The sequence below is a fragment of the Simochromis diagramma genome, unplaced genomic scaffold (assembly GCF_900408965.1).
Source record: "Simochromis diagramma unplaced genomic scaffold, fSimDia1.1 OVJJ01000421.1, whole genome shotgun sequence".
NCBI lineage: Eukaryota > Metazoa > Chordata > Actinopteri > Cichliformes > Cichlidae > Simochromis > Simochromis diagramma.
Window position 1 is genome coordinate 8,214,925 of NW_024387250.1, and position 72,089 is coordinate 8,287,013.

The window sequence follows — 72,089 nt, forward strand, 5'->3', positions numbered from 1 at the left end:
TGATGCCGTAACCCTGGCCCCTTCCCTGCAGGCTGTGCTGACGGCTGGCTCGGAGCAGCCACACACGCACACACGTATATGGAAAAAGACTTGTAGACCCACATTTGCATGGACACAAATGTTCGCATGCAAACATATGCAAATACGCTCATGTACATGCCAGTGTAGGCAGTAACACACAAGCGCGCACATGTCTTGATTCCCTTCCTCTGGTTTTAAATGAAAGACCTACACTATCGTACACTGTGGAGACACCAAAGTCATTCCAAAGTTGTGCTAGGAGACCAGTTCAATGGTGGAAATTGTTGTGGTGCTCATTTAACTCCAAAGCGTAGCACTTGCGGGCAAACATTGTTCCCAAGTAAAGCATTTCACGGTACAGAGCTGTGGCTTCATAAGGGGATTTGATCACTTTTACCTGTACTGACAAGTCTTCCCTTCAGTTCAAAAGAAGCTAAAACAGATGACTGATCAATATAAATGCAGGTGTTTAGAGAGATGGGGATTGATCAGTAATAGTCCCTCACACTGAAAAAAAGAACAAATCACAGGAAAGAAAGTGAAAAGTTAAGTAGGACACTGTCAGGGATTCCCTGGGCACGAGTCTTGGAAAAACTGCACAGCACAAATGAAAAAGAACAGAGGAGAGCTGGTTGGGGAATTCAAAAAAGAATAATTAAAAACTCAAATCGGGTTCTTAACTGTGAGAAAGAGAGAGAGAGAGGGAGCGAGAGTGGGTTTTTTAAATCCACCAACAAGAATACACTTGGATGATAACTACCTCAGCCGTAGGCTATTAAAATATTAACCACCGCTGTCCGAGCTGGGACTTTGCAAACGGTACTGAGCAGTATCCTCCCCGGATACTGGGCCTGAGAGAAAGGCTCTGCTCCTGTTCGTTGCCCTGTGGGAGGCTCGGGCTTGCATGAGGAAGTGTTTTAATGTTTCTCAGATGCCTGGCTTACTGAGAGAGCTTTGACAAGGCAACTATCCTGGGTGTGATTTAAAGGTGTGCACAGAGGGAACCAGGTACTGGAGCTGAGGGCCTGTTAAGCTACCGGGTGCCTTTCTAGAGAAAAAAAGCAAACTTAAAAAAAAAATAAATTCCCCAGCTGCTGAGCAGACCTTGGTCCCTTAAATCCAAACCATTCACATGATATTAAACAAAAACTGTAATGCTTCTGCTATTTACGTTAATGTGCATCTGACAGTGTAATACTTACAGGATATACGTTTACAGTACATTAACTTGTTGCCAAAGATAAATATGTGAAATACCGTGAAACGTTCACAAAATGAAAAGAAACCATAATATTGATATCTAAATGATTTGGGGCCAAAACTGCATTTGCATGTGTGTCTATTTCCTTGCAATTTAGTTCAATGACTGATGTTTCCAATAGCCTGCAATTGCCTGGAGCTTATTACACTCATAATGTATAAGCAGATACTTAGTGAGCGTATATCTAAATCATTTAGCAGGACTTCGTTTAGGGGGGAACACATGGCGAGGAGTGCACTCTTATCTCAAATAGTGCAATTGTAGAGGTTTTATTGACTCTAACAGATAACAGCAATTATTTCTCTGAGTGTGCTTTCTGGTGTCTGCCAAATGTGAGCTGGCAGATTATTAAAAAGACAAGTGGTCTCTTTGATACTGAGACAAAATACAAGAGTGTATTTTTAGCAACTATAAAAGGTTGCCAGCTTTGTTCAGGTGAAATCTCTTCACAGAATGTAATATACGTTCATGTGCCGCTTGTAGCAAAGAGTCGCAGATTGAGATAGGGTGATTGAAAAGTTGTTGAATATTCAGAGTGGCAGGTTCTTTGAATGTTTTATGAGATTACAGAGCCACGGCATGTATCGTGGCATTGACTTAAATTGTTAAAGTAACCTGAAGATCATTGAAATGGTCAAATCTCTAATTTTTTATTCCCCAGCTGTGGTCCACCTAGCAGGGGAATCTCTGTCTATCCCACTCTCGTCTTGCCGTCCCGTGCCTGACACCCACCCATTCTTCGGTCCGGCTTTGCTCCCACTCCAGCATCAACCTGTGTCGTTCTGCCTCGTCTCGGTTCTCCACACTTTCCCCCGTTCGCTCCTGCTGTCTCCTCTGTTGTCTCACATCCCCTTCTCCCCACTTCTCCCAGTAATGTCCCGTCTCTCCCTGGAATCAGAAGCTTGGCTGCTTGGCAAGCAGATGGGACAGATGAGGATGGCAGGGATTGGCTAATCCCTAATCTGCTGTCTCCTTGCCATTCTGGACCACAGAGGAGAGAGGGAAGCAAGTGAGAGAGAGCGAGCGAGAGAGAAAGAGACGGAGAGGGTGATGGAGCCAGCTAGATGGAGCCAGCTGTCAGATGGAGAGTCTTTCATGGTCCTGCGCACACAACAGCTGCACAGGGCCCGCCTGCACGGCTCTGCATTATTAAGCATCTTTTTAGTTGGTTCCAGATGCAGACCTAGCTGTGTTTACCCAGGCTTTGTGCTTTCTTGCTCCCCCACCCCACTCTCCACCTCCTCTTCCTACTTCACTGTCCTGTCATTTCCTCATTCCCTTGTTGCTTTGTTGCTTGATGTGGTCAAAATCATTGGACTTTTCCTACATGTTTTTTTTTTTGTTCTTAAAAAGTAATGTGATGTTCAAGCCCGTGACCCCCGTGCATGAAGGTAGTATTAGCGCCTCAGTAGTTTAGCCCCGTTAGATATTTCCATTTAGAAGCTTTTGAATCATTTAAACATGTGGGGACTTTTTTGGGTCGATGTGTTTTCCTTCTTTCGTTGAATTAATGAAAGTTAAGCTGTGGTGCAGCCCTGCGAAATAGTTGCAATGAAATCTAATGACATCAAATGAAAAAGAAATCTTTGCTGTCGACACATATGGTAATGGCAGAGAAGTAAAATGTAATTACAACATAATTAAATGGTTTCATCGCTGTAATTACATACCGTTTAATGTGCGGCTGTCATTATGACTGTACATGTCTGCATATAGTATGTGCAAACAGGCAAACTTGTTTAAACGCAAATGCACAGGCACACACAAACACACCAACATATGCGCGCGCACACTCACACACGCGCCACTTCACACCAATGTTCGCATATTCACAGCAACCTTTTGCAAAAGCCAGCTTTGAGAGGCTAATCTGTGCCTCGGTCCTGTCTCTTGTCAAGTTCAAGAGGGTTAACAAATCTTTACCTCCAGAACAGCCCTCCTCTTCCCCCTTTCATGTCCACATTTGTTCGCTGTATGTCCAAAAATCTACAGAGGCCCGTCCCGACTCAGTTGGGATTGGTTTAGCTGAAGAGCTGGAGGCTTTTCAGTTGCTGGCATCTGTTGTTCCTCTTCCCAGAGCTGCTGGCAGTCAGTTAATGGCCATGCTTGGGACCCAGAGAGAGAGAACAGTGGCTGATTTCCCCATTGCCATCGCACCAATCCCGGCACACCACCAACTGCAGATGAGCCACCAGCAGCTAGAAACATTCAGGCTAATGCTCCGCTTCTCTGAGAGTTCGGGGCAGATGTTCCACACTTTTTGTGTTTTGTCACATAACTTAACACTGTCAAGTTTGTCTTTTCATTTAGAGTGTTCGCAGATTTTTTCTCTTTTTTTGGTTTATCTAGTAAAAATAGCATCGTGATTAAAAGAACATTTGAAATCTTTATACCCCGTACGTTTTTGCTAACCACAGCGATACCGACCGACCTCCCCGGAGTTTAAAGTTTAATGACAAAATCAACAAGTTGTATTTTTTCTGCCTTTCGTTCCTATGACCAATACATGGTTAATTTTGACTCAGTGTGGATCATGCATCTTATTATTACAGGCACTCTGGGCTTACTGCTCTGCATCTGCATAATACTGAAGGAGGTTGCTACAGTTTAATCAGTATCTTGTTACTCTAGAGAGTAAGGCTGGATATGTTATCACTAAGGAGGAAGTTCAAATGAAGCTCGATAAATAAATTAATGCCTTGATGATTAGCTGTCACATAAGCAATTAAAATGACTTCAAATTATTCATTTTCAAACAGGTGCAGTGAAAGGAGGGTGTGATTGTTGTAGTAATTGTCAAAATCAAACAATTTGTTTTGATGAACCTTCCATATGCACCTCTTATGAAGAATTTAACACGGTGTGCATAAAATAATTCAAAGGTATAGAATAACAGATTTCCATATAATGTTTACATCATGGTGTTTTTTTAAAAATATATATATATCTGTTGTTACGGTCTTTCCTGGGCCTTTATTTTCTCTCCTCCCGCACGCTGCTGCTATAAATGTTCTGGGCTCTGAAAATCGCCACGACAAAACTGCGTATAAAACTCAATCACATTCTTTTAGCAAATTATTAATTGTGACTGTCATAGTCACAGCATCCTCCCGACAATCACACAACTGCCTCAGAAAAATACACTTGACAGCTCAGGACCCCAAATCCCACAATGAATTCGTCCTTGACACATCCTTAATGACGATCATCTTGATGATTGTAAATACATTATCATATCAGATCACGTCTGTGTTGCAATCATCACCTCCATTTCCTTTTAATTAAACAGCAAAGCTGACACCACATCTGTCAAAAAGGAAGTGAGACTTTTTTGAAATCGGTGTGAACTTCTCCTTTTTTCCTTATTCCTGTTCCACAGCAAACAATAGAGAGGGAAATAGCTTTGAAAATAACAAGCTCTATCAGTGCCTATCTCCTCCTTGCCCTCTCCGTCTTTCTTCCTTTACCCCTTTCTCCTCCCTCCCTCTTCTCCCTCTCACACACTCTCACCCTTTCTCCCATCTCTTTTCTCTCCGTCTCTCCCTTTCTCCCACCACTTGAAAGGCAGGGTAATGAGACAGCTAGAGAGCAAAGGAAGGTGTCCGCGGAGCATCAGTTGTGCACGGAAGAAGTGAAAATTTACTGCAAATGAGACGATGCCAGTAAATTCATTTTTATTCAGATTACTGTCATCATACATTACGGCTTCCCTTGTAAACATTTGGCCTCGGTCTTTGTGATGAGGTGTCATTATTTGCCAGATTACGTTATTAAGCTATTAACACGTCAAGCACGGCGGGCAACAATACAGGGGCACGCTTAAACAAGCTGAAGAGAATGGAGGAGGTGTCACTGGCTTGACATATGAAGGCACTTAATAGCTACTGCTCTGAGGACAGACGAGAGAAATTAAATAGACAGCTTTCAGTGGAGAATGGAGAGCGCTATTCACAAGTACTCAGAGCTGACTGAACTGTCGTTACAAGGTGATTATTTACCAGGCCAGCAAATAAAATGCCGCAATTTAAGTCTATGGAAAACATATTTCCTTTCACATGTATGTTTATAGCACCTATTTACATGTTATTGGTGTCATTATTAAAAAGACGGCTGAGTTTGTTTGGAATTTGAAGGCCCAGGAATTCAGCTGTTGGCTTTTATTGCACTCTGAATGATGTGGAGCAATCTTTTAAAACGTAAACAGAGTTTTTTTCAATTAATTTTGTTCAAAAAATAAAGTTAACATGAAAACGGCAGTTTTAGGTTGTGCTGTTTAAAACTGTGCAACTGACGAAAAAGTTTCTCTTTGTGTGTGTTGTTGTGTTGAACTTTAATTTTTCATCAAATCTTCTCAAAAAAAATGTCAGCGTTATGAAATAAACAGAAGTCCCACTGGTGACATGAAGAGGCTGAACACGGACAGCCAAGTCAGCGGTTTTGAGTGGATAAATCCATGGTAACCTATTGAAATGGTTCAACCACAGCCAAAATCGGCTACGACAGCCGACGGAGCCAGAGCCCCCCGTTCAGCCAGCACAGCAGCTTAGCAGTCTTAACAGAGAATCCACCACTTATCATCATCGGCATCCAGCGCCACAACACTCCACCATGAAGAGGCTTGAGTTAAGCCGGTTAAAATAACACGAGACAATACATCAACAACAGCTTCCTCTTCCCTTTTGATGCCTGCTTAATTTGAATGGTACAATGGGCTGAATCCTGTTCTGGTGCTCGACCAGAGGACCACAGAGCTCTGTCCATCTCTCCTTCACATCAGAGGCTGCTGGAGGAGCGGGGGGCCCCCTGATACTGTGTGGGGTTGGCTGATAAAGGCCTTATTTCAGGGTCTTCCAGTGAGGGGCTGGATTCTACTCCCCAGCAGGGACGGCATGGACCGTGCCGGTTAAGGGAAATGCTAGAAACTGCAGTTAGAGCTGAAACACTGAGAGGGGAGGGTGGGACAGAAAAGTAAAAGGGGAAAGCAGGAGAAGAGATTGAGGGAAGAGGCTGAGTGAAAGAGAGAGGTGTTGACTGATAATAGATGCTACCAGGAGAGTTTGCCATGCATATGACACCTTTGAGCTATAAATTGGAGAGTTTAAAAGTTCAATCTTTTCACTTTCTCTTTTGTTTTGGGAGCCTGTAAACGCGGCCTCATGGTATTTGACTTTTCTTGCAGGCGCTGACACATGACTGAGGTCCCATTACCTCCAACCCTGTTTGCTATTGAGGCAAACGATACCCATTGACCGGTACGGGCCCTGTGAAGCATTTTACCTTAGACTCATCCAGGACTTGACATGACCTTTGAACCTGAGGAGCACAGCTGTCAAATGTCTCTCCTGTCATTCCCTTTGGAGACCCACTGATTCTTCACAAGAAATGACACACGCACACACACACACACTGTTGCCATGAATCAACAACACACACACACACAATATTACCACATTTCTTGCGTTGGACTAAGAAGCTCACATAAATCAAGTAGCAAAATCAAGATTAGGCATACAGTGCATATGGAGACACATTAACCATTAAAAACATGTTAATGCTGTACTGAAATTCTAAATCTGAAAATACTGAGCATACATACATTCACTTTTTCTTAATTTTGCAAAATACGCTGAAGTGGGACTTCATGAATATCTTCCATCATCTTAAACATGTACATGTAGTGGGAGGGGAAGACGTGTATCGGCTAATGAAAAGTGGGTGTGAAAGACTTCTAAAATTAGCAACAGCAAATACAAGTTTCTATTGCAAAAGAGGAGAAAGGAAAAACAATTTCTCAAACATGTCTTGCTCTAAAAATCTAAATTTGCATCATTGTGTTTTGTGTTTCCAACGCGGTTTGGAAACTGCCGAGAGTGTATTTATGCGAGTCACAGAGATATCCAAGCTTGTGAATTTACTGTGACAGGAGCACCACCAACTGGTCAAAACATGCCTCACCATTAAATACCTTACTACTCTCTCCTCTGATGTGCATTGAAAGATTAGTCACATGCATCCAGTTGCAACCTCTACATTTAAACAGTCTTGATTTATTCTTAGTGTGATCTGAAAAACAAGCAAGGTTTTTTTTGCTTCCACCTCAAAACCCCCTCGGAGAGGTTGACTTCACGGTATCCATCATCATGCATCTTTAATGACGTCAGGCCAGGAGCATGGGGTAAAATCACAGTAGTGGCCCGAGGCTAAAACCAGCTAAAATGAGGTTCCTCTTACCCCTTCCCACGCAGCGAGAGCTCCACATAGGCCGAGAGGGAGGGTACATCGCACCCATCGATCGCTGAGGCGGCTTGGCGGCTGGCGGCCACTCGGTGGGGTTGATGGATACATTTGTGCCGTAAAAACTCAGAGTTGAACGCGGTGGGCCTGAGCAACGAGCTGGGAGACAGAGGTGTGACAAACGATGGATGCCTTGATTTATGGGTGCTTCTGTGAAACTGAGAAAAGGACAATCTTCTTTCACCCAATTTGATTTAACTGTAAAGGGTCTTTGGGGACCCACGGCACAAAGCCTAAAAAGTAGAGAAACTTCTCTATATTCAAAACACATGTCAGAAACTGGAGCACTGTAGTAACACTAAGCTTTTATCCCAGCCTGAATTCTGTCACACAAACCTCCTCGTTCCCCATTAACTGTAATTCTATTAGTCACTGCAAATTCACAGACGAAAAAAAACCTACATATTTTTACGTATATATATATATATATATATATATATATATATATATATATATATGAATGTAGTTTTTCACATTATAGAGAAAACAAATAGACTAGAGCTCAACTCAATTACATATGGTAACCCTCAAACAAATAAGTCAAATATAGCTCAGGGCCAAAATGCATTTTATATCACAGAGAGCAAAACAAAAGAGCAAGCAATAAAAAGATCTCCCACATTTCACAGCGTACAGTATTTCTAAGCTATTTCCTGTAAAACTCTATGATAGTCTGAGTGTGGCTTGGAAACATCTTTCAGTTGCCGAGCCCCCAGCCTTGACCTCAGGGGTCAAAGTCAGTCAGGCTCTTCCTGTCTGTGGCTTTTCCCAGGATCCCCTGCCTGTCGGCATGTCAGCACCTCTCCTGTCTCCTCACCAACTCAGGATGTTGCTTTTGCCTTCCAAGAGTTTCCTGAAACCGGAGGAAAAAAAAAAGATCGGTTTCCATGCAGGGGTCACTTGATGTGAAAAAAGAAACGCCATTAAATACTGCTGTTTTGTATATTTGACTCAATTTTACAAACTCACTGCCCTTTGACTTGTGCCTATTTGTGGAAGTGAGGATGTGTTAGCCTGTGGGGAATGAAATGTGAATAGAAAGAAATGTTTTTATGAAGGGTAAACACAAGATCCACCTTCCCTATTTTCATATTTTTTTTTCACACAGCAGCTTCTCATTCACCTTAGCTGCTTTTTCCAACATGTAACAAGCATTGCAAATGATTTTTTTTATCTAGTGTGGAACAAGATGTCTTTAATGTTTAAGCATGAATCTAATGGAGACCATGCAAAAAACCTTGGATGGAAGGAGCTTTGCAATACTAGTCCCTATAATAATTAAGTGAACACTAAAACAGGGTCATGTTCTGATTAGAGGGCATGATGGACAATTAAGGGTGACGCTGCTAAAAAAGTGGACTGCTTTTGAGCAGAGGTGACTGGAAATGGGGCACATTATTAAATGGGATGTAGGTGCCTCTCTCTTTCTTTCTTTCTTTCTCTCTTTCTCCAGGTACTGAGAGGAGGAATGAGGGCTAAATGACAAGGTTGCACCCCCGGCAACAGACGTCCTGATTACTTTTTGTCTCAAGCTTCACAGCAGACCCAAATAAACCAAAGGCACTAAACCTATACACTCAATTAAAAGCCATGTTTATGATGCAGAAGTTAGCTATGCACACCTTTGTCTAAACTTTGATATTAAGTCTGTCATGGATGCTTAAAAATTCTTCTTAGCCCCTCCAGTATACCCGTAACTCTTATTCCCTTGTTGAGCAGCCCAAAGAGTATGTGTGTATAAATGGAAGGCCTGTCATTTCACATTCATTAAAAGTGAAGTTCCAAAATTAATAATGTAAAAATATGGGTTTTAATTAGTCTTCTATTCTGCCCAATGTACTTAAATTGGATCATCTGGTCCCCGATGCCCTTTCACTTAATAAAGAATTAGCCTGTGATGTTCTGAGCTTGACAGGTAGGATAAAGTGGAGAAAATCACTGCTGTTATATAAAGGATATATCCGTTTGTACGTAATTTGCAGCTTAGTCAATTTGACAGGGGGGAGGTTCCCAGCCATGGATCCCATGCAGGTTTCCATTTAATGCATTTCTATCATGTTATGGCGTGACCACACCAGCGCCTTGCATCGTTCAGTTCTGCCATATAATTAGTGACATTAATCCAATTTGATTGGATATCTGCCTCAGTCTGGTAAGAGTATTACTTCTGAGTAAAAGCTGTACCTACACATAGAAGGTTACTACTAAGTGTGATCTAGTGTGTTAAAGCTCTTTTTAAAATTTTGAGTTTTCGTGTAGCATGCAAAAGAAAAAAATCCAAAACCCAACCTCATTTAATTATTTTTTATGATGCAGAAGAGAGAGAGTATGCATTTTATATACTGCAGCCGTGCTTTGAACATGCAGAGATAAAAAAAAAAGAAAAAAAAAGCAGCTTCTCCTCATGATCGTCCAAAGCTTGGAGGTTGTTGTATCTTAAAGGTTAAACGGTAGAGGGGGGGGGGGGGGGGGGGGGGTTTAAAAGGAGGCTTCAGTTGAAAGCATATGGCATCCATGAGTGATCCTTTACATTCAGTGGTCATATACTGGTGTTTGTGTACGGGTGAGTGGGTGTTGTCGCGTTATTCTCAGGCAACGAGCCCAGACAGCCTTCACCCTCTCCTTTCCTCTCTCTCTCTTTCTTACTCTCGCTCTCTCACTCCCTTGCGCGGGACAGGCACAGCTGTCAGATCAAAATCAATCGCATTTTAAAGGACGTGCGAGCTAAATATTTCATTCTTGCCTTGGGAACCAATTAAGTGCTACATATGAAGTCAGAAGGACTGGTTGAGCCGGAGTCGTACTGGTGCGTACCAGCTGCTCCATTGCTTACACCAACCCCCCTTTACCCCATGCAAATGTGTCAGTGTGAACATTCGAGTTCAATTACCTAGTGATGTTTTAAAAATGCACCAAAGCCAGACTGGCAGTCCGGAATTGGAGGGGATCCACCCCAGGTATGTTGTTTATTTAGTTGTTGTCTGTTGTGCTGGCTGTAACCCATTTGCCCTGATTGCAGATGTAAAGGATAGCAGCGATAGGAGGGACTGAGGCCTTCAAAGTGCCATGTGTCAGAGAACACCTCACACCGGATGGCAGGGAGAACTGGCATCCATTCCTCAAACCTTAACCCCTGCCTCCAGCTCCCATTACACAGCATCAAGAATCTTAAAAATTAAGTTTTTTCCAAACTTAAGCTAAGTGAACATTTCCTCTACGTGCCCTTTATATTTTTTTTCTCATGCTCATTTTAGTCCTTTTTATTTGCTCTTTTGTCCACTTCTCCAATTCTTCTTCACTTTATTCCCTGGGCATGATAAATCACGGTCTATTTATTCCTGCTGAAGTTGGAACAACGTATCATGTCCTTCCAGAGCATCTGCTTTGTCAATTTAAAGGACAAGTAAAAAACGTTTTTTTTATTTAACTAAAAGTTTGTACTAAGACTGGAGCATGGTAGGGGTGAAACAGATTAGAGAGCAAAGAAAGAAAAAAAATAAGTCTCACTTGGAAGGTTAAAGTGTGTATATGTGAGGGAGGGGGGGAGTTGAAGGCACGTACAGAATGTGACTGAAAACGAAAGAGCTGGTTGTCTAAGTGGCAAAGAGGATATCTGAGAGAGCTAAGAGAAAAAGTGAGAGGAAAAACAAAAGCAGAGAGTAGAACAGGGAAATACAGAGAATGGGGTAAAGTGAGAGACAGTGCAAAAAGGAAACAGTGTGAAAGAGAGAGTGGGAGAGAGGAAAAGTGGTAGAGAAAGAGAAAGAGAGACAGGGAGGGAGTATGATTGATAACGGTGCTGACAGAACCCCTCTGGCCATGCTCTCTGTGGCAGTTTGGGGAGACAGGGCCTCCCCGCGTGAGACCGAGCTGCCCCTCGCCACTGTCCCAGCACACACTCCACATCTGGTGGGATCGCCCACGCTAGGTCAGGGGTCACGGCACCATGGGGCTACTTTCGGACTCACATCCCCAGAATGCTTGGAGAAAAACACAAGGCCTGTCGGGTCCCTGCAATAATCAGCATTTTGAAAGTACAAGCATGAGACTAATCACTCCTCAGGAATATTTTGGCTTTGCACTGACCTGAGGAAAAGGTAGAAGGAAAAACAAAGAGAGAAAAAAATTATTATTTTTTTGTAGCTAAATCATGATGACATAGTGTATCACAAAAACAAAAGCACAGTTGAAGGTAAGCAGAGATTAATGTGCTGATGTGCGGTGTGGGTCCTGCGTGTGTGTGCATGTGTGCGCTCACACTGAGTATGTGTGTGCATTACTGCCCGTGTGCAAGGAGAAAACACTGATGAATTAGAGATAAATAATGAAGTAGCTCAGGGACTGATTTGTGATAGCAAGTGGGCCCATCAACAGAGAACACTAATACTTTTGAATGCTATGCCGTTTGATGTTGATCAAGTTCAACTCGGCTGACAGGGCTGAGAAGACTGTGGGGAGCACAGGGACCATACTAGAGAACCTACTCAGACAGGTGAAAGAGGAGAGGGACAATACCACTCAGACACACTCACGTACGCTGCTACTCACACATACAAACACACACCCGATGACTCACACACATACACGAATGCAGAGAAACCCTTATCCAGTGTACAGTTATTTAAGCATTTTAAACAGGAAAAGGTCAGCATGTCATTTGTGTACTAAAAGTTAATTTCTTCCTCTGTAGAGGGTTTTTTTTTGTTACTTTGTTAAATTCTTTTAAAAAAACAAGCTCATATAAAATGGCATAGTCCCCTATCATTTTCTGTCCATAGACATTCATGACATGCCACTGTTCCTCCATCGCTTGGGGCATGGGTCATTTTGAAAGTGTCACCATTTAACTGGGGGGAGGGCTGGGTCTCCATACCTCCAGCATTAGCCCATGTGGGCAGAGTTCGGATGTGTGGAGAGCGTGGCCTCATTATGAAGGAGATAAAGACCGTTAAGGCTGTTTGGTCTTGGGCCGGCTCCAGCCCCTATGGTGAAACACACCTGCTCCCCTCTTTAAAAAGCCCTGCTCCAGTTTAGCTCTTGGCCACGGACGAGTAATGACCTATCCAGGGGGCCGTAACGCCCGCTTCGTTTAGCCTGTCGTTAAGACCCAGAGTCAGCAGCATACTGCGGCACAGTACCGTGCCAAAACTCAGTACAGGGTGTCCTTGCCAAAGATCTAACATCAAGCCTACTCTGTTAGAATATGGATAACTAACTAGCTAACCACATTAATGAAATGGCAGAATGAATTTGGCAGCATTACGCTCCACTTGAAGAATTTCTTTTAGACATATTGTCAGATGGGTTTGATACTTTGATAATTCAACTGAATCATCAACATGAATATAAATCAAAAAAGAGGCCCTTGTATCTCAGCCAATAGGAACACACTCAAGAATACAGTATCCACTTAGTAATTAGAGAACATAAAGTTGCAGCTTGACACTGCTTGGTTTCCCATTGTTGTCCTGTCTTTGTTGTTACGCACACGCGGGCTCTCACAGACATGCACTGTCGCACTCACTGAATGGCACATGAATGCATAGACATGCCTGAGCAGAACACGCGTGCGTGCGCACGCACACAAACACAGACACGCGCACAAACGCATGTGCTTTTACACACACAAATGCACTCACACACATATAAAGATTTCCCAGTTTCCCAGTTATGTTTTCATCAAAGCTTTTCTTTGGCACTACAGAGCAGCGTCAGTATGGTAATGTGTTGTGCTGCCTGGAAAGCTGTCAAAAAGCTCCCACCTTGGATGAGAGACCACGGTAATTCAACTGGGCTCCTGTCTTCTGTGTGTTCAGGTCTCCTCATTATTCCGCTTTGCGGGGTAATGGCGTCTTGCACTGTTTTATCTGTCAGCTCACAGCAAACTATAGTTTTTTAGCCCTGTATATTAGATGCTAACATCAAAGGCAGCTGTCTTGACACAGGAGAGAAAGAAAAAAATTGTTGCGTAAAAAAAAATGGAAACACTCCCGGTAGGCGAAAATTGAATCTCTTTACGTCTAGGGTGATGTGTGTATTGAGAATAGATTTGCTGGTTGGCGTCTATGTGTTTGTTCTCAAGTAAACAGCAAGGCTTGTTTGGGTGTAACTGTCAGGTATATGCGTGTGCCCCGTGTGAAAATGGGTTTGTTGGCAAAGTGGGAGTTAGAAAAAAACAGCAACACAAATTCACTCTAGCTGTCTGATCAATGGGGATTTAAGTTACCAGTGACAACTGCACAGCAGATGTCAAGAGACACAGACCCTTCGCATAGCGTAGCAATGCTAGCCGCATATTCTATCCGCAGGTTTTGTGACTTGTCTCTTTTTACCCAGCTGAACGCCTCTGAAAAGTGATTTGTACAGGCACTGGTTTGATCATCTGAGCAAGTTTCAAGAAAAGTGTGCCTCCAAAACTATAGTCTGGCACCATCCTGTTATCCCCCTCCTTTGCACTCACCTCTATTTGGGCATGTGGGGCTTTTGCCCCCTTGGGTGGTGGCAGACTTGTATACAGTATGTGTGTTTATTGCAAGTGTGTGTAACATGAGGTAAGTTTATAGGAATAGATGAATGTGTGTGCATGTGTGTGTGTGTGTGTGTGTGTGTGTGTGTGGTGGGGGTAGGGTTCTTCAGAAGACGCGGGTAGAGCAAATTAAAACTCACCGCAGGAAATGAGCGCCCTTGGCACTCCTCTTCCCAAGCAGCTGCACACACCCCAACCATCATCTGCCATTTTGACACATCCACGGGGCGTAGCAGGGAGCGACAAGGGTGGGGTGAGGTGGGGTTGGGGGAGGCCGAGGGGTGCCAGCGCGACACCCACGGCTGCAAGCATTGCCGGGCCGCAGCCTCCAGCCAAACAGGTGTGTGACATCATGCCGCTGGTTCCTCTTCGGGGGCCCGGGGAGCTGGCTGGGGGACTGGAGCAGAGAGGGGGGTGTGGGAGGAAACAAAGGGAGGTTAGGTCTCTACCTGACAAGCTCATTGATAACGTTTGGGACAAGAGCCCTGAAGTCGATGGCAAATTGCCTCTAATGTCTCCCGGAGATCACGGGCCAAAGTCAGGTGCTGGGCGCTAAATGGGCTCATTAGTTATGATTTTTTTCTTTCTTTTTTGGACTTTGCAAGGAGTTTTACACACACATACACACATACATGCACATGCATGCACACGCACACACATCAGAGATAGTTGAAGCCAGAGGGCTTTTGCAAACTTGGGACGTCATCATAACTCAAGACAGGGTTATAGCTGAGCCCAAGTGTTGAGACCTTTTCCTCACAGCTTTCGTAGCACTTACACGAGACATTTTTTGGTTTGGAGTTTGACTATATCAACAGCTGAGACATGCAGAGTCACCTGGGGAATACACAAGTGAATTCACAAATGATCTGAAATCAATCCCACACAGGAGGTGAACACTGTAATTTTTTTTCCAACAAATTTGTAACCAGAACAAAACTTTACACAGAGATAAATGAAATCAGCACGTACCTATTTAGAATTCTCAGCATGTCTCCTGCATACACCCCTCTTCACACTTCAGTCGAATCCCCCAGCGACAGATCCTGTAACAGAGGAGAAGGAGGCTGTGAGTAGCCTGGGGGGTTCCTAAAGGCACCCGTCTGGGACCTGCTTCATAATCAGTGGACAGAGAGGATAGTGGTGGTACGGCTTCCCAGAGCCACTCTCTCCCCCTGGCTGCCCGAACTCTGTTAAGCACCCCAGGGCTACCTGTTAAGGTGTTCCCCCTGGTCCAGTCTCTCTTCCTGGGCAAAAAAACTCACATGTAGGCTGCTGTCGTGAACACGATCTAAGGTCTGACTGCATAAAGGTGTTTTTGCGTGAACGTAAAGGTGCATTATTTATGTGTGACCAATGCATGCGTATACAGATACACAGCAGACACACACACACACACACATTCCAAGTGTGCCTCAACACATCTTGTGTGTGATTTCTTGCGCTATTAAGAGGAGGTGTATTATTGTTAGTTGTCAAGGAGACATTGCAAGGGAGCTAGAATTACTCACCCACATGGACATAACTGCATGCCAAGAAATAGCCTGGACAATACAAGTCTCTCTGCAGACCTCTTTGGCCCTTATCAACAATAATAGTTGTAAAATGGCTCTAATTAGTCTGCAGTGAAGTTAAGTGCTGTAGTCCAGTAACAAATGCACTTCTCGATAATAAGATAAAAATGCATATTAAAAAATATTAAAAAAGAAAGCAGCTAAGAAATTACAAACCCTAAACTTGGAATTATATCTGTGGCTGTTGGATTTTTATTTTTTTAGCTTCTTAAAAAAGTACATTATGACATGTTGTCTAGGATCTGTTTTATCTGTCTGGGTTTTTATTGTAGTTACTGTAGGTATATGTAACATTGGCTGTTTCTGTTTCCATAGTCAGGTAGAATATTCCCTTGACTATGCCTCGGGGTATTTCCTCCTTTCCGCTTTTCCACAGCAGACCTCAACATCACTGCTGTTGTAGATGCAGAAAACTGTGTAGTGGTAAGCAACCAGGGAGGCAGGTCTGGGGTTGCAGCCGTGGACTTTCTAATTCAGGCCCTGGCCAAGGGATCTGGGAGACATCGTCGATTTTAACAAACACACTGGCCATTTCCAAATCTGCCTTGTGTGCTCAGCCGTCCATGGTTCTCCAAGATATCTGGAGGAGAGGGAGGGTAGGCGTGAGGCTTCTGGGAGGAGGGGTGTACAAGGCGGAGAGAGCCAGGACTGTGCCGTCTCTCCAGTTTGGTTTGGTCCAAGCACAGAGCCAGCTGGCCTCATTAGGACTTGATGGGAGGCGGGCTGGCATGAGACGTGCACATGCATGCACACATCAACAAATGTAGTGTGAAGCGTGGCCTGATGCCCGTGAAAGACCCACACGAAAGTTTTTTTTTTCTCCCCCCCCCCCATCTTTCTTTTTTTTTTTTTTTATTGAGTGCACAGTGGCTTATGGGCATGATGTGGGAAAACATGATCATTAGTTTATGTCTCTCTTTAAGGTGCTGTCTTTACCTGGCTCACCTGGGCGATCACAGTGCGCTTGAGTGCTTGTTTGAGAAAAGAGCGAACCATGAACAGGGGCGATGAGGGCTGGGTTGGATGGAGTGGAGTGGGTATAAAGGGACGAGAGAATATGATTCATGGTAGGGTGGGTTCATCACGAGAGACGGCCACTGACCTACAGTCTGAGGGCCATTGGACCGGAACCAAGGCCTTGTTCCGACAGAGCGAGTGTAGCGTGAGCTGTGACGGATGGCGCCGGTCTGTTTGAGAGCCCCTGAGCAGGTGTGTGTCTCGCTCACATCTGCAGGCAAGCACAGTGAACCGAGACCAAATGGCAGACGCATGGGGCCCATCGGGTACCTGTGCACTGAGACACACTAATGATTATGGATGCAGGCCTATTAACGGTCACATCTGTAAGGGAGAACAACAACCAGCGCACTGGGAGTGAGTCAGCAGTTTTAACTCCCCTCTGAAACATAGACATGCTGGTGTCAATGTTGGGATAAAAACTCAAGTCAAAATGCTGCCTTAGCCTGAGCTCAGGTACAGACCTTACCTCTGCTCGGGCTCTGCTGAAATTGAGGAGGCTCTCTGGCCTCCTTGAGAGAAGACTTCAAGAAGTTTACTTGTTGAACTTGAAAACTGACACATGCTGAAGGACACTGTAAGCAGCAAAAAAAAGGAAAGAAAGAAAAAAAAAGACTTCCTGTTACAACTCAACACTAAATTATCTAATGAATTCATCAACTTAAAAACAGCGTTAAATATTCATTCTAAGAGTATAGGTAATAAATTAAATATTACTCATTGACTCATTATTTAAAAATGCATAATATGATTTGCATAGTTTTATCCTGATAGGAAATAATAATGGGTAGTTGTCTTGTAGCGTCTTTCATGACGGATGAAGCTTGCGTCTTTTTGTTCCCTCATCATCCCTCTATCCTACTTGCTTCTCATTAAAGTTTTAACGGAGGCTGTTTTAATTGTCAATCCTTTGACAGGTTGATAAAAGCAACTTGACAATTAAGTTCATTGGCTCTGCTATGCATATTAATTAGGTCTTATTTGGGTTTCTATTGTTATTGGAAGGAGCACTCATGGTGTAGCAAAATGTCATCCATTAACTTCTCTCTTCTCAGAACTTAATGTAATTAAGCTTGCTATTGTATGACTACGAGAGGAGACTCTAGAGAGAGGAACTTTTAGTATTCATTGTATAAATGAGTAATGCCATTCCTGTGACACTGCAACAACGCTGTTTCCCCAAAAATCACCCATTCACAACTTTATTATCTGTAACAAGTGCTGCCTGCTCTTGTTTGGTTAATGAACAAAGGGGGCTTGCTTTCATGTCGCTACATGTGTGTACGCACATGTGCGCGCGCTGCATGTGTGTGTGCGCTTGTGCGTCTGCACATGGGTTTGTTTATGCCTGTGCAAAGCAGGGATGAAGCGAGAGAGGGAGCGCGTGTCAGAGGGGAAAGCGGGGCAGGACATAAAGGGTGCGGAGAGGCTCGGCATTGGGAGGGAGGAGAAAGAAAACTGAAGTAGCGCCGCGGCTCGAGGTGGGATGGGTGTGTTCTAGCAGATTACCCAGTGCACCTTGCTCAACTCTGCAGGCCCACACACTCACATCAAAGTGGTACCCCCTATCTGCCCGAGGCTTAGTCGGCCCCTGTCCACCCCCCATGTCACTCCATACATCCTCGTGTTCGTGTTGAATAATTGACAGTTCTGTTTTACATGCTCAGCATTTGCCAGGACATGGAAGTGTGGCTCCAAAGAGGGCATGACTCTGAGAGGTGCCGCGTGTTGGTTTGACTTCATTAGAATGTGCCCTACTAATGCTCTGCACGCACCCTGAGCTGAATACCATCAAGCATAATCCACAGAGGAATGTCTGTGGAATCAACAAGGTGGTTGCGGTAATAAAGATGTGTTTTTGCTGCGCTTTTATCGCAACTTAATTGTCCACATAGCTTCAAGAGTTTCCCCTTCCCACATGTGAGCAGACAGCAGGTTTCATTTCCAAGCCAGGTTTATGAAGGGAGCAGCACCTCCCTTCATTACAATGGGACTGTTTCAGCTCCTTCTTTGAAGATACTACGTACTGTCTGGTGTGCACTTACATTCCGAATCTGCTGAACTTGTTGGACGTCACTCAAGACCGCCAGAATGGCCATGCATAGCAAAGGACAATGACTGCCATGGGTATCTGAAGGGGCTAGAGTGTTTGTGCCAGGGCGATCTCTGAAGTCAAATAAGCCATTATCAGTCTGTCAAGCCAGGTCTCATTTCAGGTCTCTTAATAACAGTTAGGCAGTTTGGTGAAGTCTCTATCAATGCCCCAGTAATTGCTTTTTACAACTACTGTAGAGAAATGAGACAAAGAACTGAAGCGATAAAGCATGGCTGCAACAGGGTGGTGAGATTATAATCTCTTCTTGTGTTTGGACTGAAATAAGTAAAAAAAATATCAAGGAATGCATGTGGTTTTGACTTTGGATCACACAGGTCTGTACGGAAACTTAAGTGTAACAGTAGGAGTGAAGTATTGTATAGCCTAGTACTCAAAGCAAAGGAGGGAAGGGCCTGGCTGTTCATTTGATAGTTTACCTTGACCCCTGAAGTGTGTCGCTCACACCCCGAGGGCTTGGGCTGGCAAAACCTTTCTCACTCCCCCCTGGGAATGATAATCTCAACGTGGGCGTTTACCACGGACACCAGACACAACACCATTAGCCACAGCTCCGCTGCTGCTCATTAGGACCCCCCGATCGATATAGGCGGCCACAGAAATCGCCAGCGCTGCGGAACCAGCTATCACTCTTCAGAGTTATTATCGTAAACAGCTCTGGCCAAGATTTAGGGCAGTACCCCACTTTTGCTGCTTCTATTGAAAATAGAGGGTTGGGAGGACCATAACAGAGTGACCGAGGCCCTTCTAAGGACATTATATTGTATGACTTGTTCTCAAACTTTGTGCTGTGTGGAGTCATTGCCTTGCTATAAAATTAGAAGCAGTCAGGAATCATTACAGTGTACGCTGCACTGTTCTCTGGGGCCTGGTATTATGACATGGTTGAAGCAGAAAAACACTGACACAGAGGAAGTTCACTCATTACTGCAAAGATATCTGAGCTCTGATGTCTCCCTTATTGAGTGTCAAAAATAAAGGATTCAGTTTAAGCATAGCTACACAATCTGCTGAGTTTGCAAAGCAACTTTCTTAATGGCACACACACACACACACACACACATATATGTATATATATATATATGTGTGTGTGTGTGTGTATGTATGTATATACATATATAAAGGGTTAAAAAAGGAGCAAGTAAATGTAGGGTGACTGGGTGCTTTCAAAATGTTTCTCCACACACGCTCTGTTTGATATCAACATGACAAGATAATTTAATTATTTTCCCATTCTTTCCCTTGAAACACGAGGTGTGGAGACATTAGTCACAGGAAATTGTAGATGAAAAGACAAAAAAAAGAGGATAACCCGTTGGTTTCTGGCAGTAGGAGAGAATAATATTGAGGCAAAATTGTGAAAATAAGAAAAAGGGGAGATGTATTGATTTTTGGTGGAGCCAGGGAAAGAAAAGAGAGGGAATAAAGAAGTGCTCTTTGGCCGATGTGTCCAAATGATGTCTCAGGGGAGGTTCTTAATGGTAGGGGGAGGGGTGGAGGGGGGTTAAGGGGGTGAGGTGGGGGTGACGGGGGCAGGTGCCTACCCTGACTAAGGCATGGAACTGCCCTTAGGCTAGGGCTAATGGTATTGGCTGAGCTTACTTTAAGCAGCTCTTTCCTAATGGCCAACTATGAGTGTGCCACAGGATAGACAGGTATTGATTGGTTCAAATGCTCTTGAGTTGACAAGAACTGAAAGTCCCTCAAGCATATACAATCTTGCAGCAAATTATGTCACATGGAAAGGTGATTAAAAACAGAAGCTTGGAGCAGGCACACTCATTAAAAGTGTATATAATATTTCTCTTGTTGTCCTTGTATTACTGTCTCTTGTTTGTGTTCACTCTTTTTTTTTTCTTTTTGTTGCAGGGATGAGGGGGGTGCAAAGCGTTTGTCTCCCTGGTGTTAGTATGTGTTTTCTGAGAAATGTCTGTTTGTACAATGTGGAATTCCAGTAGCAACACAGTTTTCAAGCCTATTTTCCATCATAGGGATCCACTGCATTGACGGTTGAACCTCCATCGCATCAGTCAAAGCGGTGCACACATTGTAGATATGCACTTCATCAGCTGGGCTCAAAATTGTCATTTGAGCAGAGTCAAATGGTCAGACACTCCCCCTCCTCACCATTTAAATGTATGCAGGTGTGATGGTTATATTCACTTTTAAAAAAGGTGCAGCATACGGGTATAGTATACAGAGAACAATGCCATATATTTGCTTTGTTGTCATGCCCCCCTTCCTCATACACACATACAAAAAATGCTGTGTACAAGATTTTCTCTTATTCACAAGGGGCGCTTTCTAGACTGCTTGAGGCATCTGCTTTGATTGCATAATTCCCAAGAGACGAACAACACAAAACAAAAATACTGACTGAATTCAGACTTATAATATACCGAACAAATAACATACCAGCTCCACTCTTCAAAACCATAGTTCTCTAAAGAAAAGGAATTGGAGAGTAATTCAAAGTTGAAAGCTTAGCTCTTTCGTGGTGAATGCAGGGATGAGGGTAAAAGATGAAACAAACTTTTTATCCTGGCTGAAAATGTGCAGTATTACTAAAACAAATAGGTGATAGCATACACATTTGCGTACACTTAAACTTAAGAGGCACATATCCGAGATACTATAAACTCTTTTTAAGCCTTAAATGCTGCAGGTATTTCAGGAATGGATGCCGAGGAAATGTATTATGATGCAGGGGTAACACAACAGGTCCTTTATGTCATCTGGTGCTTTGCCGAATGTAGCATGACAGTTTCAAACAAAGTAAACACTGTTGGTGAAATGAAAATTAAATTAAATGACAGGTCCATTTTCTTCAAAAAAGAAAAAAAAAGTAGGGGAGATTTTCTGCATCCAAATGATACGGCTGCTCTCAAAGCTCACAGTTTTCTTCTCTTTCGATTAAATGCTCTTTCTCTGGCTGTTTGTGCTTTACAGTGGAGTGTGCTACATCGCTACTTTCTTCTCTACAGGGGCCCCTGGGCTCCCCAAGCAATAGGAGTAAATTAGAGTGCACCTGTTCCAGCTCCAAGATAAGCCATCTCCAGAGGATTTCCTCTGAGTAAAATGAAGTGAGTGAAGAATAAACAGAATATCACAGCATTACTCCGCCAAGGTGAAGTTGCTGCTGCTCTGGGGACACGGTTCGTTTTGCACAACACCCAGCAAAATATCCTCTATAAACCTCTGGATGTAAGACTGTAGGAATGGTCTCTGCTCACAGCGGAGAGAATAGGTGCTGCACTTTTGTGTTCCAACCAAGGCAGCGCGTCTGCTTCTCAACTGTATCTACTCACAACCTTGACTTGAAATGCTGTTATTTGTGGTCTGGGTTTTGTGGTTTGTTTCCAGCATGTTTTGATTCTGTGTCAACACATCTGCGATAGTCAAACATCAAACCACATACTTTCCCTTTTTCCATTCCTGTACCGCTGCCAAACATTTCTGAAAGTATCTAATTAAGTCAACTAAGAAAATTGTCAGTACATCTTTCCCCTCTTCCCATCAGCTTAGCCACATGAGTAACTCCTTGTATGTTTCTTAGAGGAAATAAAAGCTGTAACCCCAGTGTGATGCCCAAAGACCACTGACCGTAGATGTCTAGAATGCAAAATTCACTCAGTTGGTTTACACATAAAAGGCACGGATAATTAGAGGAAAAATGTAATTCATCATACGTTTGATAATCAGTCTGATTTGGTCTCCTATCTGCACTAGGGCATTCAAATAACCCCCCTACTATTAGCACCCCTCTCTCCCTCACACCAGTAGTCTGTTTTACCCTCTCTTTGTTCCCCTACAACACATTATCATTATTGTAGCTAATTGCATGGTTTGCCTTGAAGTCGGGCTGGAGACTCATGATCTGGGGTTGAAACGTGGACAGGGATCCAGTCTTCTCCACAGCTTGCTTTACTCTGCTAATTGCTGTTACCACAGGATAAGGCGTGCTCCTCGCTGTGGCCAGCCGGACAAGGCTGGAACAAGCATGGGGTGGGATGGGTGGAGGGATACTATCACACAAGGGTGGTAAGATGTGGGAGGGAGAGCCAAGGGTGGCATAACTGACGTGGGATGGGTAGACCAGATTGGGGAGGGAAAGGATAGCAGTTGGAGGTAAGCGGGGGGGGATGGAGCTGGTGTTAGATGTAGGTCAGCAGGAGTGGAGAACCCTAAAGATTACAGTTGGTTAGTGCGACCCCTCTCTGACAGGATCTGAGACCTTATTCCCAGCAGAGGTGGAGCCTGGCATTTGGGGAACCCAGCTATTAGTGAGGCTAATAAAGCCCATGCAGAAAGTTTTGAACCTCCAGTAGCCCAGAGACATTGTCCTGACATGAGTCCAAAGGCTGAATCTTAGTTAATATAAACCTAAATGACTAAAGAGAGTCTTTAAATGACTGTTAATTAGACAGCCGAGCCGTGCTGTGGAGTAAAACACATCTATAGGCACCCATTCTCATTTACAGTCTCTCTTAATAATTGTTTTTACGAGCACCTCTTTTTATTATCGTTGTTTATTAAAGAAGAGTAATTTAAAAGATGAGTTCATCTAACTCTAAAAATCTGAAATCTCTCTGAGCGCTGACAGTTTCCTAATTCATATGGGAATGTTAGTTTTACACCACAGTATCAGCTTCCAACTTTAAAATGAGTCAGAGCTCCCCGATGGGGTTTTAGAAAAGGAAATGGAATCACAGACATAACGAGTGACAAAGCCTCCATCACCTCATATAAGATCTCATTCCATCTGTGAGAACTTTGGGTCTACCCTAGAAAAATAATAAATATCCCCCTCTCATGGCTGCCGCTCTTTTTGTTCAAAAGGTGTTTTCAAGACCAAACAAAAGAAATGGTGTCATTAATGATATATATTATGAACTAGGGCCTCTTAGAACAGTTTCCTACAAATGCATGGATAAGGGGTTGATCTCTCTCCTAACAAAGGATCTCTAAAATATGAAGTGAAAAGCTACCCAAGATGAAGCTGGTAAAGAAACAAGCGAGGAAGAGCCTATTTCCACAACACAAACAGATTTCCTGGCCTTTAGCAGTCTCTTACTGGGATACTTTGAGACATATCCATCAAAACACAGCTGTATTCATTCATATTTCATATCTCCTCCTTCTCCCAGTGCTTTAACACTGTTCTTTGATCAAAGGAGAGAAGTCGGATCACAACAGGAAGGTTCCCTGCCAGCCAAGAAGGAGAAGGAAGGCCAATTCACTACTGTACATGTTACCATATAGCTAGCTGAAGACTTCACTCAACGAAACAAGGGGAGAAAAGTAGAATAAAATAAATGAATGTCTTGCAAATGCAAAACTAAGAACGCTTGAGAAATTCATGACTTTCCATTGATGAAATGCGAATTTCCACATTTTACAGAGAGCTTAATTCTCGGCCGTGTGCAGGCCTGCTGCAAAACTGTGCAAAATAAAACACAAACTCCATCAGACAGTGGGATCAAAAATGAGCAATTTTCGAAGAGTTTGGGATGATTGAATGAAGCCTTTGTTAGATTTAGAGGAATAACAGTTTCTCCAACTTAAGTGATGGAATTGCTGAGAGATGGGCATCCACAAGCTGATTCAAAACACACAGCTCAAGAGTGTCACCATGTGGAGATGAGGCGACATAGCAAAAAAAAGTCCCTGAGCAGCTGTCTGAACAAATGCTTTACCTCAGAACACGGCTCCAGAAAAGCATTAATATTTTCATTTCTTCTATTAACCTTTCCTTAGTCTTTAAAATACATTTTCTCCAATTAAATTTCACCTGTTTTACATTAAGCCTTCAGCCACTCTCTTTACCTGACGTCTACCATATCAATTCCAAGACACAGCCGTTCCAAAGACCCTTTTCAGTGAGGCTCTGGGAAAAAAGTGTTTGAAGACCTCCCTGACATTTAGACTCTCTCTGAAGATGACTTTGCCTTCTACTATAGCCTGCGGGAACATAGTAAGACCCACACTAAACTTCAATTGATATGCAGTGCCAGATTCCTCCAGGGGAAATTATCATTCTGTTCATAATAAGAGCCACAACAAGCACCTGGAAAATGACTTTATTATACACTCCGCTTCAATAAAAGTTTCCTATGACCCATCAGAAACACACACGGTGCAAGGGGCATAATAGTGATGAAATGAAAACTATATTATGCATATGATAGAATGCTTATTTGATGGTAGGCAGCGCAAGGATGCACATCTGCTCGGATGTGCTTGATTGGCAGGTGTGTTAATGCTGCGCCGTAGCCTTGGATGGAGGTGCTCTGAGACCCCCTTTTTCCTGAAGCCATTATCCAAATATGTTCTGTTTTTCAAACAAATGAATGGCACAAAAATCAAAGTATCAAAAATGTATTGCCCTTCATAATGGAATTCCCTCAGAGCAAGGACATGTAACAATGGGCCATTCTCAGCTTCCTGTGCTTTCCCTCTCTATGCCAATGGACGTGACCTCCACTGCTTTAACAATGGGGCATCCAGCAGCATAAGCACTTGGCTTCTCTCACCGCAGCCTCTACATGCGGTAAAGCTGCTTTTATCTTTGTTGTTATATTTAAGGATGACATCCTAGCCTGTCGGCCTCTACTATTGTCTTCACCGTGATTATTTTCTATCCGTTGTTTAGCCCCAGTTGTGGCTCTTTGATGAAAAGGTCGCCACTCAATTGGAAAACAGTCATTAAAATGCGGTGGGTACTATTCACCAGTGTGCATGGGGGAACCAACTCAACTGAGCTGGTTAATCAAAAGTTAATTATATAATTTTCATGCAGATGAGGGAAACATTCAAATGAATCCCAACTCTACAATCATTACAAAAAATAAATAAAGAAATAATTCTAAAATGCTATAAAATGTTCAGGGACCAGGAGGCTGTAAACAATATGAAGTTTAATTTGAGGTAAACAAAGTGAATATCCACCAGGGGGTCTGGGAAGGAGAAAGTGAGGTTAAATCAAATTTGGAAACATAGATACCAGCAGGTTTTGTTGTCCTGATATACGTGCAATTAGGCAGGTCCTTGATGAGGACACTGGGAGGGAGAAAGTTGGCTTTCACTGCAAATGCTTTGGGATTATTTAAAGGGAATTTATGGGATTTTATGTTTTATCTGTGAACATTAATTATCCCCACAAAAGTGTACCAAATTGAATAAAAACTGTATTTTAGGATGTGTTATAAAAGCACGATTATCTTTTATGAAGATGTTGCAAAATTACTGAAAACGCCACGAAGCATAAACTCAAGTAAATCAATTCAAGGAAGTCTCATCATGACTTTCAGAAGAAAATACCCAGGATAATAGTTTCCCCTGTAACTTTGTCAAAGGAGCTAAAGTATAATATAACACTTTTCAAAAATACTTAAGTCTTTCCTCATCAAAGGAAATGATTGTGCTATGCAAAGTACAACCATGAATATTAAACCAATGACGTGAAGTATCACAAATGAACAAGCATTGTTCTGGAAGTGCAATGGAATGTGGTTTAATTTCGCTTTAATTCTATGTGCTTTTATAATGTTCACCTTTTCCCAGTTGTGCCAGCGGGTTTGGGTTCATTGGTGTGCATTACAACCACGCTCTAACAATGCCGGGCCTCCCCGGTGTCAGCACAGTTCATGAATCCTAGCCCCTTATGCACCAGGCGATTAGTATGGTGCTCTGTCTGTGGGGCTTTGCCAGAAAATGAGTTCTCTTTAAAACATATGCCCCCTGCTGATTCTTTTCCTTTCCTGATATGAAATTCCAATTTTTTTAATGAACACCAATTTCCTGTACAGAGAGGGGGGAAATAAAGTTCTACTCTTGGTCTGTTTTGGATGACTGCAGTTATCCTAAATTAGCAGAAAGCAGTTGCGGACATTAAAAGCAGAAAATATTTAGGTAGGTGTCTAATCAATATTCAAGTGTGAGCAGGAAAATCAGCTGGTGAGATTTTCCATATTGCATATGCAAGTGACTGGTGTGGCAGAAAATGGAATTACCAAAACTGTAACAAATTCAATTAAGTCATTGATTTCTAATAAATTGGCTTAATCACCAGCTGTTGTCATGCTAAGATTGTTGTGTCACAAGTTTGTCATGCTTGTCGGTCGTGTCTGCTTTACAAAGGCGGCTGAATCTGTTTAAAGGCTTTAAAAGAGCATTTTATATCATTTAATCTCCAATAACAAGATCAACAAGATCTATAAAAAACACACTGAGCAATACACAATTAGCTAATCTGGATTTTAAAGTTTATTACAGTTTTACAAGGCTTTAACCACCGATAACAAATAATTAACATCTGCGTAACAAATGATTTGCTGAAGTCACCATCTTGTTGCCGGGCGATCTTTCCCATGTGCTGCTGATAATGATGTAGCTCTTCAATTATTAGGGAACCTTTTTTTTCGGTCAAAGTGACTGGAATCATCATTAATCTGAAGAGATTAAAATTAAACACGAGTCAGTCATTCGAGCTGCTTCTTTAAATATTTAATCTAAAAATATTTCAATTTGAATTGATATGTAGGCTCAGTAGATACCAAACAAGAGAGAAAAATTTGCACTACATCTATCACCACTCCCAAAACTAAAAGGAGTCACACCCATATTCTTTCATGCGAAGAGGGAAAAATAAAAACAGTCACTGAGCAGTTTGTATATTGTCATTGCCGCTTTGGAACACACTGGCACACAGTGGTGTAGTGTACATTAATATTGTACAATTGAACTAGACATTGGTGATAAATTATGCATAATAGGCACTTACTATATTGTATGGTCTAAGTCTCTCTTGGATTTGGGCATTTGCCTCATCGGGAAGAGACACCACCCCTCCTGTGCCCATCATCTATGTAGAGTAAAAGAGAATTTAGAAGATGTTCCCATTTGATCCCATTAACAGCAGGTTTGAAGTGTTTTAGTCGTTCCTGTTACATTTTGCCCTTATTTAACATTTCATTCAGTTCCACATATAATAATTACTCACCCTAATGGTTGCCTCAAGCTCTCCCACACTTCTCTTTCCACCTGGTAGCCATCCATAGGACCAGTGCTGGGACAGGGTGACCTGAACCACCAACGCCAGCAACAACACCTGCATTATAACTCTGCTGCCTGCTTCCATTAGAACTGCAGGGGAAGCCAAAATTGTAGTAAAAAACCCCAAAAAGAAACAATAATGCCACAGTATCCTTACTCACAGCTCCTTGGCTTGCAGAGCAGGGACTGTAAAGCATCACCAGACACTAGTAAACATTTTAGATAGTAATTAAGGAGAGGAGTACTTTTAACTTAATGAACATTGAACAAATTTAAGTGACTACTGACTCACCTCTGTATTTGCCTTGTTAGCATGTGTCGCATTAGGCAGTGGGGGGATTTTATAGGTGTTGTACAAGGCTGCTGTCAGGATTATAATCCCCATCTGCAGGTGTGACACATTCACTGACTAATGGGACACAAAATACTACTAATGGAGTTGGCTAAGTGCTCAGATATGCTGACATCACCGTGACAGTTCACACAGCATTAAAAATATAACAACAAACATCACTGCGCTTGCAGTAAAGAGGCAGACAAAAAGACAACATTAAGATGAACTCCGATGTTCCTTACCATCAATTATTTATTGGATTCAGCTTTCAGAAAACAATGTTCAAATCCATACAGATGGAAAAGGCAGAAACATCACTGAAACAAGATGCTTGTGCATTTCTAACATCTGCAGCAAGGTCTCACTGTCAATACCCTTACTTCATAATATTCCTTCTGCATGACAAAAGATTAAAGTCCACATTGCAGTAAACCTTAGTGATGATCAATGGCCACTAGTATTTATGTACAGACTAAATTAACTGAAGAAAATGATCAGTGTGTCATGAATGAACCAATCTTACAAAGTTACAATAATGAAAGTACAAACACAGTAGAAAGCTCTTCACCAAAACTCCCGAGCATACTGTTGAAAAATAATTAAGTAGAAGCCTTGCAAAAATATATGCTTTGTTTTTGCCATTTAAATATGAAACCAAGACAACTGTAGCTATTACAGTCAAAAAACGCCAGCGTGTGCATGATTCATATTTTGCCCGAGCATTGTTATTTGAGATCAATGCTTTCTTCTCGCTTCTTGCTTCCAGTGAATGAAAAAGGTTTAGCTGCATCAATTATCAGCTGTTTCTACTGTGTTTTTCCTCTCTTTTCTTACACACTTACATATATAATTTAGATTCTGAGAAGTGTCTCTACAAACAGTTAGCCGATGATCCATACATGAGACCACCATTGAAAAACAATGCTTTTTTAAAAATGTATATATAATATCTAAATTAAACATACAGTATACATCTGTCTTATCTTTATTAAAATTGTGTCACTTGGTGACAAGTCTTTCACGACTAGAACTTCTAATCAGTATGGCACTGCTTTATGCAAACATGCAAAAAGGTGTATAAAAATGTTTTTTTAAGTAAAATGTGACTGCAATGATACATTTGAATTCATGTAATAATACAATATTTTATGCCTGTTCCAATGTGGGCTAATTACATTTTGCAGAGTCAGGCACGAATCCACTAAGTAATATTGCCACAGGCAAAAAGAAAGTTGGTGAAGTTGAATAATATTGCAGCAGGCAGCAGCTGTTAAGTTATTCCCAGACAGAAGTGAGGTAATTTGCAGCGTCTAACAGAATGAATTGTGTCTGAAATTTTATGTTTTACTTTGAAATAAAAGTAGATCATAAATACTAGTTACACATACTGGTCAATGTTATTTTAGAAAAAACATTATTAATTGCATCCTACTGTATTTGTAAAACACCCTTTTTTGCTCTTCACACCAATTAAACATGTTAAGTATGCGACATAAAGTACAATGTAAACTCAAGGCATTGTGCTCAGTAACTAAAAAAGGAAAACTGGTGCACTGTACAATGCACTGGGTATTTTTGTAGGTAAGAAAATATACATACATACATACATACACACATATATATATATATATATATATATATATATATATATGTATATAATGTTGATAATGTTGCAATTCAGTTAATACTCCCTTTAACAATCCTAAAATGTTGTATATTTGCATTATAAATTTTTTTTTTTTTTACAATTTATCCAAGCCATTACGTAAAATTTGAATTACTACATTTTACAGTGGGGTACTTGAAGATCAAACATTCTCATAAGAGACAGACTTTTTTGTGGACCACATGTTTTCAGTTATATTAAAGTATATTACACCATTTAGTTTAAATCTGTACTCATGTGCAAAATACTACAATTGCTTGCTTTAGAAAACAACATTCAGAAAAAATTGCATATGTTAATTTGACACAAAGCATACAGAGCATTATTACACTATTTGAAATTGGCGTAGTCTGAGAAAATGTCAACAAAATCCTGGACCACTCTGTAGCAGAAGTCGTATTGCTCCTGCAGAGAAAAGCGAAAGAAAAAGTGTCACCGTGCAGAAATGATTCCAAACATGTTTATGCACAGCAGGTTTGATGTTATGTAGTTTTACCTACCACGGTCTGAACCATGTGTGGTCTCTGCATGCGTAAACTCTTCACTGTCTGAAAAACGTCCAGGAGGCCTTCAGCTTTCACTCTTTCCAGAATGTTACTGAGGGCAATGAAGGTACCCGTCCGTCCTGCACCGGCACTGAGGTCATTAGGACAAAAATATTAGAAATCACATCATAAAATGTGAACATTAAAACTTTACAGACAATTATTAAACACACCGCAGAAGATGAACAACAAGAAAAGGAACCATTTTTTTAAGAGTAAAACTGCAATGAAACTCTTGTAATCTCACCACATCCTTTTTCCATTTAACTAAAAAAAGTTAGCGGGAGAAAAAGGTGACCTCTGTGTAATGGTGCTAATAATTATCCCCACTTAAAGAGAGGCTAATCCAAACGCTAACACTAATCAGTCTAGAAGCTCAGTGTTTGACTGAGTCAATGTTTACAATGATGGTGGGATGGAGGGAGAAAGACAGAGAGAGACAAGGAGTGAGCGCGAGAGCGATGTGCGATTTGGAAGAGAAGTGTAGAGAGACGTTAGGGATTGCAGCGGGTTAGCCCCATTCCCAAGAGACAGAGAAAAAGCTTTAAAAAGCCCCTCTTAGACAAGTGGTGATGAAGGAATAGAAGAGAGTGATGACACCATTTCCTGTCGTTAGCTCATCTTATCAGATTAATCATAGTGGGAGTCAGAGGAGATTTCACTTTGAGAGGTTTTAATTGACTGTGAATCAGTGGATTGGATCAATCCCACAGGGGCATGCTGCTTTAGAATCACTTCACCTGAAGCTAGGTTCTGATCAAAGCTTTCACAGCTAAGTCTTTATAAGGGATCACATAAGTGGTTTAGGCATAGAACACCAAGCCTACCGAGGAGAGGAAAAATGTACAATTTATTGTAACAGACATTTGTAGGAGCAAAAAGTAGGGAAAATGAAACGGGTTATATTAAAAAGCATGAGTGGACAGCCACAAAGTGTAATATAGTGTATATAATTTCCATCTGATGATGTGCACCACGCTGCAGAATTCTCAAATTGAAGTTCCTCACCTGCAGTGCACAATTATGGGACGGTTTCCAGACTGCTGCTGCTGCCTCTGCACAGCGGCAATAATGTCAATCATCCCTCTTCCCTCGGCTGGTATTCCGATCTCAGGCCATCCGTGGAAGTGGAAGTGTCGGACATGTTGTGACTGCTTTTCCTGGTGTTGGGCAAATCTGATTGTTATTTTCATCTAATTAAAAAATGTAAATGGAATGAAATGACATGAACTTTAATTTGCTTTGATGATAACAGCACAAAGAAAACAGGTTGGGAAATTTGTTCAAGTGAAATGTCAATTTTAATATTGTTAAGTGTTTTAATTAAACATTACGCACTGGTCTGTAGGTGAGAACCATGTCTTTGAGAGTGAAGGTTTCACACTGTGTATCTCCAGTCAGCTCCACCGTATAATCTCCAAATGTTACACTGCCCTCTGATGGCCAATACCGGTAACACTTTTCCTGGTTGAAGAGTTCAAATGGAAACGCAAACAGGCTACAGTTAACTGGTTTATATAGTGTTTGGTTATTGTAACATGAAAATTAATAAAGACAAAACCACAACACACATTGACAATTATGCAAACTGTATGGAAAATAAATAGGAAAAATTGAATAATAAAACATGGTTTAAATGTTCAACTCTGCTTTTCAACCTGTACTTTTGCAAGAACACCATACTGTACCTGCTCCCTCTCTTTGAGTTCGGTGAGCATAACGATTGAATGGCACCTCCACTCCCACACCATCCTCCAGAAGTCCTCCACTGTGTGAGACAGTGGGCCCTGGGTTGCGATAAAATAGTCCTTCTGCCTGTAGCCCTGGAGGGCAGATCATCTGGTAAACAACACTTGAGAGTGCAGCAAACATAATATTTTGCATTGTTTGTAAAGGAAACAATGAGCTTTATATATACTTCTATGGGAAATCTATACAGGAGGTCGTGAGGGAGTGCTTACATCAATAAAGGAGGCATTGATGTAGTCGGTGAACTCCTGTCCTCTTTTCACTGAGAGTATTACTCGGTTGAAATCATCTGCAAACAGAAAAAAGGAAAATGAAACTTTTCACAAGTGATTCCTAATAAAATAAAACTTTGAAAGGGCTGACGAAAAAAAAAAAATCCTAGCCGAGCTAAAACTTTAGCTGTGTTATTAAGGCCAAACGCGCTGCAGTCTATATCTGTTTTCAGCGTAAAAAGTTGTACCCAGGCTTACTTTTCCTACTCCAACTGCAACATAAAGTAAAGATAGAAGCCCAATTTAAATGTCACTGATCACAGAGACATGAGCTGATTATCCAGATATCTGTGTACGGCATCTATAAAATCACCAGCAGCGTGATACTTTGATGTTACTTAGATGTGATGTATTATGAAACTGTTCCGAGTATGAGTGAGTCCTTACACGGAATGATCTGAAGCACACGGTTCTTCTTCATGTTGGCAGGAAGGTTCCCAGTTCTCATGTTCTCCTTCATTATGCGAACGTTGGTCAGCTTCTGATGGGAGAAAACACGCACAGACGGAAATGATGAAAAAGTACATATAGAAAAGTACAATGCTAATAAAGCTGGTGAGTCTTTTTAAAAACAGATGATGCTGGAACATTTCCATACTTGTAACAAGTAAAAGCCAAGAAGCTGGACAAAAAACATTAAGGTAGAGACGAAGAAGAGGTGAAGAAGAGGCATTGGGGAATAATTCCTTCTAGTGTGTAGGGAACTGTGAAGATACTTTGTAGCAAAAATGTGAAATTTTCACAGAGCTACAGTAAATTCTATGAGGCAGATGGTGGTGCCTTATAAAGTTTAGTTGATCCAAAGCATTGTTATTTATGTTACTACTGCCAAGAGCTGCACCCTGGGCAAGTTTTCCATGAAAATATACCCATGCAGGGCGCAGGGTGATGGGCACGATTCATTACTGTCTGAAATGTTTAAGAGAGAGCTTCTTTCTTCATACCCTGAACTCCTCCTCCAGGCCCAGCCTGTCGTGGGGAGCCCTGGTGTTGTGAAGCCTCTGCAGATGGCCCTCCAGAGAGCACACATCTAGCTCTGTATCTCCATACAGATAGTACTCCAGCAGAGCCTGGTAGATAAAGGAGTACTGCATCTAAGAAAGAGGAAGACGAGACGAAGTTATAGAAGTAGTTGCTTTGGTTTGCCAAACTATTTCCCACTATTTTTGCATCACAGACATTGTTGTTTCCTATGCCCTCGCTTGTTTATGCCACGACCAGAGCAGCGAGTTGAGCTGTCAGTCCAAGGTACAACAGGTCGGAAAGGGTCAATACTTACATCTGTCTGGATCAGTTGACAGCGCTGTTCTCGTATTCTGCTCACAAACCCAAAGACATCCACTCTCTGTTCTATGTGCATCATGTCGATCATGCTGTCAATGACAATGAATGTCCCAGTCCGCCCAACCCCGGCACTGTGGAAACACAAACAAGAAGCCTCAAGGTCTTCTCTGTAACAAACAGCAAAGTGTACAGAACACCGAAAAATGTGGTTGGGAAGCGTTGAATGTAACATTCTATTTACATGTGCAAGAGCCTTCACAGGAGTGAATGTATACATACCACAAACACCTGAACATTTCATTTTCTAAGCGCTTTTTTTTTTTTTTTGGCACAAGTTATTATATTTCTCTCAACATAGAAGTCAATTGTGAACAGCTACAACCATATGTAGAAGTACTTCACCTCTGAAGCCCAAGCACAGCCCTAATAAATTTACAGGGGTCATTTCAGCAGACGACACCTCTGGGAGCACAGAGCTTGGATTCCACGGTGGGGTGTTGAGGTCTTTTCAATGGGCCCCATTCAAGAACAACAGTTCCACCTCCCTGAGCACCTGTTGCACCAGTTGCTACAGTTGGCTGCAGATTTCTTTGGTGGGGCTTAACACTGGTTGGTCAGGGAACATATACACACCCTATGCAAGGATTTTTATTCATCCACAATGGGCTTAACTGTAGTTTTTATTAAATTTGTTACCTTTACTCATAACTATGAGCACTGAAAAAGTCTTTCCTGCATCCTAACAATGAAATGCATCAACTCACACCGGATTTATATAACTGTGCTCAGATGCCTTCTTCTGGCTTCCTTTTTACTGCACATTTTACCTGCAGTGCACAACAATAGGTCCAGCGTAGGATGGATTGACAGCTTTGACCTTCTTGAGGAATTTCAGCATGCCGATGGGTGAGAATGGCACTCCGAAGTCTGGCCAGCTGGTAAAGTGAAGCTGGGTGACCAGCCGGGGAGCTCTGGGACCATCGCTGCCCTGCTGCGAAGCAAAGACGCACAAGGTTCATATCGGTGCATAAATAATGCTTTGAAGGCACAAATAAGTCATCTGTCTTTTTATTTTTTACAAAGCCAGTCAACCACAAACTGGTACCTACTAGAAAAGGAACTTCAGTTTTATTGATTTTTTTGTCATTTTGCTTTTTGGGGTAGAATGTAATTATTAAACACTTTGCCTCACTTTCATTTCTCATCGATACTCTAGAGATCAGAATTCCATTCTCTTGAACACTTGGTTGCTTTGTGTTCTGAGAGCTGAATGTTAAAGCACCCAGTCTGTCAGCTTGTACTGAAGAGCTACAGCAGTCACAGTTTTTAGAGTCAGAGAGGATATCTGTGCTCGTCTAGCTTCAGATGGAGAGGGAACAAAGTGAATTTTGGAGTCTGAAGGCTTCGCAGTACACTGAGTTGGCATCCAACTCGACAGTCAAAAAGACAAGAAAAAATACAGATACTGTATGTGTATGAATTTCGAAAGATAAAATGACGGAGCCAAACACTGCATATTAATACAGTTCTCGCTGTATTTTAAATACACCTACATATTTATAATTTATGCTGTGTCTGTTATCTGTAGCCTTTGATATTCTCTAATATGTTTCCATACTGGTTTTTCATTTATTTATTATATTTTGGATCCTATTAACGTTTGCTAAAATGCTCCAATTTCCCCATGGGGACCATTTTTGCACCATCTCACCGCGGCTTAGTTTCATCTTCAATATTTAATAAGAATCTAGCAGCTACACACATAGGTTGTTACATTATTACAGTAATTAAGAAGAATATTAAGAATAACTCGTAAAATTACAGTATTACTTTTAAACCATGTGTAGATGTTTAAATAAAAGCAGTAATGTACGTTTATTTTTCCTTTCCTTGCAGTACAGTGTTTAACAGCTGCAAAACCATATCACACACACACACCAGTGTGTGAAATATACTCCTGGAAACACCTACTCTAGCAGGAATTACCACAAAGATGCTTTTCAGTACTTTTGCAGGTGTTTATGCACTATATGCACAAAAGTATTGGGTCACACCTCTTAATTTGTGAATTCAGGTGTTTTCAGTCCCATTGCCACGGCTGTATAAAATCAAGCACCTCGTCATGAATCTTTGTACAATTTCTTTCCTCCTAGATATTTCGCTATCACGTATAAGTGCTACAGTTTTACTACAAGGCAAGTGCTAAGGTGCATAGTGTGTAAAAGACTCCAACGCTGTGCTGACTTTAAAACAAATAGTTTCTAAACCTCTGTGCACTCTGTGCTTCATGCCATGCTTTACATGGCCGAGCAGCTCCTGTAAGACTAACGTGTAGGTGGTCAGTACATTTGTAGTATGTGTAGATTCACATATTTTACTTACATATTGAACACAGAATTTTCTAATGGTGTAGTCCACCAGTACAATGACATCCTCTAACGCCACCCTGATGTTCCCGTACATCCAGCAGCCTTTTTCTGGCCAGTACTGATAACATTTTTCCTGGTAATGGAGAAAAACAATACAAATTATTTTTGTGGTACTGCAAGGAAAATGAATGCCACTAAAAATGCATAGGAGCTCATTTGTCCTTGCAATTGTTGCTATAGACATGCATCTATTTTGTACATACTATACATACATACTATAGCCACATATAAAACTATCTATTTGATGTGTGCCTTTTACAAATTCAAAGGCACTCACAGCGACTTTGTGCTACTCTTTCAGTCAATAAGATCTTCACAATGACGTTTCAACTCATTAAATACATTCTCAGACTAATTATCATGAAGCCTCCTAGGATCTTATCAACAATTATTTCATCATTGATCCCCATTGCCTCTATTCTGCCCCATCAAACCTGCTGTTGAGCGCTCAATTGATCATCCCTTTGAGGCTAAATTTAATGCGATGCTAAGTAATCTGCTGGGTGACACTTTGCATGGATTCTCAGTTAAGAGAGGGGGTCGAATAAATTATGTCCATGACTTTGGGTCTTGAGAACTTAAAAGGGTTTTCACTAAACGTGCATCGGAGGCACAGGGATTTTAGATTTCTTTAGAATAATGCAGTGCAGAGAGAGAATACCTCCTTCCTTTCTTTTAAATTCGTCAGCATTACTATAGTTGTTGTTTTCTGTTCCCAAATCATCCGCCAGAAGTCAGCCACTGTCTCAGGTTTTGGACCTGAAACAGAATCAAGAGATGTAGTAAAACCAAAGTGAAAATGGTTATAGACTTTCTATGAAAGAAAATGTGCATTTACCTTGAGCTGCAATGAATTTGTTCTTTTCTTTATAACCCTATGTGTGAAAAAAAAAAACAGTAGTGAATGAACATTTTGATGAGGAGTTTTATTCACTTTATAGCTTAACCTAATTACTACTCACATCTATGTAAGATGCATTTATGTAGTCTGAGCACAAGTATCCATCGAGATGACTTAACACCACCCTTGAATGATCGTCTGTGGAACAGAGGGGAAAAAAGGTAAATAAAAGTGGTTCTTAATTTTCATTTCAGCCCACAGCACGTTTCCTTATGTTGGCTATCAATAAGTCTGCAACCCAGAAGGCTTTTGCAGAAATACTGTCTCCACCTGCAGAATATAGATCCTCACTCACATGGTAAAATATTTGGATATCTGTTTTTCTCTCTGTTGTGTTCTCTGCTCGCCTCCTCAAAGGACCCATGGTGGTAGTAACACGGCAGTGACTATAAAGAGAGAATCCAATCCTCATGAGATAAAAATAAAGCCACGGGTACAAAGGCTGCTAACATATAATCTTAGTACTGTTTTTGTACACTTTTTGCTGTATGGTTGCAGAACAAAGATCTCAATCCACACCAAATAAATGCATGCTTACATTGAACTCTTCTCTGAAGAGCTTGCCATCATCTGCAGAGCGTATCCGGTACTCCTCCTCCAATGAGTCCAAAGGGATAGGGAAGTACCTCTTGGATGGTGAAGGAGATCTGGGGAGGAGGACCACTGTCTGCTCTCCTGTGGTTAAAAGAATATATGGTGGTCAGACTGCTAATGTCTCCCTGTAGAGAACATTACAAGCTCTTACAGCACCTGCAAAAACAAGCCTGATAGCTATTAAGATTTCCTACTTCAGGGGGTATATCACGACAGAAATGATTTCTTAAGCCATAAACATGCCCCTGCTGCACAAAACTGTCTTAACTCAGAATTTGGCCTTTCTGTTTATTTATGTCGTTTTTTTACTTGAAGTGAAACTTCATATGGTTCCCTACAGGGTAAGAGCCTTCACAGCTACTTTGGACTCCAGATCGTGAAATCTTTCTTGTCCATAAAGAGACTGAATTTATAAACCAAATAAAAAAAGGCTTAAAAAGCAAAAAGGTTGCTTTATATTTTCATGCAGTGGTTATATTGAGTACAGCACTGACGTACCTTGCTCCTCCAAGAAGCCGTTTGGAATTTTTTTATCCACTGAGGTAACCAGAGCTTTCCTGTGGTTTTTGAACCTACGGTAAAGACAGGGTGAGAGGTGAAGAAAAGCACAACCATCTAATAAAGAGAAAAAAAGAGTTAAGCTTGATCTCTACAATGGTGCCACTAAGCACATAAGTAAACAACAAATACCAAAACCAATATCAACCATCTCATAGAACCAAAGCTGTTCCTCCTCATGTTGTTGTCAGCTGGCTGGTCAGTGAATGAGTGTCTCTGGCGTGAATTGACCTAGCCGTCTTTGTTTATTGTCTTAGTGGAAGAGCAGCTGTTTATCCATAAGCCACTGCTGACTGCCTATTTAAAAACCACCCCACCCCGATGCCCCAACCTGATGTATTCACCCTCATGCTCGCGCACATACATGTGAAAAGGGAGCTGGAATGAGTGAGAAAGTGTTAATGTGTATGTACAGATTTATTCACCGCAGGCAGTAGATTGTCAGCAGGACAACGATGATAAGAAGAAGGGATAAAACCAGCGTTGAAGGCAACACATGCACACCCTGATGGGTGGAGTTTCCTAGATAAAAACAAAGTGAACAACATATATTAGTTTACAACAAAACAAGCTTGTAATATAGATATCACATATTATGGAATTTACTATATCTGGGATGTCAAGGGCCACATGTAGCCCACTTTGATCCCTTTCTGTCAGTGTGAAGACATTTAACAACACATTTAAAATAACTGAGATTTGTTAATACAAGAAAAAGTGCAATTTCAACAGTACATCTCAGTTTTTCTACTTGATAAATAAATGTTGGTGTAGTAAATGAAATAAATGTGTCACCAAGAATAAAAAATATAAGTGTAAACATTTTAAAAGTTCTGGTAGCTCATTGTCCAGACTCTCCTGTAATTTCAAAACTAAAAGTGACTTATGGATTTTTTTTTATTGTTGACCCACAATAATGAAAAACAGAAGATCTTCTGTTTTTTTTTTATCTATTATTAATCTATTACTTAACTACTTGTCAATGGGGAGATCTTCATGAGTAGGAAAAGCTATAAAACTTATGAAAATACAGTCAAAAGTCCAAAATCTATGCTTGCCTTGACATTTTCCAAAGCCATCCAGCTGGCCAGATTGGAGTCTTTGCTCAGCTGATTCTGGCCCCCGGGGCTTACTGTGTGTTTGACAACCTTGGACTATATTAAAGAAATATACTGCAAATACATTATTTGCACATGAAGCAGAGCTTCGGTTGAAATCAATTTTTTTTTAACCTTTAAAGAGCACTCATTGACAATTTATTTTTTCCTTGTTTTATTTAAATTTAATTCAAATTAATTTGTAAAGTGGTTTTAAGGGCATTTCCTGGGCTATTTTTTACTGGAAGTCACTAATCACTGTCTAGAAATAGTGCAATTTTGTGCTAATCTAACTGGTGCTAGTATAAGATTTGACAGACAGACGTGAAAATGTTCAGTCCATCTAACTTAAGAAAGAACATTATTATGTGAAATGTGAATCTCTTCTTTACAGCATGACTTTGTACATTTTTTGAAACATTGTAACTGAAGCCATAAATGACAATGGTGCATAAAATAGAGTAAAATATAGGGTAACAGAAAAGACCAGCATATATGTCTTAAGTTTGTTTATTAAGTCATAAGGTACGAGATATACAAGTTCGAGTAACGTTGAATTCAAGTCAGTTTATCTGGTTTTCCTTTATATGTGAAAAGAAAAATCGTATCCTTCTAGAGTCTGGCTTTAACATTTATTTCTTAGACAATATAATTGCTCAGTTGTTTCATCAGTTACCTGCAGTTTGGTTCTCATGAGAAGAATTATTCACAGGAATAGAGATCCCAATCAGAAACAACACCATTGTCACTGTGGATAAAAGAAAAAAAAACCCCAAAGCAGTCACTTCAACAGAAAAAAACAAAAAATAACAGAATAAATCCTGCAATTCTACACAAACTCCACTAGACGGCACCAAACTGACATGAAATGCACCTACAGCTGGATACAAAACATAGAGGGCACAAAGGGGAGCTGGGCTTTGAAGATGTCTCTCTGCTGAGCAGTTAAAGTACTTGTGGGAAATCTGCTTGCTGTCTTGTCCTGTCAGGCTGACTTGAAAGAGCAGCATCAAATAACCTAATATTCAGACATCAAACCAGAGAGGAGGCCTTAACCCACAGGTGACAGTAACCATATACCCTATGGGCCTAGAGGATTTGGCAGTGGAGCTGAGCTCAAGCAGTATTTGTTCGAGACTATCTTGTTTTGCTGTGGTCTGTTTGATGTACAGCACTATGCAAAGCTTAGCGGCAACAAGACACACGTGTGTACTCACTGTACTTTGTTTTTTTACAAAAGTAAGTTCATGTTGCACATTTAAATAGGTTACACCTCTGCCTCACTGAACCTTCTCCTATATTCTCCATCTTTCACCGTTTCTTTCTCCGCTGAACCATAATTTTACTCTAAACTATATTCTAACTCTTTCCTTTGGCTTTATAGCTGAAAGCTTTTAGTGATGTATTTGGGGCAGAGTGCCACGAGTGTCCTTACAAAAAGGAAAACAGTATGTCAAATTCCTTACAACTTCGTCAGAATTAAATTAATTCCAACACATTATGTCTGTCTTTTTTTATCTACAAAGTACCAATTTCTCCAAAATCATATCCATTTCTTCTTTCTTTCCCATCCTCCAAACGAGAGGGCATAAAAATCACAGAATAAATTGGGCAAATGGGGCAAATCTGTCTAAATGGCTTTGATGGAATAAATGGGAGAAGCAAGAATTGAGTGTCCTAATTTATCCTCTGTTCTACCTCCCCGACTTGTTATAGAGGCCACAAGACTGGATGGAATAATTCATTGTGTCAATTTAGTTCTTCTAGAAATGGGTCATCTAGGGGCCTAATTTGTGATGTTTGAGAGAATTTTTTGCACATAACCCAAGGGGGGTTTCATATAACTATGGCTCCCAAAGCTTTTGTAGAAAACTGAGCTACATAATAACCCTCTAACAATGTTCCCAAAACAAAATGTATGCCAAAACCTATAAATTACTATTGGACAACAAATAAGTGGCTGTGTTTTGTTTGTATTTCAATTTCTCTCTGCAGCAACATGCTACACAACACCTATGATCGAGACACACATTTACACAGAAAGTTGAGGCTACTGTGCATTTTTTTTTTTACCTGAATAATCCCCGGGAAGACAAATCAAATAAATCCACCCAATCAATGGCCCAGAAGCATGACTGTGTGCAATGCACATACGCTCACTGCCTTTTCACATGTACGCATGCCTGCACATAATGTACGCCCCACAGCCAAAGGCAATGTGTTGCATATGTGCAGCACTCTGTCGAAGGAGCCACTTCTCTACCCAGTGTTAACAAGCTGACAGTGCCAGCACCTGTTCCCCGCTCTCCCCCACGAGGCAAGTCACATTCGCTCACATCGTACATCCCGCAACTAGATGTTGTAAGGCATATTGCGCGTATGGGGGTCACCGCACAGGTCATTGCATATCTGTCATATTCTGGCAGCTCCTGTATATACACCGTATAACCAGGAAATAGGAGAAAAGAGTTTCATTGTGAAAAGATGTCAAATGCTTGAGCAAAATCGTAAAAAGAAGAAACAGTAAGTCATATCTTTTTGTATCACTAAAGGGAAAAGCAGAAGCGGAAAATAGAACAGTGTGAATGAATTTTAAGATAAGATAAGCAACTCTAGTGTGACCAACAGAGGAACAGCACAGCTTATATGCTGTACTGACACGCTGTAGCATAACAAAAACACGCTTATAACTTTTTAACCTTACAGCTGGCGGTATATATCATAATTAGTAGACCCAGTCATTTAACCCTCATAGAAAGGGGAACCTGTCCAGGGTGTACCCAGCCTCTCACCCTATGACAGCTGGGATATGCTCCAGAACCCCCCGCGACCCTGAAAAGGATAAGCGGAAGCATGGATGGATGATTGTGTCATTCCTAGCAGGTATTGCATCGTTCACTCCAGATGCCTGCTTTTTCTCTTTAATGAAATACTTGCAGCAGTGCGAGTACTTCAACCTGCAGCACCTGTTTGACATAAATGTTCCCAGGAAATAAAATTATACTGCATCACTTATGTTGGGAGTGCAGACGCAAATCATCCCATCCATGCATGATGTAATGCAACGATTCAGAACGCATACTTCTTGGCCTAATACTTGAAGGCAATATTTTTGGGCATTAGTATGCATTATTCATCAGTGATCCACTTTGCTTTGTGAGCACAGAGGAGACAATGATCAGCACATGAAAATAAATGTGTGTGGCAGCTGCAGAAACAGACCCTGCTGGATTTCAGCAGTATAAACTTCAAATCACTCCCCTCCTAGAGTTCCTAAAAGATCTATTTCCAACAATAAAACAAAGAAAACACAAAATAAAGCAAGAAAAAATGTTGCTAACCTGGGTAAGAGAATTTCCTAGTTCTGTTATCAAAATGATTGTCTTCACTCTTAATTAGTTTTGTATTTATCCTCACAGATGTGGCCAGGCAATGTCTTCTTAAATAAAACAACAGCTGTATGAAGCCACCACAAATATGTTCCCTATTGTTGCTGTTTATTTGAGCAAATGCTGGTGAAGAATTTAACATATTTTAAATAAAGCAGAGCATCACATCTCGATTTTCTTATTTCTATCGATTTCTGTAGATAGATACAGCAACTTCAAAATTATTTATGATAGTCCACATTTCCTAGGCATGGCTCTGGGGTGGGGCTCTTGTTGCCCTCTCACGAACAGGGTAACTTGCTCACTTTATGTGCTTTCTTTACATGGGGGTTCACTGAATTTGTCTTCTTCTGGCCCCTCACCCAGGAACAATCTGCCTTGGGAGAGCCTATCAGGAGCAAATTGCCCCGAGCGACACAGCTCCTGGGGTCACTAGGGTAAAAAACCTCCCCAAGGTGGCGATTGAGCTACGGCCACAAGCTGTGACTATAGGACTGAGGTTCCAGAAATGAACGACCTCCGAAGGGCGTCTGGGCTCAGTTCTAGTGATAGGATAAGGAGCTCGGTCATTCTGAACGGGTTAACAGTGGAGGTGCTACTCCTCCTCCAGAATGTCTCCCAGGTGCCTTCTAAGTGAGATTATATCTCTCGGCTACCTTGGGAATGCCTCAGGATCGCACCCAGATGAGCTGAAGTAGGTAGCCTTGGGAGAGGGAGGCCTGGGATTCTCTGTTTAAACTGCTGGGTCTGTGACCCAGACTCAGATAAGCAGGACAAAGATCTATCTATCTATCTATCTATCTATCTATCTATCTATCTATCTATCTATCTACAGTGTGTATATATATGTATATATATATTATTATATATTGATTTGTCCTGACCCAGACCCAAATTGTAATATCTGTCAACTGTAATGCCCATTCATGCAAGCATAATGATTTTTAGATTATTTGAGTCATCCTGTTTCCATAATGTGATGCTGTGCTGCTATTCATAATTATGGGAGAGTGAGTCTACAGGAAAAAGGAGAGAAAAGGAGAAAAGATACATAGAAATTAGACTGACTTGTGAGGCCACTTGTATCTCTCAAATCTTTTAAGGCAGTTTCTGAGTGTTCACACAGAAACTGAACATTTTATTCATGCACTTCCTCTGTGGTCTAACCTCTGTGGTCACTGTTTTTGCTCTGTTATTTTAGTATATATACTCTCATGCTGCACTAGTATTAAACAAACAATAGATTTCAGGTGTTTATTTCTGTGTAATCTATTCAACATGAGCTGGCATTTACAGCAGGTTTTAACAGACAGTCTTTAATACAATGCTACTATTTAAATTTGCTGACGTCAACCATGTCTATTGTTGCACATACAGTATGTGCTACTCAACCCTGATTCAGTATCTGCATAAATTGGCTTTTATAGTCAAACACATCTGTTTCTGCTCATACAGCTTTTCTTTTCTTTAGCAAAGTCAACACTCGACTTTGATTTCACTTGATTTCTGTGCCGTCCATTTCAGCAGCACACTGTCGATGTCAAATGCATGCAGATAAACTGATTTTTAATGTAAATGCAGTTTACTGTGTAGTTTAACATGACCACCTGCCTAGCCACTGTGTGGTTAAAGGCTAACAGCCTAAAGCCTCTGTGACTGTACTTACATCAGCATGCTATAACATGACCAAAATGACAGCATTAACATATCTGCAGCTCTCTTTCAGGCTCGCCACAGCAGATCATCTCCCTCTATTTCACCCTATCCCTAACATCTTCATCAGTCACAGCAAACCTCTGCATTTCCTCCTTCCTTACATCCATTAATCTTTGCTGAGGTCTCCCTCATTTCCTACTTTGATCCCGTCTTTCGTCTTAGTTTAGTTTTGGCACTTTAACAGCCAATACAAGCCGCACTTTTCTTTTATACCGTTTGACTTCATTTCCTGCATTTGGGCTCTACACATGCTATACTGTGACAGTTTTCAAGGTTTTTATCAAATACAGTTAACTACATAATAACCAATCACAGCAAGTGCCCTTACATTGCCTCCCAAAGCACTCTCCAAATGCCTCCAACTGATCCAATTAAAACCAACTGTAATGTATAGTCTGCCATTTGGAGGATAGCTAGCATGCTGGCATTTGTAATTAGTACTATGAAAGAAAATGTGAATGTCTAAAATGTATTTGATGTCAAGGATGTTGGGGCATTTCACTCATAAATGGCTTGTTTAAGCATTATTCACCCCAAATGACATTCAGATCAACATTGCCTCTGGACACTTACAAAGTATAGCACTTTCTTCTATTTCATTGGGGTTATTTACTTTTTAACTACAGTTGACACTCTATATTACAACTACGCAGTATGTATGTCTGGTTAACAAATAGCAGGTACACCGAGCTGACCCTGCTGAAAGCTTACTGCCACTGAAAACACCACTGCTTTGAAAAATGCATGCATTTGTAAATTATTCAACATGTTCCATCAATGACACTATGTAGAGGGCATCTATGGCTGTTTGCCAGATGCAGTGCTAGAGAAGAGCAGTGCATGACTATATATATGTGCCCAACACAGCATTTAAAGAATATGGATAGTATTTACATCAAACTTAACTTTTAAAAAAAAACGAAATATAAAAACTGTTCATAAACAAAAACAAAAAAATCCAAATAGATAGCTACATCCAATTGTGTCTCAGTTTCCTCAGATCGATAAAGATTCCAAGACAGATTCACATTGTGTGCTCGGCATGAAAGGATAAAAAGGATAAAAAGATTTTTCTGGTTTCCAGGGAACAGAAGAACAAAGGCAGTGCAAAAAAAAGAAAGAAACGAATACCAGAAACAGCCACCACTTCCGTTGTCAAGCGCCAAGGAAAAGGATGGAATGAGAGCACAAACACATGTCAGTAAAGTGTGACAGCAGAGAGGCAGGAGACATGAAAGAAGAGATGAGATGAGAAGAGGGAGGAGAGGAGTTGAGCTGCAGGAGATAAATGTCAAGATTCTGGGTTCACAGATAACAATCATAATGGAAGACATCCTTACTATACAGAGGTAGTAAAAAGAATGATGCTTCACAGGTTTGGGGAAATCACTGCCATAGCTTTAAATGCAACTTTTCAAAATACACCTGTCACAGATTTTATAAAACATCATATTACAACAGCTTTTTTTTTCAGAAAGACGTTTAACCTAACAGTGGGAATCCTATTGTATCTTTATCTCAACGTTTAAACCATGTTTACAGCTCAAATCCCTGCCTGTTGCATAGTAATGACTGAAAGAATCAATTTGGAGAAACAATTTGAAATTAAATTAGTCTCATCTACAAAGAGGACACAGTCATCATTTCATTATTTCCCATTAATGAATTGAATTGTAATTGATCCTCTAAAAGATAATTGACCTGCTCTGTGGTCAGATGCAATAAAAGACTTACACTTCCAAGCAAAGCCACACTGATCTGCTTTCAGCTGACTCGTCAGTCCATACCAACCATGTGATCCTTTTCTCTGTTGACTTTATGGGGGTTTTCTACCCAGTCCTTCTCCTACACATCATTTAAGACACCGATAATAGTGTTGAATCAAGAGATCACAGAGGTCGTTGGCAGTGCCTGAGGTTACTCTCAGCTTTGGATCAAGTCACAAGAGAAAACCTGGAAAATAAAGCAAAAACACAATAGTTAGACACGTATTAACCATCCTACTGTTATGCAGTATGTACTGTATTATATTCTGAAGCAATAATGAATGTAGCTTTTCTATGACTCATGTTTTACAGATGACTCAAACACATGAGAAATGCACGAGTGCAAAATAAAAGGCAGGGTTAATGAGTAGGGTTTGCATCTGTAAAATACGCCAGAGAAAATGAATATGCATTGCATTTAATCAGCTGAATGAGTACGTGTATGTGCAGCTCTCTTTACTGTGCATGCCCAGCATTCATATACTGTATAGTCCTCTCTTCTATAACATCCTACTGCAAGCCAAAACTGTTAAGACGTTAATGATCTCTGACCAAACATATCTTCTTCAATTCCAACAAGGTGTTGGTTACAAACAGGACTGTCCAATAAAGTTGTCACCACACACGGCCTTGTACCCGTCCACAGATGTGCCTGCACAATAATAACCACCACACAAAATGTGTTGGAATTATTTCTTTACTGTTTTCACAAAGATATAAAAGTGATGATATTCTATTGTCTTGAAGTCAGAGAAAGAAAACATGGCCTTTTTGCGCACTCACTCCTACTTTACCGGTATTGCACTGCCCACAGGTGTGAGACACAAAGGCATATTGTTAACACTTGCCACTGTAACGCAGCTTAATAGAGCACAAGGAGAAGAGATGAATTAGTCACCTTATCCAGCTGGATAAGCCCACTCAGTCCGTCTGAGCTGCGGTGAGGAAAATAAATGAACAAGGTTTGGAAAACACCTCTTTTACCCCTTGAAGTAGGAGCATGTTTTCCAAGTGCTTTACAGCTGCTGGCATTTTGACCTGAGAACGCCTTTGTATCTGAGACTTTAGTAATCAGTAATGGTTTTGAACTGCATGTCTATAAAGATGGAAAATCTTCAAGAAAAACACCATAGTTTTTCTGTTTTTTCAAGGAACACAGACACCAAATTAACCACTTCCCGAACAAGATAGTTTCACAAAGTAACTTAACAGTATTTTAGCTGACAGGTTTGTCATTGCAGTGAACTTATTAATTTCCCACCAAGGATATTAAATTTGTGCGTGTACTTCTTAAAGGCTCTATAGGCCTTATATATGCCACTAAATTATGTGCTATATGGTTTTAAAGTCCCAAATGGACAGACTTTTAAATCTATAAACACTGGGACAAATTAAAAAGATTTTTATTACTAAAAAGAAAGAACTGGCAAATGTAAATAATATGTCAATTAGAAGACTGTGTTCTTATAGCACTCCTAAATCTGTATTTTGTTGGCTGGCATTTCCAGAAGAAGTTCAATTCTGGAGACATTCGGTGACAATACAGCTAAAATGAGACTGACAGATCATTTCAGGTAATATGTTTTTGCCACTTTAAACCAGTTAGTAGATTTGATTTTATCCTGCCTGGTTAACACACTCGAAGCTGAGCTCCTTGGGGCTCTCTGGTAGAAATCCCAGCTGTCTATCTATAAAAAATACTGTTTCAGAGGGTTTAAGAAAAGTGTAGTTATTAAGCAGTGGTAAAAAAAAAAAAAAAAGAAGATATTAATGATGGATAAAAATAGGTAATGTGTTATACTGAAGTTATACACGCTAAAGAATTATGTTGGGTTTTTCACAATGTAATATATTATTATGAATGTTAAAAAGGCTGAGTTAAATTATAATAGGTATAAAAAATGTATGAAATGTGCTAAGTTATTCATACTGTATTTCATGTGTTTAAAGGTCTCTTCGGAGATAGTTAGACAATCATTTTCAACTTTTCAGCCTTAGTATTTTGGTCCTTTCAGCCCTGAACATTCAGTCCAAAGAAAAGCGAGACATGCTCAGAGCATGCAATTTATTCCAGGCAAAAGCACTTTCCGTGCCGCTCTGCCCATTGACTAACAGAGGAAACATGCACGTCATTAAAATTTGATGTGAGTGCATCATCACCCAGCACTCTGTGATTCAATCATTAATTCATACCACAACAGGCAACCCTGGGAACTGTAGCTAAGCAGTTTTGAAGTAAATAATCTGTTCATTATTATCATTATCATCATTATTATTATCAGTAGTAGTAGTAGTAGTAATAGTAGTAGTATTATACTGTGATGAAAATATTTATAATCCCCATTCAAAAATGATGGGTGCTTTTCACATGCTCTCGATTTTAAATGATCATGCTATTCAAATCTTGCTTTCCTAAGCCATTAATACAAAATTGATGGCTTTGATATCTGAGGCTCATGCGGTTCCCTGTTATGATGACTCCTTGATTTCATGTTTAAAGTAGGTCTTCGGAGAGCATATAACTGTCTGCAGGCACCTTCATTCATAATGCTTAGTGTGGAGAGCCAGCTGAGGTTGTATTTTGCTAGTTGTCGGTTGGAAAATTTGATTTCACGCAGATCACACGGCCTGTCTGTTTGCAAATTTGATTTCATTTGTGTGTGGGGCTGCCCACTGAAAAACTGCCAGGACGACAAGACAAAACGCTGATTTTGCAGCAAGAGAAAAAGGATGTTAGAATGCCTCCTGTGTGTTTATTTAAAGCATAGCGAGTTTGAGGCTTTTCATAACCTCTCTGCTCACACTAACCATAAACCTTTAACGACTTGTTCACTGAGCATGTCAGTATTGCCTGAGCCTCAAACACCAGTGCTTTGAAATTAGCAATTAATACCAAGGGAAATAGCTGTAAAATATTATTTTTATACACCCATATGAGAGAATGAGCAGAGTAATCTCCAGCCTGCAGTTTGAGGACACTGAAAGTGACACTTCTAGGGCACAGTATAGGTAAAACCAGGGACAAGCGATGATAATCACTGCAATTACAGCATCGCCACTCGTTCTTCTGCGGCTCAGCCAAGGATAACGAGTTAGCTTCTTTTACTGGAGTCCACTACAAGTGGCATAAAGTGTGAGCAAACAGAGCAAAACTGCTTTAGGCTATCATATACTTAAAGCTCAACTTAGAGCGTGCGGTACATATTGCTAGACACATTGTTTTATTTAGTTTTCAGCTTCATTTTGACCCACCAAACTGCTCATCTAATTAATATGGCTCTCTTTAGATTTGCTTGATGCAGGTGTATTCTCTGACTCCCTCACCATGAGAGTTGCCTGAAACAATCTTTGTGTTTAAGTGCAGTGTCTCATTAAAGTGAAAAATGGCTTTCTTCCCCCACTAACAGACAGACTGACAAGGCTAGCACTTCCTCTTCTCACAGCAAGCTGCACCTCAAATCATGGTTTACTTAAGAAACCCTGAGTGAGCATGGCAAGTAGCCGAGCTTGAAACAGACTCTGTGATTATATTAATTCTATAAACAAAAAACAGACTTGAGTGATAAGATAAATTTGAGCAGGCTTCTTTGTTTTAAAAATGATCTGTCAAGATGTAGACTTCTTAATAAATAAACGTGTATAGGTGTGCCTTAAGTGCATATGTAAGAATGACAGTCACTGTCATTCGACACACTTCATCATAATCATGACTGAAGAAGGTGCGGTCATCTACACACAACTGTAATGGTTTATGAGGTTATGAGGTCTCTTGCAACCAATTGGTCCAAAAAGCATCTCATAGTGCTAAGTGCACACATGCAATCCATAGAATGAGATATAAGCTTCTTTTATCAGTATAAAATATAATGTCAACAGCAAGGTTAGCCCATTTCAATAAGAGAACAATAAAGCAGCTGCACAAGCGCCAGATAAAAAGAAGTTGGACTTAAGTAAGGCAACATAGAAGGGTTGCTTTGCACAAATCCTCACTGGTTTCACTATAGATATATATATCTGCATGAATCACAGGTTTTCTCTACATTAATATATAATAGATTGCATATAATAGATTGATACAGTACCTTAAACATGATATCGTTTCCAATGGTTAGCAACCTCAGCTTCTTTAATCTATGACCTCAGCTAAAGCTTTCCTGGGGGAACTTTTGAACTGGCTGTTAGTTTCAAGTCTTAATGTATCCAACATGATGGGTTTTTTTGTTTGTTTGTTTTTTGTAAATTATAATTGCTAAAGTCCAAAAAAGTGACTAAAGAAAGGCATTCTTCAGTATGATAACCAACTCATTAACATACAAGCATGTAGTGTATTTCAGTTTTTTAGTCGTCAGGACTACCCCTTGATGACCAAGATGGTGAAAATGTTCTGCTCAAGGTGTAACAATGGGACAGTCTGTGAACTATGGATACAAACCAAGTACAATCAACTTTATGTGCCCACCTTTAAATAGCATATGTATGTAAGTGCATATATTGTTAGCCTTATGTCCCCCCAGACCTTTTCTCTATTTTTCTTCACCAATGGTGTTCAGCACTTGTCTCACATCACATGACACCAGCGAAACCCCAAATTAGGTTTTACAAATTCCATCTGAGAGAGCATATGGCAACCACTGAATTGGTCCTCAAGGATGTCACTTTGGGCAAACAATAACAGAAAAGTGGATGATGTTGTAATATTCACTCAACAATAACATGTTTTCTACACATACAGTTGCCATATCAGTGTTCACCACTTCAGTTAATGTTCAGCTTTATAACCAGGCATCCGTTTCATCCATCCATGCAAAACACTTAACATTGGCCATTACTTTCAGCTATGCAAACCTGTTTTAAAAAGGCCAGAATCTACCATTCTTACCTTAGGATACTGAAAAGTCATCATCTGCAAATTAACTTTTTTTTTTATTAACATGTGTCTAACTATAGCTCGTGTATTCCCAAGGTGAAAAAGATGTGGGCTAAGTAGCTTGATACTCACCCAACAGATGGGGAATGTGAGGTAATACCAAAATTCCCATTAGCTTTTACTGGCCCATTTAATCAGGGATGGAACTGGAGGTTAGGTTATTGTGAATGAGGTTATGGTGAATGAGGGGCATTTATAATTCATGTTTGAACACAAGGCGTTTGAATCAGAGTTCCTTAATGCAATTATAGAGACCCCATTCTCTCATTCACCCATTTAAACAGTACCATCCAAACATCTTCACCAGCTACATAGAAGCTCCCTGCCCGTACTGTGCTCACTTGTTCTTGATTCCTACTGCAGCATTTTCATATTAGCTCACAATTAGCAAAACAAGCTATTTAATTTCTAAACTGTTATTTTTTAAACTCAAAATCAGAGCACAGCATGTCCTTTCATCAAAACAGCCACATACAAATTAATTGACACATTACTCTCTTCTCACACGATATAGCAAAAACAGATCAAGCTACAGCATGATGTGCAACTGCAAAGGAGCTTAGAGGCCTGCCTACTACTGCATGTGTACTCATCCCTTTATATATATATTTTCAGTCTAGAGCAGGGAGCTGCTGCAAGTACAAAAACTGTGACTGAAGAATTACCTATACGTAAAATATCTAAATAAATGATTTAAAAAAATGCAGATCGCCGTATAATGAATATAAAAGCAATTATTTTATAAATATATATAAATCACATGGGGCATCCTGGTGGTAGCAGGGTGCATGGCATTGCTCCACTAACCCACATTTACTGTAGTCCATGTTGCCAATGTCCAGGAATGACGAAGAAATATAATGTCCAGTCTCCGTGACCTGCGAGCGGTTCCACTCTCTGGATTGCTGCTCTTGCAGATGCTTTTTATGATTTTTGCTTGATGGACAGTGTGATACACACGGGCAGTGGGATGCACGCAAGCTACGTTGACAACCGGGAGCAGCTGGAAAGCTTTGCTTAATAACCGAGGGTAAACAGTCGGTGTTTACGCATAAATACGCAAACGGAATAAAAAAATAAAATAATAAGCCTGTCTGGTTTCGCTGTGTTTTTCAGCGTATCTTACCGCGGTACTGCGGTGACCTCGCCTCACACGTAGCGGCGGCTGATATCGGCTTGTGTCGTTCTGCACGGTTCGTCCGGACGCCGGTCTCTGCTTATGTCGTTTGGAGAAAAGCACAAAACGCACTCAGTTGTGGAATCATCTGACAGGATCCGAAGAATGCGTTTAGGTTCCCCTGATGATCATGTTTCCAGCAGACCTCTCTGAGGATGTGCTTCCCCCTCCTGCCTGTCTACATGCGCTGAGCCGTATTATGGCAGCCAGAGTGGAGACTGGAGACCCTCCCCCGGGCGCAGAGCAGTATCAGGTGGACGCTCAGCATCCTTCACATTCCTGCATCACTGAGGGATAAAGGGCAGGCCTTTGCATATAAATGCTCAGCCGGCCTCAGTTTGTCTCCTTCCTTATGGCACGTTTTACGGCTGGCATCTTAGGTTGATGTTTGCTCAAAAGAATGCTCAAAAAGCCTTCCTTTAGTATTCTTCTGAGGGTTTTACATTAGGAGTTCAGAAGTGACCTTATTTAACTTTATGATGTTTTCACATATTAACCTCGGCTATATGATGCTATAGATACGACGAATTTCTGACAAAAAGTTTATACATCTTAGTTTTTCTCTCATATTAGCAAGTCATCCAACACTTTATTTCAGTTTTGTGTATAAAGTAATGGAACACTCATGAATAATGCATCATATTGGGTTTATGTGTACACTGGGCATGGTATTTACAAGTAGATGTTAGTGTACGAATTAATATTGCATGAATCATCCCTAATGTATATGTCTTTGTCTTCAGCCCACTGTTGCTCAGAAAATGTTTGCAGTCACATTGCGTTAACATTAAGTCCTGCACAGCAAGTGGCATTTGCATGGGAGTCATTATGACTCATGAGCTCCAAGGTAAAAATTTGAAGGGCGTCTGGGTAAAGTGTCTTTCATACCCGTAGATTTGAAGGTAAATTTTAAGTATGCAGAGGCTGTTGAATATTATGGTGATGATAATGACCTTTTGTACATATAAAACAAACAAACCAATATGTAGACATACATATATACACACATACGTGCATATACATGTATACATAAATATGTATACGCATACATACGCATGTGTAAACAAGATCAACAAAATCTACATTATAAGAATTAGTTGTGACAAAAAATGTGCCTCTTAAAGATATTCTAATGGAATAATCCTCCGTGGCATCATAACGTGAAAACATTTAATATAAATGGGCAGCTTTGCTGACCTCTTGTGGAAGGTATATCAGTTAATACAATAATAAGTCTTAAGCTATGGAAAATGAATTTTGTCAATAAATGTGTTAATGCTGTGGGATAAATAATAAATGATTATGGAGTATCTTTGTTTTGAGCTTTGTCTGTCGGTTTTAAAGCTGCATTTGATGTGTTAATAAGACTTGTAGACAGTCAAGGGCTGACAATAACACTTTAGACTGGCTCACAAATTACATGAAAGCTATGTTGCAGACCTGTTATAAAATCTGTGTCTCCAGAAAATTAGCTCGTGCTTTCCGGTTTTATATAAACGTAATTTTAGTTTTGTTCATTTCACTGAAAACGATTCCACTCGCTGCATTTAGACTCAGTCATACTTCATACCTCCAAAGTGGAAATGGCCACAGACACGTTCACTTGGATTGAGACAATTAACAGCATTCTGGGTGGATGCCTGCAGAAAAATATGTAATATAATATACAACTTCTCTTTATAACAGTGGGCACAGTATAAAAAAAGACCCTTTAGTGTTTACATATAAATCTATAACTAAGCATTTTGCAACACAGATGGCAAAATCTATAATTAATAATAATAATGCACTTCATACATACATATTACATATAATGAAAAAGATTCAACTGCTGTGTAATTCTGACTCATTTATTTCTGAAGGATTTGCAAACATCCTTTGCAAAGTAGCAACTCTGGTTTTGGAATAATCATGACAGTTCAAAAGTTGCAAAGAATTGAAGAAGCTCTCATTTCATGTTCTTTATGCATTATCATCTTAAAGGCATTTTTAATATATGTGTGTCATTTAAACAACAGCCATCCTTTTGAAATGTGTTGAACACCAGTTGCACATGACACATTCAGCTGGGGGCAGTGTTGCTCTATAAATTCTGCATCGAGCACTGCTAATGCTGAGCCGTGCTTAGTGAGTCATTAAGGCTTGTGTGTGTATGCAACAATGACCCATTCACTCAGATTTACTTAATCACACAATAATATATTTTTGGTTCGCTCCACAGAAAGTAAAAGAAAGCGAACCAGCTGTCATGCTCTGTGCTCATTAACCAAACTGAACTGTGTGTGAAATATGAGGATTGTGCACCCAGATGTTAGTTTCCACAGAGGAAACACTTAAACCACTTCTTTTTGTAAAAAAAGGAAGACTGATCCTTTAAATATAGCTACTTTAAAATAATTTATTTGTCTCATTCTCATTAAGTTTTAACCAATGACAAATGTTTGGTGTATCACTAAAAGTTTGCACCTTCACAGTGAACAGGACCGAGGCTTTTAGCGAAGGTCATTTTGCCAGTGGACAATGAGACACTATGCTGTATGTACATTCACTTCCTCAAGGCTCAAGAGACCTTTAGGGAGGAAAATGTTTTCCACCTGCATGTCAAATAGACTTCTGTCCCGAAAAACACCTCAGCCTGACCTTCATCACTTCTTTTCACCCCATGTGAAGAACCGATTTCTTCACATCATGACTTTAAGCCTTTAACATCACGGTTTCTTTTTATTTCTTTAGATTGTTCAGTTACAGTGTTGATTTCGTTCATTCATGCCTAACACAGGAATGCTGCTTGCAGTCCGTGGCAAATCCAAGCTGCACATCTTAAGCGGTGTCCTTGTACTTGAAACATCTGCAGCTTGGCACTAGCGGGCATATTTTTCTGAAATAGGCCATCGTGACAAGTTGTTCACTAGTGACCGCTGGCAGTGATATAAATTTTTCTTTCTGTCCTGCCTGTTGGGTCTAATGCCAGAGCAAGAGAAAAGGTGCTGCTGTGAGCTTTATGACAAAATGCTTTATCCCCCATTAACCTTCACAGAGTGAATATCAGGAGGGGATTTCAGGTGGAATAAAGCACCAGTGTCAACAGGCAGGTGTGTTGCTGAGCTCAAGGAAGAAGACAGGCTAACATAAGGCGCCCTCCGTCCTTCATTTCTCCTTTTTCTTTTGGGGTCATTCCTTAGCTGGGCGCTGACAGCAACCACTGATAAGAAAATGATTAAGTATCATGGACTCAACCACAATCCAATTCACATTCCCAGCTGCTCTGCAGACTGCAAAAAAGCTGCATCAGATATTTTTTTTCTTCTTCACAGGCTAGAAGTTCTAACCGTTTCTTTTTTTAAAAATTAGTCTTCATATAAGCTTCATATGTGTGTATGGCTGCCTCACATACAGTAAAGTCTGTAACCTATTTTCAGTACAATGTGTTTCTGAATGATCCACAACTTCCAGACATGATAGAGCTGTGAAACCCAGATCAGGATCAAAGAAGTCAGCGAGACAATTCAGGATAAACTCGCCAACGCATCTGAAATGGATTAGTTTTGGCCTCGCCTACTGTAAAAATCAAACACATAAATGCACGCGCTGTGTATGTGTTTGAACAACAGATTTAGTCCACAGGGATCAGCAGTCAGCTGTAACATCCCTCCCCCACGTGAAGCATCTGGGCACCCATGAAAATGGAAATGGCAGCGCCTGAACAGTTGATAGAGACCAATCTGTTTCCTCATCAGGACTCTTCATTAAACTTGAGCAGTGTCCATTAGGCCTGTAATCCTCCTCACCCACTGCTACACACGACCTTGAGGTGTAACACTACACGCTGTTTTAATAGCTCCTGAGTTCTCACCGAGGTATACTTACTGTCAGATGTACTGCTGCTGCTGCTGGACTTCATGGGAGAATAAGTTGTTTTGAAACAGGATTTAAGAACAGTTCCTCACAGAGACATTTGTTACATTAGAGCCAATCATAGCCAGTAATTTAACATATCCTCACGATGCTCGTCGCACAGTGTGAATTTTTCTACTACAGAATGTGATCATTTCTTGCTCACCATAGTAGCTGCTTAATTGAGCTGGATGTGCGTCAATGATTTCACTTAGAGGGGATCATCAAGATTCAGACAAGCACCTGGTCTTTTATGTGCCTGTAGAAGGCTGGCAGGAAAAACGATTACCGGCCTCATTTGTTCTCTATAGACATTTGTGACCTTTCCAATTGGCACATCCTCTTACGAATATGACAGCTTTTCTTTCCCAAAACCAGGAGTGATCTTGCATTTAATATGCACATAAATTGCATTTTTGCCTATCGGGGAGCTTACATATACTGTAAAGTCAGTATGGTGGTGCTTTTTGACACTGGATGTGTCAGTTAACGATGAAAGTTTCTGGGAGTCCCATGGTGCACTCCTTTCAGCTCTGATGCTATTGTTATCCAATCAAAAGATTTCTAGTTGCACATGCGCATGCTTATATACATAATTTACGGTCCATACATATAAATAACTGCAAAAGTTAATGTTCAGTGTGATGAATATATAAGAATAAGTACTAGCAAGCAGTTTGAATACAGATTTGAAGAAAAGACTGACTGAGAGTCATATGAGCAGAGACAGAAATGCACTTTTAGAGCTTTCTTTGCACTTTAAAATCCACTGAAAACTGCTAAACAGGAAGCTGCAGAAATACAAGTAACGAAGAAAAATACACACATGTGAGATACAAAGAAAATACAGCTTTTACAGTCCATACAAAAGAAAAAAAAATGGCAGCGTTTGTGCAGTGTGCAGCAAAAATACATTTTTGCTGAAGAGTTTTGGACAGAAGCAAAGGGAGTGATTACCAAAATCCTTGTTTACCTGAATGGATCACCTTTCAGAGAAACTGTTAGGATGTGCAATCACTGAAAAATATCGGTGCAGAAGGAGCTGACAGGATGATCAAAATGAAAAGCTCCAATATTGAGTGGATGTGTGATTTGGAAGTGTTATCATCCTCCGCAGGGGCCATGGGATTTACAGTAAATGTTGCCGTTTTTTAATGATCATAAGCTTTACAGTGTCATTCCACTTGTGTTGTGTTTATCATTAAATAGCATTAGGTATTACTGCTTTTATTCTCAAATGCATTTAGTTCATTTTGACTCAGAATCATAGATTACAATTTTTTCATCTCCTATTAAGCTTGTTCTTGAAGTGCACACACTCAGGATTTTTCGGTCATGAAAAAATAGGCTTTAAATATTATTAGAAACTTTGATTAAAAAAAGTAAAACATTAAAATTCATCAGATCTTCATATTTGACCTTAAAATAGAAGAAGTGAATGGCATCACAGCCAAGAAAATGTGGTGTGAGGCTGACCTACAGAGCACAGCTGACAAGTCAAATTACAAGCATGATACGAAAAACGATGGCTTGATGAAATGCTTTCTTTTTTTTCCCCACAGCGCAAAAGAAAAGAATTCAATTTGAGCAGGTTAGAGCGAGGGATTCATCTTTCCGAATGTGAACAGAGAGAGAAAATGCAGAGGAATACATTTCAGGCACATTTTTGTCTCTCTGGGAGTGTTAATGCTGTGTGTTGTTGCCACTGTTTGTTGTACGGTGCCTGAGCTGATCAGGGTCTGCTGCCTCACAGATATCTCTGGTGACAGCGTTGTGAAGACTGTGTCTCAGATGCCCACGTGTACTCTCATACACAAATAAAGGAAAGCCCACACATTGAGTACAAACACGGAAAATGACTTCATGGAAACAAGGACACACACGCGCGCACACACAAAAATCTCACACGCTGTATTTCAGTATTTAGACTCCCTTTTCTTCTTCTTCTAGTTGCCATGCTTTTGCACGATGGATTCTGCTTCAAGATTTAATCCCAAGACTTCTTTAGTCATTTTATCCTAGGGCTCTTCTGTCCATCACTGCTTTCATGTCTTCAACCAAACTGGAGCCCAGTCTAAAACCGGGCCTTAGTAATGATGACCAGCGGCACACCAACCATCTGTAATGTGTCCTCTCCTCCCTTTAGGGAGCCGGAGAAGGATCTGCTGTCAGTCTGGCAGGGAAAACATCTGTTCCCATTAAATTACTGTGGCCCTGCCATGCAAGTTATCTCTACTGCACTCCATTTTACTGCCTGAGTCCTGCGCCTGTCGACAAGGGGATAAAACAAGATTAGTTAAATGACTGGGAACTGGGGAAGTAGTAAGGGACAGAGGGGGGAAAGGAGAGAAAAAACGGGAGATGTCTCTTCCCTTGTCATAAGCTCTCTTACCAATTAGAAACTGGGGACTGTCCTCGAGTGAAGTGAAGGAGGGATATAATCGCCTCATCTATCAGCTAACTTGTTACCACATGGCCTAAACTCATTAAAGGAGTAACACAGCGAGTGGCCTCTGAGAAGAAGCTTGTCCATACTGAAGCTCTCTCAGCTTTGATGTTTTACACACATATAGATGTTCAGACATTTGCAAACGCTGCACTGCTGCTCAGTTTCACAGCTTTGTGTTTTTGCTTTTAAATCTGTTGTAGTAGCGATGAGGCTGCTGCTGTTCCTGCTGCAGTGTTTTAGTACTGTACGACTGATGGAAAATGAGTCAGTCACTCTTGAGAACTTGCACCTAAGTATGTGGCAGATAACCATAACAGGCAATATTACCTCTCTAAAGCTGTGGCACATCCAGTTTTTTATTTTGTTTAAAAGGACACATACATAAACAGAGGAGAATCATTTGGACAGTTTGTTCACTCAGCATGAATTAAATATAGCAAGGAGAGGTTTGTGTGTGTGTGTGTGTGTGTGTGCTCTCAGTGACTAACCTTTGTATCGCATTTCATTGTAGTTTTGACATTTTCATCTGACAGTTGAAAAAAAGGCAGAACTGTCCTGATGTTTATGCATCTGTAACATATTCTGCTTGATGTGAAGCGAAGCAGAATATTTTTTGGATATGCTTTTGTTGTTATGTAAATCTATATCCTGTGTCTTCACACACACACCAGGTAGTCAACAAACACAGATGTGAGCCAAATTAAAGGCTGCTGTCAGCTACTAATGTAATAAACCTGCTTGAAACCTGAACTAAATATTTCTGCTGTCATAAAAGATTACTGTTCGTTGTTTAATAACAAGAAATATCACTACATGACACAGACAGTGGTATACTTTTTTGTGGAAGATTTCCTTTTCCCCCCACAGCTCTCAATTTAATCAGCAGTTAAGAAATTGGACAGAACAATGCTGTTTTTTTTTTGTTTGTTTGTTTTTTGTCATGTGAAACGGCAACGGGAATATTGACAAGGGGAAACTAGAGTGCAACATAATAAAGTATAAAACTACAGTGCTATTTGAAATTAAAACTCAGCGACAGCAAATGCTGCAAACAACTGCATGTAAAACTGTGCTTTTTTTTTTTAGCTGTGAGGAGTGAGGTGACGCCTTCAAATCAAGGAACATCAACAAAATGTAGATAGATAGATAGATAGTAGGGGTGCAACGATATTCGTATCGATATTGAACCGTTCGATACAGTGCTTTCGGTTCGGTACGCATATGTATCGAACAATACAACATTTGTAATTTATTTTATCAATTTTCCTTCTGACGATGCTGTCTGTGTTGAGCGCTCAGTGAATCTGTGTTCGACTACTCCGCCTAGGCTGCACTGTCGAGCGCAGATCCACTGAGCGCTCAACACAGACAGCATAGTCAGAAGGAAGAGCGCAGGGCAAGCTAGCGAGACAGAAGTTAAGCTCTACTTGCAACATTCAGATCTGGCGTTTGGAATTATTTTGGTTTTCATGTGACGTATGACCGTGAAGGTAAGCGAGTCATGGACTAAAGTAAAACAGTATGTTGGATGTGCCATGCAATGCTCAATTACATTGGTGTGAACTAGTGTGTTAGCGCAGTTAGCTCGTTAACGTGTTTGCCGTGTAGCCCCATGCACGGAGCGATCGGCGGTAGCTCGTTAACGGAGATTTGCCGTGTTGTGGCGTTAAGGTCATTTCAACGAGATTAACCTGAAAGCACTAGTGGGAACACAACGAATATGACTGCACATTTACGCCGACATCATCCTAGTGCAAAGACAAAAACAACAAGCATGCTACTAACTTTAGCCGAGTCATTTAGACAGCTGTTAGCACATGATTCTCCTTATGCTGCTGAGAATATAGCCCAGAAGAAGCGGATAGTATAGCTTTTATTTTGGAAAGAGCCATTTCTCTGTAATAAACTCTCTTTTCCAAAGATGAGTGATTCCTCAATCAGATACAGGGCTTGCAATATCGCTAGCCCGACGTCCCGGAGCTAGCGATTTTTTCAGTCGGGCTACCAAAATCTATCTCTTCCCTGCCCGTCGGGCTATTGTAGGAAAAATATATGTCAATGCTTTTGCATTCTTTCAGAAATGTAGCTGGGTAATTATGTCATTGGCATCGGTGAGCCACTGTCAATATGTGACATATTGAAGTCGCGTTTGAATTTGCGCTTGTTTTTTTGCTTTCACTTTGCAATCGTGCGAACTGTGTATAGAGAGCGACAGCACTGATCTGTGAGTGATGATAATTTGTGCACCAATTCCTCTGACATCGTCTTATTAATCGTTAGCTTACTAGGCAAACATGACAAGTGAAATCTCCCGCAGCAAGCTTAAACATGTGAGAGGTTGATCGCGCAGAGAATCGCTGAGCTTATGTGAGTGAGCGTGTAAAAGCATTTCAGTTCTGCTGAGCCAAATAAGACAGGTCAGGGTGAAGAAGTGACAGCCAAAGAAAAGCTTACCACAAAACGGAGAAGTTATGACAAATCAGACTATAAGGCAAAAAGAAAGTGCAGCTTTATGGTTTCATGGACAAAAGAATTTCTGTGGCTGCAATATGATGAGCTAAATAACCAGGGCTGCACATAAGTGGTCCAGCAGGTGCGCATTCGCTGTCAAAATAAAAAACATGCACAAGGGTTAGGGTTAAATTTAAAAACTGTACTTTTGAGTTAAAATATATATTTATAATTTTAATAAATGACAAATTAAAAAGGCATGAACATTTTTTTTGTATCGAAAAAATATCGAACCGTGACACCAAAGTATCGAACCGAACCGAACCGTGAATTTTGTGTATCGTTGCACCCCTAATAGATAGATAGATAGATCATCTCAGTTCATGGTTTAAGTGACTGTGAATGTGACTTGTTGAAATCAGGCAGGCTGGACTTAGTATTTCAGAATATATTGATCTACTGGGATTTTTCTGCATAACCATCTCCGGGGCTTACAGGGAATGGCCAGAAAAAGAGAACATATCCAGTGAGCAGGAGTTGTGTGAATAAAACTATTACACAGAAGCTATGCAGAAAAGCATATCTGCATGTACAACAGGCATAACTTGATGCAGATGGCCTACAGCAGCAGAAGACCATGCCAACTGCCACTCCTTTCAACTAAAAAAAGGAAATAAGTTCACGCAGGCTTACCAAAACTGTACAGCAGAAGATTTGAAAATGTTTCCTGGTCTGATAAGTCTTGATTTCTGCTGTGACAGGATAGGGTCACACTTTTGCATTACATTGAAAGCTTGGAGCCATCCTCCCTTGTAACAGTTCAGGCTTGTGGTGGTGGTGTAAAGGTGTCCAGAATATTTCCCTGGCATGCTTTGGGCCACTGAGTACCAGCTGAGCATCGCTTAGATTGCCACATAATGTCTAAGCTGACCTCTGTGACCACTCGCCTTCTGATAAAGTTTACACTGCTGAACCTTCTGGTAAAACCATAGAACCCTAATGTTTGTTTGCAGATTCAAGCCAACCCTAATATCTTAACAGTGACTATCTTCAATTCATATTTATCACCAGATTACCAGCACACAATTTAAATGTTTCAATAAGCAAGAGAACAACATCTTCGGCAAAATCTTTCTCATATAGCTAAGTTGGAATGAGGTATTTCATAATAATTAATAAACCTTATAATTATTCAGCGAAGCTCAGCGGGTGTCATAAAGCTAATAATAAAAACCAGCAGTGGCCATCATCTTTCACCCACACAGTTTAATTCTTAGCACTGTCTAAGTCTGATTAAAGCACTGCAGTTCATTGCTATGCTTTTCAATACAATAACTGGGAGCTGTGATAAACAACTTTTTTAATTGCAAATGCCTGGAGTGTGACCAGTGTCAGAAGTTTGCATTTTGTATTAGCATGCATTTCCACTGCAGCATTGCTCGCCTCACCTAACAGATGGCGAAATGTATGCCTGGGCTATTCAAGACATGAAATGCTGCTTAATTAATTTAATAATAGCCCGTTTGGTTTACTTTTTCCACGTTTTTCCTCTTTCTTTCTCATGGTTTTGTTTGAACAGTAGCTTTCTTTGCTACATGGGCTGCATTCAATATAGTCTTTTATGAATGTGAGCACAAGCATCACTAAATATTCATTATGTAATCATTATTACCATCTTCAACATCCAATACATCACAAGCTATCCCTTCTCGTGAGCCCATAATTGGGGTCTGCAGTCTAGTGGGCTCTGGGAGACTCTCCGTCTCCAATTGGTTGATTGGTCTTTGGTGTCTTTGGTGACTTTGGTGCTGAATATTGATCATCAATGATCAATTACCCTTTAAATGTGAAGCAAAATGAATGTGCAAAGAGAAAGAAGAAGAGGCTCAATCTTTCTATCGAGTTTTAATCACTGTGACAAAATACTGTTTTGCCCCCATTTTCATGTGTGAATAAATCAATGATATAAAAAGAGAGAAGGCAATCAGTCTCTTTTCTCACCCTGTCTCCCTCTTTCTCTCACTCGTCTCCGTCTCTTCCTTATAAATTGACTGGCCTATGACTCCTTCCATCACTGAGATTCATTTTATAGTATACTTTTACAAGAAAGATATCTTGGCTTGTAATAGGACAAATATAGATTTTATAAGTTTGCAGTGTATATGGGTGGAAGCATCCTCCCCTGCTGTGATAAACACCATTTTGTAATATGCATTTCACCTTGAAAATGTTTTGCTGCATCATCACTGTACCATAAACAACAATTTGAAGCAGCCTTATCATTCCACTTCATAAAAAATACAAAAACTGAAAATAAAACATTGGGTATCTTGATAACAAATCCCCATCCTGCTTTCAGCTTTCATGAATATATGTATTGAGGAAAAAAAAAGACAAAAACTGTTGTGTAATACAAGGACATTATGAAATTGCCTTCACGGCAAACTAACAAATGGCTTCAGGCCCTTTATGCTACACAGTGCGATGCAGGACATTCATCTGGCACACATGCATATGTAAGCATAGATTTTAAAGCATGTGCACACAGACCGTCCATGCAAAAACTCTCTGTCTCATTCCTGTTCTCATTTCAACAGGATGCCACAGAGGAAAACAAAAAGAGAGACTCATAACCTCTGCTGTGGCTAGTCTTTGTAAATTGTTCCCTTTAAATTATTCACCACCAACATATTTGTCAGCCAGATCCTGGTCTGCTGTAGAGGCTTTTAAATATTGAAAAGATTTCACATCTAATAACAGCGGTGCACGAGCTCAACTCCAAAAAGTAACTATTAGGCAATCCGTGACTTATACACAGGTTTTGTCAGCAAAGCTCTAACAGCAGAAGAGGATCCCGCTGCATATGTCAGCATCACACCCAGTCACACCAAGTGCAGCATTAGAAGTGGTAAACAGCGTGAGAGCTTCCCATTGAATCTACCTCCCACTCAGATTCTCTCTGCTTGGGTTTCTGACATTACACTGGTGGGAAACAGGGGGGTGGGGGTTAGAGACACTGTGCCCCCGCACTCAAGAGACCCATGAGTTCAGGACTGGCTCTAATTGTGGTTGCAGACTGGAGGAGGTTTTGACCTTTACTGATTTATTTACACACAAACATCTCTCATCGAGATGTGGATGGTCATCTTCCCGGTGAGAAAAGATCCTCTCATAACTAAAGGCCTTTTTTTCCTTTCTTTCTTTTTTTTTTACGAGCTAATATAATAAGCACTGAGACACGCATGCCAGCATTTGCATGCTCTAGCATACATACAGAAACTCAGGCTTACAAATGCGCACACACTGGAGCAGATTCTGAGCAAAGTCATTTGATGTATATATATATTTTTTTTACAGGCCATAGTTAAGATGAATTAATTAAATCGACTAGTTTGGGGTTACATTTACATTTTTTCTCAAAGGAACATCTTCCTCAGGACATAATCTTTGCATTTTATTCAGGGCTAACGATAACATCACTTCTTGCACAAGCCCCAGTGAATATTTTCAAGGTTGCAGGGAGGTCGTTAAGTAACGCTGTCTATTGGTCTGATGCAATCCCCTCAAACAGGAATTTCAACTTGTTTTTACTTTAAGTCATTTTGTTTATTGTTCGAGTTGACTTCAGGATGAGGATGAGGCCTAACTGTCCTCTCCACAGAATTTTAATTAGAGGCATCCATTATGTTATCTCATCCGTACCCATGGATAAAACCTTAACTGATAATATCTATTATTAAGAATACAGTGCTCACTTTATCTTTCTATCTATCTATATTTAAATTTAGTTTAAAATTTAGTTTAACTATAAAAAAGTAGATGTAAGCAACACAGACAAGTTTATGTCAGTCCTATATACCTGCTCATTACCAAAACAAATATTAGATAAGCTTTATTGAGAGGAGTAGGCCTGCATGGAGCTCACTGAATATATGAAGCAGGACTAAACATAAAGAAAAAGAACAACAACATTTTATGCTGTGTGTATTAGAAACATTACAAAAGCAAATGGCTGCAGCTTACTTTAAATAGTCAATACAAGTCAAATATTGCTGTTTACTCTGCTCCTGTTGAAATGCAATGGAAAATTCATTCTCCTTTGACATCCTTGCTGAGGTCAACTTTTTCAGCCTAAACCAAAATTCAGTAATGTATTGGTGATTGAAACTTACTGGAACATAACATTGCAAAATAGTGCAACTTGTAAATGTAGCTATTATATAAAATTCAGTTTTGTATTGTAACGCAAAACAATATTCCCAGAAATGGAAAATACAACTCAAACATAGCTAACAGCCACGTTAGCGTTGTCAAGAGTTGACTAGATCCTTTTAAGAGTCAGAAAACTGTTAGTGAAGCATTCTTCTGTGTAACGTCTAGCGTCCCTCATCATGTCCTCTCTGTCTTTGATTTGAAGTTTTAAAAGGTTCGGTGTAAAACATGACCTGACACTTCTGATTAATATCATGTACGTATTGCAATTATCCTGTATTTAGCTGCTGAATCGTCATTAAAGATCGTGTGCCTAATTTAAAAGTTTAGTAAGAGACATGCCATGATGACAAATTGAATATTGGTCATGCAAGGAACAATGTAATTGGATCCGGCAGATATTTTGCAAAAAATGATTAATTCATGAAACTGCGGCTTATAATGAGATGCAAAGAAACATCATCTTATGCCGATAAAGGCCTGCAAAAGTCTAATTACACAAACACAACAATGAGGCTCAGAACATTAACTGCATCTTTGTGTCTGCTATCTAGAATTCTTTGCAATCGGTTAAATTAATATTTTATCTTTGGTGATCTGACTTGTGAAATATTATACTGATCCCAGAAATAAGTCAGAGGACACAAACTGTAATCTGCAAAGCCTCGGCGCAGTTTGGCAGCAGAAATGGAAACAATGTCTCAGCGTGTTACCTGTACAATAGAAAAGTTGTTCATAGAAATTGGATTTTAATGACGTGGCTTACACTTTATTTTGTGTACTGAAATTGGAATTTTACAAACAACGATGAGTCATCTTGCACTGTGGTGCACAGAGAACAACCTGCTGCTCAGTATCAACAAACCTAAGGAAAATGGAAAAAAAGGAGTCTAAGACACTCCTGTTTACATCAATATTAGGTTGACCAATTTATATCAATATCACACAGATGATGTCATGGCCCACCCAGTACAGAAAGCTTACAAATAACTGTTTAATAAAATTATAGAAGACCAGATTTGTATTAGATAGAAAGCATCATAACTGCTGGAGTGTAACAGGTGATGAAAAGTATCCAGAACCGCCATCTACCATCTGGAAAACAATAGTATCTGCTGCCATACCAGGAGACTGTGGAGTGGTTTCTTTCCTCAGGCTGTGAGATTACTGAACTCATCTTCCACACTTTAGCATTGAAAAATAACTGTGTAGTGCAGTAACTGATAAGATACAATAGTCTGAGAACATTTTGCTAAATGCTGAAATGACAAGCAGGAGCCAGTAGATATCTTACGGTTTGTATTCTCAAAAGACTTTGCAGCACTGTATTATACTGTGATTTCCTGTATGCCTTCACATTGTGTCTACAAGTTTAATAACTGAGCCATGAATGGAAATTAAATAATAGCCCCTTTCATTGGTTTTAAAATCTCCACTGGCAAAATCCTTGATTCATCACTGCTTTGGCTGTTGCAAAAGTTGTACTCAAAATCATTTAAAATGCATTCTTGATAACTCTGTCTGTTCCGATGAGACAAAACCAGAGCAGATGAAAATTAACAGGCAATACACTGAGGATTTCTCCAGCATTGCTCACCCACCATGTGTGGATCAGCCACAGGGGACAAAGTGAACAGCAATAAAAGAAGATGAGTGAGGGATCTGGATAAGTCACCCAGGATCACCCCATTATATGAGCTATTCCTTTTTAAACCCTCATCAGCATACCAGGGATTTCCAGTGGAGCTTTACCACAGCTCAGACAAGACGACAATCTCCCAGGAGAAAAAAGTGATTTTTTTTTCACTGCCACATGATGCAGCTGCCACTTATCAGCTCATGAAAAAAGAGGCTTTTTCGTTTATAAGATTTAAGAAATACCAGAGGCAACACCTAACATTTAGGTCATATCTACACTTGATTCCTTTTATGTACAGCAAGTGATCTTTAATGTAATTTGCAGGCAACTGTTTATCTGCAAATCCTGAAACGGTGTTGGTGTGTACAGAGGAGAGGCCGAGTGTACAGTGGATATGGAAGACAAAACAGTATAAAGCTGCCTGTTGAGGGAGAAAACGATTCTGTCTCAGACTCACTAAAATCTGCAGAGATTTGACCAGAGATGGGCAGTAACGCGTTACTTGTAACGCGTTACTGTAATCCGATTACTTTTTTCGAGTAACGAGTAAAGTAAGGGATTACTATTGCAAAAACGGTAATTAGATTACCGTTACTTTCCCGTAGGAACGCTGCGTTACTGCGTTACTAAAACCGTGATTTTTCGCGAGAATGTCTCATGACAGTGACGTAAGCAAGTGCGACGTTCGTGACAACAGCTGTGTGCAGATCAACAATGGATCATATATTGATTGTGGGAGAGAGTATGAGCGTGCAGCGTTTAAAGCGTGGAAGCACTGACCTTACTTTGAGTTTGATTCCATAAAAAGTGACAAAAACATTAGTGTCCGTTGTGTGTGGGAAGAAAACTTTTTTACAGCGAAAAAAACCCCTAAACTTCCAAGCAAGCACCGAGCAGCTACTACGTAATGGGAAATTCACAGAGAAACTCGCGGATTCTTCCACTGACTGCTGCGGCACACCTGCACCAGGGTAAACCTCCGCCTACCGCAGTCCTGCTTTACAGGTGAAAATAGAGCAACAGGACCGCTGAGTCTTTGACTTTATTTATTTTCTGCTGTGTTTTACTTGCATCTATTTGAAAGACTGAGTGTAAACACAAAAAAAAATTATTTTATGTGCTGGAATGTGTAGAAAATAGGTTTAAATATTAAACAAATTTCTTCCAGTCAGAGAATGTTGCATATAATTAAATTTTTGCTTGATGCATACAGTTAAAAGATTAAAACTAATAAAACAAGTTTTAGAAAGAGACTTTTCCATTTGATTACATTTTGTATGATGGATTATGTAGAAAAAGTAGAATTGGGCTGAAAGATCTATCGCTTTATCACCTATTCAGGTTGTAAATCGTGTTTTTAAAAAGTAACTAAGTAACTAAGTAATTAATTACTTTTGAAAATAAGTAATCAGTAAAGTAATGGGATTACTTTTTTGGGGAAGTAATCAGTAATTAGTTACTGATTACTTTTTTTAAGTAACTTGACCAACACTGGATTTGACCATACTTTCCTTCCTCTGTTCGGATTGTAAGCCATTTTCCAAAATACGTGAACACTTAAGTGAAAGCTGTCTCCTCCCAGCCTCAACTTATCCTCCCAATTCCCTTCAACTACAATATGTGCTTTATTAATCACAAGGCTGTAGCATGGATTGCTTGTTCTAGTTAGATGTCATTCCTTCGGTCAACTGGTGTAAACAAGACACACACACCCCTTAGAAAAAAAGCACCTAGCTGTGCAAAATGCAGCACTCATGGAGAATTGAAAGCTATAAGGAGCATACATTTTTTACTTGTTTACATCTAACTTCAGGTCTTAGAAAAAGTTTTGCTTGGTAAGTTCATCCAGCATCCAGGATTTCTGGCCGAGCAGGGTTTGCATCTGAATACCTGACTGTTCTTGCTAAATATTTTAGGTGTTCACTTTGAAGAGAGAGGAGCTGATGACCAGACAAAAGTCCTTGCCACATGCTTGAGGTGAGATGAACTTTAGACATCTAACACAAAAGAAAAGAGGCACTTAAATATTGATCGGCCTTCTTGAGAGGAAATGGATGTGGTTGACAGCAGTCAGCAGAACAAAACCCACAGATAAATGTTGCATGCTTCCTTTAATCACGTCAAAAATAATGAAATAATGCTAGCCATCAGTGGAGGGACGTCACTGCAGTTAAGTAACTTAAGAACTGGTCTATTCCCAAGTCTCTGAAGGAGAAGTACTGCTCTGCTGTCTTTAGTTGCACTTATAAGTTCATGAGAAGTCCAGATGTTGATCAGTACATGTTCTGGCAACTGGCCATTGATGCATCTAAGCATAAGGAATTTGTGCTGTCATGTTTCATTTGTTTTCCAGAGCAGCCACTGTCAGCATGGATGAAGGTTTGATGTCCTCAGATGGAAACTTGACAGGGATGCCAAAAAACTTTTTTTCCTCCTATAACAACTGACCATCTGTTTAAGCATGCCACCTGGCTAAAGCTTTCAAATTGAAATGTTGGAATACGATGGGAGACTTACTGCTTTATTTGGAACGACCTTTATTTGGAACAATGGGGTTGGATTCAAACAGAAGTACACAAAAGAATGCTTTTCTTTTCTGCTTTTCTAGCCAGCAATTACCAGCTGAAAATCACAACAGGAGTTGGCAGACTTTATCAGCTGGCTTACCAATTAAGTTCCTAGCTGAACAAGCTGAATGTCCAGCTGGTAATGGTAAAGTGTGGATGTGGTAGTCATGAATGGGCCATTTCATTACACATTCTAATTCTACAAACTAATGTAATTAGTTTGTTTTGTCTTTCCTGGATTAATAGCAGCTATACTGTACGGAATAATGGCTCAGTCACACTACAACCCCCCCCCCCCAAATAAAACAGGATGACAACCTGCATAGGGTGTGTGAGCAGTGTAGCTGGACACTGTAGTAGCAGCATCATTGTCTTTGGAGCAATCAATCAGGGTTTAAAAACCAAACCACGGCATGGATCTGATAAGCGTCCCCAGGCAAGCCCTCGGTGTGGTTGAAGCTAGTTGAGCAATGTTGCCATGACATCCAGCCAGTGAGAAAGATACATAAACATAACCGAATCCCTGAAAGAGGTGGAACGTAGACAAAGCAGCGCTAAGAGACAGAGAAACAACTTCCTCTGAATGAGCAAACAAACATCTCCGATACATAACGCCCAGCACTATTCACACAATCAAAATACATCAGCAATACATGAAATATGGATCACAAACTGGTACTGGATGAATGAAGCCTGGCTGAGTGCTCCTAGCTGCACAATTGAACACTACCAACAAGCAACCTGCACGACAACCTAGAAGGACAAACAGGAAAGCATACAGCATGCCCTCATCACACTTTGAAGTTGGCAACCGACTTCAGGTGGTCACAGGCCTGGTCTCTGTCTTCAAAGCAACCATTTCTAAGGCAACAAATTGCAAGTTCAATAAATGTTCACTTTGTTGGACATGCAAAAAATGTCAGATTAGAGCACAGTTTAATCCATTCCTCACACTTTTGCTGTTGTGTGTCTGATTTTGTTTGCTAAAAACAGACACTATGCTCGAAGTATCACTCTTACGTCACTCTTGCATGAGCAGAATTACAAAGCTTGACAAGTCGGCTCAGCTTACATTGGTTAAGCTATGATTGGACAATTCCTCCTCAGGGCAGCGATTTACTGAACATTCAGTTGCTTACTAGAATAATCTCTTTTTCCCCCTCTGGCAACTACAAGTTTCAATCAGTGTTCCACAGTACACTTTATATTACTAATTCATTTGTCTGAATTGTAAGTGTACAAATTAGACTCTCTGAGCCATTTTAGTTGCTCAACTCTACAGTATGTATATTGAATGAAAAGCACGAGGGGTAATTGAAGCACAGTGGGCTAAACCACAGACTTTCAGAGCAGGAGTAAGGTACAGTGGAGAACCTTTATTAATTCTCTGTCAGGTAAACAGACCGCAGCGGCGAGACCTGGGTGCAGAGGTAGATGTCATTCTGACAAGCAGCACAGGGAGGAACAGAGCAGCACTGCTGGGATCAAGAAGCACCTGCTGCTCTCAGAAGAGCTCTTCAGCAGCACGGAAATATTGAAAAGGAAAAAAAAACAAAACAATAAACATGTTATGCCGTGAACAAACAATTCTGGCTTAGCATTTGAGTAGCGCTCCTAATAATGGCTTGAAATGTGTTTCCAATTCTGTCTCTACTGAGACCATAATCACATTATGCGTAACATTTTCGCCTCTGAATACAACTGGCCCTCTTACCTGCACAGTGGGACATCACGATGTGTGCGGCTCAGTTTGCAAATACCAACCCCGCTCCTCTCTTTCAACCTCTCAAACACGGGTGGCACACACACACACACACACGTCCACGAAAAAACATTTCAAACTGTTACACAAACTATGTAATTGTGAAGTTTTACTTATCAACTTGCAGAGAACAAGTTGAGCCGTTCTACCAGATACATCAATTTTATAGAAAAAGTTCAGTCTTATGTTACCTGAGAAACCACACAACAGCCACACACTAGCAAAGCAGAGACCTCACACTTAAACATGGGTCACTTCTGAAATTACAACTTACTGAGGCAATCAGAGTTCTTTCCCCAAATTGTGATTTTCCAAGTGCTATATGTGTTCCTTATGCTTTCTGGACACACCATCTAAGTGGGCTAAGTCCTATCAATTCCTCAGTCTCATCAACTAGAACCACTTCTTTTTAACTCAGCCAGTGGCATTGCACATGCATCACGGCTTCCATACAAATCAAAGTAGGACGCCTGCCAGACTCGTGCCTGTAGAATCCCTAAATGTTACATTAGCACTTCTATCAACTCTGCCATTCTAAAGAAAGAAACAATGTAAGCAAAGGCAAATAATGAAAGCGGGATAATAGAGATAATTATCCAGATTGCATGGTAAAAGATAATTGCGTTTTTATAGTGCTCAAATAATCTAGTTATATTTTACAATAACCATTTTCCTGCAAACCTTTGTAGTGTAGACATGAAAAACAAAGCATGTTCCTCTCGCGCACTCAAGCTATTCATGACATTATTATAGTATTGTTGTACTCCACTGATGGAAGGATTTATATTTTGTGGGGGGTTTTGTTTTTTATTTTTAGGTATGGGCACAGTGGGACTGTGGTTAGCACTGTT

The 72,089-nt window shown here is 40.5% G+C and overlaps 1 protein-coding gene across 2 annotated transcripts; it reads right to left on the reverse strand.

Annotated features, from left to right (window-relative positions):
* Nucleotides 1–27,948: 27,948 nt before the first annotated feature.
* On the reverse strand, nucleotides 27,949–53,574 carry LOC120714971 (receptor-type tyrosine-protein phosphatase epsilon-like). 2 transcript variants are annotated; one of them, XM_040001667.1, is made up of 21 exons: nucleotides 52,214–53,574; nucleotides 46,129–46,347; nucleotides 39,966–40,037; nucleotides 38,618–38,714; nucleotides 38,133–38,206; nucleotides 37,579–37,715; nucleotides 37,336–37,426; nucleotides 37,102–37,178; nucleotides 36,978–37,014; nucleotides 36,801–36,898; nucleotides 36,093–36,212; nucleotides 34,538–34,701; nucleotides 33,706–33,841; nucleotides 33,371–33,520; nucleotides 32,814–32,907; nucleotides 32,367–32,443; nucleotides 32,094–32,228; nucleotides 31,744–31,869; nucleotides 31,414–31,565; nucleotides 30,361–30,496; nucleotides 27,949–30,265 (listed from the first exon to the last, which is right to left on the reverse strand). In XM_040001667.1, exons 3-21 carry the CDS (start codon nucleotides 40,030–40,032, stop codon nucleotides 30,191–30,193), a joined length of 2,043 nt encoding a protein of 680 aa, XP_039857601.1. In that variant the 5' UTR covers nucleotides 40,033–40,037; nucleotides 46,129–46,347; nucleotides 52,214–53,574; the 3' UTR covers nucleotides 27,949–30,190. The 2 variants fall into 2 exon arrangements, with proteins under 2 accessions (XP_039857601.1, XP_039857600.1); XM_040001666.1 differs by having other exon boundaries at nucleotides 39,966–46,347.
* Between the last annotated feature and the right edge of the window lie 18,515 nt (nucleotides 53,575–72,089).

Excerpts from the sequence above, each read along its gene's own strand:
- LOC120714971 (XM_040001666.1), bottom strand. The coding sequence starts at position 40,299 with ATGCTGCTCTTTCAAGTCAGCCTGACAGGACAAGACAGCAAGCAGATT. Across the intron at positions 38,715-39,965 it reads TCATGAGAACCAAACTGCAG|GAAACTCCACCCATCAGGGT; the intron begins GTAACTGATGAA and ends GTTTTTATCTAG. Across the intron at positions 38,207-38,617 it reads CTGACAATCTACTGCCTGCG|GTTCAAAAACCACAGGAAAG; the intron begins GTGAATAAATCT and ends TCTTTACCGTAG.